Source organism: Vicia villosa, linkage group LG7 (assembly GCF_029867415.1).
Source record: "Vicia villosa cultivar HV-30 ecotype Madison, WI linkage group LG7, Vvil1.0, whole genome shotgun sequence".
NCBI lineage: Eukaryota > Viridiplantae > Streptophyta > Magnoliopsida > Fabales > Fabaceae > Vicia > Vicia villosa.
This window is the reverse complement of record NC_081186.1, coordinates 43,097,897-43,169,985: the sequence shown is the minus strand read 5'-3', so window position 1 is coordinate 43,169,985 and position 72,089 is coordinate 43,097,897. Positions and strand designations below refer to the sequence as shown.

General features: G+C 30.6%; 8 protein-coding genes across 8 annotated transcripts; 2 read left to right on the top strand and 6 right to left on the bottom strand.

Moving 5' to 3' along the window:
* Nucleotides 1-4,663: 4,663 nt before the first annotated feature.
* Nucleotides 4,664-7,059, bottom strand: LOC131617146 (uncharacterized). Its single transcript, XM_058888505.1, has 5 exons — nucleotides 6,798-7,059; nucleotides 6,458-6,531; nucleotides 6,125-6,243; nucleotides 5,476-5,559; nucleotides 4,664-4,963 (listed from the first exon to the last, which is right to left on the bottom strand). The coding sequence occupies exons 1-5, from the start codon at nucleotides 6,928-6,930 to the stop codon at nucleotides 4,915-4,917; spliced, it is 459 nt and encodes a 152-aa protein (XP_058744488.1). The 5' UTR covers nucleotides 6,931-7,059; the 3' UTR covers nucleotides 4,664-4,914.
* A 5,848-nt stretch (nucleotides 7,060-12,907) lies between these two features.
* Nucleotides 12,908-15,486, bottom strand: LOC131617145 (uncharacterized). The gene is made up of 6 exons (XM_058888503.1): nucleotides 15,388-15,486; nucleotides 15,050-15,199; nucleotides 14,710-14,783; nucleotides 14,377-14,495; nucleotides 13,728-13,811; nucleotides 12,908-13,215 (listed from the first exon to the last, which is right to left on the bottom strand). Exons 1-6 carry the CDS (start codon nucleotides 15,392-15,394, stop codon nucleotides 13,167-13,169), a joined length of 483 nt encoding a protein of 160 aa, XP_058744486.1. The 5' UTR covers nucleotides 15,395-15,486; the 3' UTR covers nucleotides 12,908-13,166.
* Nucleotides 15,487-24,053: 8,567 nt separating this feature from the next.
* LOC131618943 (uncharacterized) lies at nucleotides 24,054-24,863 on the bottom strand. Its single transcript, XM_058890090.1, has 3 exons — nucleotides 24,765-24,863; nucleotides 24,427-24,576; nucleotides 24,054-24,160 (listed from the first exon to the last, which is right to left on the bottom strand). Exons 1-3 carry the CDS (start codon nucleotides 24,769-24,771, stop codon nucleotides 24,054-24,056), a joined length of 264 nt encoding a protein of 87 aa, XP_058746073.1. The 5' UTR covers nucleotides 24,772-24,863.
* Nucleotides 24,864-33,280: 8,417 nt separating this feature from the next.
* On the top strand, nucleotides 33,281-34,549 carry LOC131618942 (uncharacterized). The gene has a single exon (XM_058890089.1). The coding sequence runs from the start codon at nucleotides 33,281-33,283 to the stop codon at nucleotides 34,547-34,549; it is 1,269 nt and encodes a 422-aa protein (XP_058746072.1).
* Nucleotides 34,550-37,045: 2,496 nt separating this feature from the next.
* Nucleotides 37,046-37,993, bottom strand: LOC131617144 (large ribosomal subunit protein P2A-like). Its single transcript, XM_058888502.1, has 4 exons — nucleotides 37,871-37,993; nucleotides 37,687-37,776; nucleotides 37,297-37,520; nucleotides 37,046-37,199 (listed from the first exon to the last, which is right to left on the bottom strand). The coding sequence occupies exons 2-4, from the start codon at nucleotides 37,772-37,774 to the stop codon at nucleotides 37,173-37,175; spliced, it is 339 nt and encodes a 112-aa protein (XP_058744485.1). The 5' UTR covers nucleotides 37,775-37,776; nucleotides 37,871-37,993; the 3' UTR covers nucleotides 37,046-37,172.
* Nucleotides 37,994-43,692: 5,699 nt separating this feature from the next.
* On the bottom strand, nucleotides 43,693-46,284 carry LOC131617143 (uncharacterized). The gene is made up of 6 exons (XM_058888501.1): nucleotides 46,187-46,284; nucleotides 45,849-45,998; nucleotides 45,509-45,582; nucleotides 45,176-45,294; nucleotides 44,527-44,610; nucleotides 43,693-44,014 (listed from the first exon to the last, which is right to left on the bottom strand). Exons 1-6 carry the CDS (start codon nucleotides 46,191-46,193, stop codon nucleotides 43,966-43,968), a joined length of 483 nt encoding a protein of 160 aa, XP_058744484.1. The 5' UTR covers nucleotides 46,194-46,284; the 3' UTR covers nucleotides 43,693-43,965.
* An 8,420-nt stretch (nucleotides 46,285-54,704) lies between these two features.
* Nucleotides 54,705-55,973, top strand: LOC131618941 (uncharacterized). Its single transcript, XM_058890088.1, has one exon. It carries the CDS (start codon nucleotides 54,705-54,707, stop codon nucleotides 55,971-55,973), a length of 1,269 nt encoding a protein of 422 aa, XP_058746071.1.
* Nucleotides 55,974-59,575: 3,602 nt separating this feature from the next.
* Nucleotides 59,576-62,534, bottom strand: LOC131617141 (uncharacterized). The gene is made up of 6 exons (XM_058888500.1): nucleotides 62,204-62,534; nucleotides 61,884-62,033; nucleotides 61,548-61,621; nucleotides 61,223-61,341; nucleotides 60,633-60,716; nucleotides 59,576-59,994 (listed from the first exon to the last, which is right to left on the bottom strand). The coding sequence occupies exons 1-6, from the start codon at nucleotides 62,208-62,210 to the stop codon at nucleotides 59,946-59,948; spliced, it is 483 nt and encodes a 160-aa protein (XP_058744483.1). The 5' UTR covers nucleotides 62,211-62,534; the 3' UTR covers nucleotides 59,576-59,945.
* Between the last annotated feature and the right edge of the window lie 9,555 nt (nucleotides 62,535-72,089).

Genomic DNA, 72,089 nt, shown 5'->3' with positions numbered 1-72,089 from the left:
TTTTATCTCATATATTAATATTATATTCGTATTAAATTTTATTATAATTTAAATAAATTTAATTAAACTTAAATTTATAACATATTTAAAGTAAAAAATATTATAAAATTGTTAAAGTAAATTAAATGTACAAATTGAAATTATAAAATTAATTTTTTAAGAAAATAATACAATTAGTTTTTAAAGATTAAAACTTTATATAACAATAAATAAATGTTTGTTAAAAAAGAAACACAATTAAATATAATATTTTTGTTCAAAACGTACGTTGCTTCAAGTGAAGAAAAGTTGCTTCAGAATACAACCGTGATGCCATATGGTCGAACTCCAGTGGTAAATTATGGAAAATCAACCGTTCTTTTTCTCCATGCTGGCGAACTAGAGCGAAAAATCCTCCGTTGGAGGTACTCTTAGACGAAATAACTATGATCTTAAAATATTGACAAAAGTCATCTTTAACATTTTTTTTCTATTTTTAAAAAATCTTGTGGTTTTTTAACTAGTATGTACAATATCTACCTTTTTAAAAATCATAGGATATATTATTCAAAAGTATTTCCTCCATTTTTATTTATAAACAATTTTTTATATTCATTGAATAAATAATGTATTTAGGCTTTATATCATTCAAATACAATATTTATTCAATAAATCTAAAAAATCAAAATTTTCTTAAAAATAGAAATGGAGGGAGTATTTGATTAAGAGATGGTAAGAGTCTTTTAGCTTAACAAGAGATTCTGAGTTCAAACTTAGCTCTAGATATGCCATAGTGTTTAAACTCTTAAAGTAGAGTTTTGCCGTCAATTACGGTGCTCTCTATCTTGAGGGATTAGTCTCTACCATTGGAGTAAAAAAAATATTCAATTAGATTTTTTTTAGTGAAACTTTTGTTAAAAAATTGTTTTGGTAAATGTGAAAGTTAATATGTTCAACTCCACACTATGAGGTATCCAACATCAAAAATGTTTATTTGGACCGTCAAATCCATCCTATAGTCCTTTGAGATATTTGATGGTATTTGCATTTGAAGCAATAGTCAAGAACCTTAGCTCTAATTAATGTTTATTGTCAATATTTTTGGTGGCAATTTATCTTCTCACCCTTATACTTTCTCCTGACCCTGCACGAAATCTCAAAATATCCCATGTTTCTCCTAACACACCAAAAACTATTTTTTCTTTTAAAAATTTCGAAGATGCACAGCCGAAGTTGTGGATACTCTACATAACCTTTAGATCTTGATCTGTCTTCAGTTCAAGGTTTGTGAAATGGACATTCTTTTATCTGTCATATGAGGGTGAGCAATACTCGAGCTTAACGACTCTGTGATTTTTTAAAAAGCACAGCAAAGTATTCAGTTTGGATATCAGATCTAAGGGGTTTTTTCCTCGATGACCCCAACCAAAACCGGTGTTTTCTGACCATTGAAATACACAAATGCAAGATGTAGATATGAAGTCATTCTCTTTGTTTTTAGAGTTTTGGTGCAGGAAATAAGGGCTGAGACACACCCCATTTATACAAGTATTAGGTAACTTTTAACCATAAAATTCTTATCAGGTAAAAATTCGGAAATGCGTATCCGAAAATTACAAAACAATATTTCTGAATAAGAAGCAAAACAACAAAATTTATAAAATCCAGTAACAGACAGGTTCAAAAATACATTTAATAATAAATAATAAATGTAGGTGAGTTTAATTCGAAAATACATTTTCGAAGTAGTGTGTTATTTCTTCCAGTCCAAACAAAGGATCAATGCAAATAATTAAGGATAAAATGAGAGAACTTTACCTGAAATTGCACTTATGATGCTCCTTTTGATGTGTTGGAATGTACAAACTCTCATTTTGAAATTGCACTTATGTTGTTAAAAAGATTTTTGGAAGGCTATATCTATATTTCAATGAGATTTTTGCACCTAACAAGTTTTGAAATCATTCAAGTGGTTGCAGCAGTTGCACTATATATGGACTGGCCAGTCAGTATTTCTCAAAAGACTCCCTAAATGAAGAAGTGTATAGTATGTAAGGCAATCTCCTGAATTTGAAAAAATTGACCAAAAGGACAAAATATACAAGCTAAAGAAGACTCCATATTGATTAAACCAAGCTTTATAGTATGGAACAAGAGGATCAATCACTTTTTGCATAAATGAAAGTTCACTAAGTGCTCCTCAAAACATGTGGTGTATATGTTAAACACTATTTAATATCTTATATTCTAATACTTTGCATATATGTAAATGATTTGTTGCTAACTAGCACTAATGAGGGTGAAATGGATAAATTCAAAAGAAGTATGATGAAGGAATTAGAAATGCATGACCTTGGTAAACTTTCCTATTTCCTAGGTATTGATTTCACTAGCATAAACAAATGCATTTTTCTGCATCAAAAGAAATATGCTGAGGATATATTGAAGAGGTTTAAGATGTTGAATTACAAACCCAATAATGACACTTATTGAAACATGAATTAAAAATTCAGCAAAGAAGTGTTAGAGAAACCTATCTTATATATCAATGTTGCCTTGGACCGATAGGTACTTTCATACAGAAAACTAATCATGGAGAAACGAAAAATAAATTACATAAAACATAACCAAACATTTAATGAACAAGAGGCTTATTTAGTTTCTCTTTGACTTCTTGAGAAACTAAATATATATATCGGAATTCAACTTGGTCACACTTTTGTATAAATTATCAATGCAGTTTAAGGAAGAGAATCCTTCAAGCATATGCGACACTGCCACCAAGGAAACGGTTAGGAAACTAACAACAAAGTCAACAAAATCTTCCCCAGCTTCAACAAAAAAAATCTCCCCGGTTGATTTTCTTCTCAACTTTCACAGACATGTGTCTAAATATATCAGATTTCACTTCTTTAATATTGTACTCTTGGTTTTTCTTTTTAAAGACAGAAGGAATATGTTTATCCTTAAAAATGAAATCTGTCAAAGGAGACTTTGAGATCAATGACAACTTGAGAATATCAAGTACCTATAAAAGTAAATAAAAGATGATGTAACTAATGAGAAAAAATAATCAAATATACAAGATGAGAGTTATACTTAACGTAAGTAGTACATAGAGAACATGCCTCTTTCTTGCTGATGTCAACAATTTGCTCTACAATAGATTCAATGTTAGTGACTTTAAGTTTCTGATGTAGATGTGCAACTGTTTCAAAAACATTAGGCATCACATTAAGATCGTCAGAAATGATAAATGTAGCATTATCCTTAGCAAAGCCATTTTCTGTTTGAGGGGAAAATGCTATGCATCTGTTCATTACTTTTCCACAGCCACATTTTTTATACTAGTGTTACAATCCGGATTCTGACAGATGAAGTGCTTCAATGGTTCTGTGTCATCAATGTTGAGCTTGAGCTGCTGCCAATAAACTTCCATTTAGCTTCTTGGGTTGAGTAGTATTTCCTTGCAAGTTTTGGGCAACCAAGGGTTGGTTGGTTGTTGGGAACATGGAAAAATGAATATGACCACCTGCCACCCCAATCACTAAAATCTTATACAGTAGCGGAGTCAGAAATTTTTGGGAGCCTGGGCAAAAATTTGACACTTTATTTTTACTAATTTTATACTCTGTTTCTACTAATTTTGCCCTTGATTTTGTCTAAAAAATTTGTCATTGATTTTGTCTAAAAATTTTGCCCCCTGCTTTTACTAATTTTGCCTTATATTTTGTCTAAAAATTATTAATTTTGCCCCTGGTATTGTCTAAAAATCGACTATTAGATGGGGAAGTATACAACGAAAGAAGGGGTTGAGCCCGGACGCGTGCCCGGGCTGGCTGGGCTATAAATCCGCCCCTGATCTTATACCAAACAGTCAAAAATAACTCATGTGTGACAAAAAAAATGGAAAACCGATTCAACCAACCTCCCACACATGGGACAAGAGAACTAAATTTTTCTCATTAATCGCAAATAATTAAAGGGAACAACTTCTCTACCCATCACAAAAAGTTAGGTAGTGTACCTTCAACCAATCACAAAGTTATATTTAATTTTTACACATTTAATTAATTATAAAATAATACATTTTTTTGTTGTTTCTAAGAAATTTTACATTAAAGGTAACTTTACCCAACTTTTTGAATTGGGTAGATAAGAATTCACGATAATTAAAATAAAATTAACCCTTATTAAATTGATAACAAAGAGACTTGTTTAATCTACGTCAACTATTTTCTTTGTTATCCATGGTGTTACATCAATCTCATTGAAATACTTTCATTAAAAATGTTCTAAGAACAACTTCAAAAATAATTATGATAAAAATCAAAAGTGTGATTGAATGACAGTATAAAAACTCGTTACACTAACCATACTAACCATATAGTTGAGTGACTTTATAAAAACCCTTATACTAATAGTGTATATGAATTAAATCTATATTATTATTATTATTATTATTATTGATTTCTCCATCCCTATAAATATATATACCTATATGCTAAAAGATTTCCATGCTATTTGATATTCTATGAGCGAATTTTGACTCACAATTATTTTACAAATTTGCACTTAATGTGTGTTGGTTTGGCCGCTAGTTCTTTGAACGAACAAAAAAAAAAACATTGATTCATGGATGAATGATATTATTTAATTTACATTTAAATAAGTAGTTCACTTACACCTTTGAACACAAGATGACTTTGGTCCAAAAACACTTGGGATTGGGATGAATATGATATTCTTAATTTGAGAATAACTCTAATACATATTAGATATTACATAAACTAGTATATCATAAAAATGATGGTTAAAAAGCAACAGAACATCTGTAATTTTTATATGGAGAGGAACATAACTCTGTATGGCTCCTGATGCAGGTATAACCTTCCACTCAAGTACCAAATTTTGAAAGTTGATTCCCTAAAGGATTCATACTGTTCTTCCATCTATGCCCCGCTTTAAAAATTCCAACCTTTTTCTGCAATCAACCACATGATATAAACATCACATTTTAAATGTTGAAAAGACATTAACACTACCATGGAAGGAGTAATCATACTAATACTAATTACCACACGTAAGTAAGGGTATCGTGAAGCCAGGTGCAAACTATTTAATATTCCAACAAGCATGGTTGATAGAAATAATTTGCAATAGGTACTTAAGTTTAAACTAATTCAAATGTTAGTTTATCATCTACTTCTAATTCAATGTAATTTATCAACTTGCAGTTTTTTTTTACTATAGCAAATTATAAACTTTTCAGTTAAAAAGTAGCTTCTCATCTTGCAGCAACTTATCAGTTACTATTGTCAAGCACATCCTAAGAAACTGAGATTCCAATAACATAACATCCATGGACATAACCCCCTAGACATCCAATATTAACTAATACAACAAAAGATTTTAATTAATGGCAATGGGTGAGATTAAAATATTTGGTGTCAAGCCATACTTGACAAAAACAAAATTATGGATGATAAACATTACTTGGAATCAGTAAGGCGGCCGTGCAAGCTCCATCTTTGGCGGAAACCTTCAATGCCCTCAACTCCACTAGCAAGAATCAAGCGCCTATGCATTCAAATGAATTAGTGTGAAAGTCAGATACATTGAAAATTTCAACAGAAAATTCTTACGATAACCAGATATCAAATATTTCAACATCATATAGCCGGGCGTCAAATAATTAGTGTAAAAGCCATAGTGACAGAGAGATAATTTCAGCCTATAGAAATATCGAAGACAGTAAGGCAATCCATGTGTAATTATGAACTTATTTCTTTCGAAGACAGACAATATACAATGCTCAAGAAAGTAAGGCCTTTCGATTGATTTTTTATTTTATTTTAAATATTCATCTCCAAATGTTAAAATATCTGAACAAAGAAATCTTCCCAAGCTTCAGGGGTGGTAATTGAACTCTTGTACGGGGATAAGTTCAATAATACTTTCTATAGAACAATATGCTGCTGGAGTTCTTCAAAACGAAAGCAGAAATATGATAATTAAAAAATTTTAATCATGTTAATAGAAGCTGCGCTCCAGAAATTTCATGGTTTGGTATCTTAGAAAAAAAATTAGATTTAAAAGATCTTTTATTTACCAAACAGGGACCGCAACAATTAATTGAAGATACCTCTCCAATGATGTAACTTCTGCCTCAAGCTGAGTAGTCCTCTCCTTGGCTGCATCTAAAGGCATTGATGAACCCAATTTGAATTCACTATCTTGAAGCCGATTTCTTATCTCCTTATCCTGCATAATTTTTTCAAAAGTAAAAAAAAGAAATAAAACATGATAATGGTAGATCTAATAAAAGTACAAAACTGAAAAGTTGTTATCATGTCTCTGTCTCAAATACTATAGTGAGTGATGCAAGATGTTGAAGTTGCAAACAAAAGGTAAAATATCAGTTGAAGTAGTTAAAGAAATGGAGTTAGTTAGGAGGAAGAGAATATAAGTATCTCACCCTTCTTTCAGCACATTGTTTATATAGAGCAATCTCATCTTGACAGAATGGTTCAATGTCATTGATTTGCAAGCCTATTAGATATGAATGAAGCTCATAAGATATTTGAATATGGCGATGCTATAACAGATATCTAATGTGAGCATTTTGATCGAATAATAAAAATCATGTAATGATTTTGGTGACAAACATAACTAGTATATGTGATCTGTACCAATTTGGTGAGGACTGAGGAGTAGAGATTCACATTAATCAAAAGGTTATAATTTTATGCAACCAAAGGAAACAAAAAATAACTGTAACAGGCACAAGTATGCCTAGTTATATAACAAAGACTTACACAAGAATAGATTCCTGAGAATTCCATCACATAGATCAACACCTTGGAGCACATGCGAAGCTATTTCCGGCGGTACTATTGGTGATGGAGGACCCATCATTAGATCATCACCAACCAAAATAGTTTCCTCCATAGTTGGCTGTGAATCAACTGAAACCCACACATATAATCTTAGAAACAAATTTAGTACTTGTCTGTTAGTTCCTTTTTTATTATCAGATGCTATATCCTAAAATTGAACCTTTCCATTTTAATTTGGAGATATATTTTGACAACCTGAGTCAAAACCAACTTAACACCAAAGTAAAGTAAATAAATTTGTATAAGGGATGACATACCATCCATGGCTGCTTTCTAGGAATCGTTTCTGCAAATATGCTTCTTTTTCTAGAAGGACAAGACAATTACTGAAACAAAATGGAGCAGGAGTTTCAATATTATCATTTTGATATTTGGTTACTGCTTAACGAAGAAATGATCAGAAATACAGGTTTGCAAAAAACAAACATAATGTTTGGCCTAAAAATGATTGTGCCTAAAGGTGGTATTTTATTTATTTTGGATTGTAGCCAACAGCCCAGTCAGAGTTTAGTTGAAAATGAAAAACAGAAGTGAACCAAAGTAGGTGAAAATGCACAATTGAACGAGCCACTGCGGCCTGTGGAACCACCATAACGGATATTCATTCACAAATCAGCCAAGCCATTTCGACATTATTAGGGGTGTGGATGGATTAATAACCAAACCAAATTGAACCATACATATGGTTTGGTTTGGATCTTAAAACTTTCTCACAAAAACCAGTTTTAAAATAAAACCGGTTTTAAATCGGTTTCTATCAAAACCAGTTTTTTATTTTCTTTAAAAAAACAGTTTTAAAACCAATTTTAAAACAAATTTTCTAAAAAAAACGGTTTTTATTTTCTTTTTAAGAAAACAGTTTAACGGATAACGGATATTCATTCACAAATCAGCCAATCCATTTCGACATTATTAGGGGTGTGGATGGATTAATAACCAAACCAAATTGAACCATATATATGGTTTGGTTTGGATCTTAAAACTTTCTCACAAAAACCAGTTTTAAAATAAAACTGGTTTTAAATCGGTTTCTATCAAAACCAGTTTTTTATTTTCTTTAAAAAAACAGTTTGAAAACCAATTTTAAAACAAATTTTCTAAAAAAACCGGTTTTTATTTTCTTTTTAAGAAAACAGTTTAAAACAAGATTATAAAAAAACCAGTTTATATTTTCTTTAAAAAAATTCAGTTTTAAAACAAGTTCTATAAAAAAAAACCAGTTTGATAATACAAAGACTCGTACCTTTGATAATACATCCAGAGACACCATCAGAATTAACATGATTAACAGTTTATGATACTATATAGTGGTTTTCTTATAATGAATCTTTTATACGCACTTCATACACACCACACTTTATTACATTCTCCTTTACTAGTACAATCCAAATGACCTTAACTTATGTGATATTAATGAATTCTTTAAAAAAAAAGATCACTATTCCCTTCAAATATACTAGTAGAATACAATGACATGTATTGGCACCTAAGTTCACTACAATTGCACCATATGAACAAGATAAGAGACATAAGAACAAAAGTTTCTTGGAGTTAATTAGCTTGTCAAACTCATTAACATGGTTTATGAAGATTAGATATTAGCATGTTTTTAAAACATGGTCCGCTATTGCGAAATCTGCCACGACAAGATAAGAGAGAGCATCCAAAATACGCAGTTGCAATAATCAATTGATGGAGGATTATTGAATTTAAGCTTCTTAACTCTTAAGCAATTATACCAGATATATCGATAAAACTATAAAACGGTACTAATAAATTAAACATAACAACATCTTGTCAAATAAATAAATGAACTAAACATAACATAAAATAGTCAGAAACCATACTCGGTGGCCTATTAGGCGGTTCTGGTGTGATTTGAAACAGCTTAAAATTTCTAAGAATTTCCAATATTTCGGCAGGATGTGACCACCGATTAGCTGCTGAATATCTGCACAATGATAAATAATTAAAAATAACATCGATTTAGATATTTAATCACTGTACTACTAGTACTACCACATAGTCACAATAGTTTATACAAACTTCAAAAGTTCAATGATCACATGAAAAGCTACTGTTTATTTGTGCTGCTAGTCGAAAATCACATGCAAAGCAAATCACTACAAGCACATATTACCAATTTACAAGAGACACCTATTAAATCAAACTCCTATTATTTTAAAATACTTTCAACCACAAACTCTCTAAACAGAACCTTACATCTAGAATCAAATAAACAACTTCTACATTGATTCAATTGAACAGTAACAACAAATTCAATGATCCATTATAACATGACCTGATTGAAATTGAACTCAAAATTCAATATAAAACACTCCCAAACAGCCTATTAAACCTTTGATTTGAACACTTACACACACACAATACTTCAATTCTAAATCTTCACAACAACAGCAACATCACATTAGCAACTATAATGATTTCAGAGAGGAACTGAAAAACTAGGATTTAAAGATCATAAGATGGAAAAGGGATGCAACATACCGTGAGAGATATTTCCGAGAGAGTGAGAAGCGGAGAGGAGCGGAGGAGAGAAGCGGAGAGGAACGGAGACCGTGACGAAATCGGCTAGTAGTGTGACGGTGGTGACCGTTTGGAAATTAGGGTGTGCGAACTGCGAAAGAGAGTTTCAAGAGAGGTTTTTTTATCAATTGGAACTAGTAACTAACCCGTGCGTTCGCACGGGTTCTGGTATGGGATGCGCATTTGTTTCAGAATTATATTTTTTAATAGAAAAATGCTTGGTACCCGTAAAAAATAACAAAAAATCAGGTACCCATGAAAAAATAATAATTAAATGTATAGAAAAATATGTTGTACCCGTGAAAAAATAATAATTGAATGTATGGAAAAATTTCTAGTATACAAGAAAAAATAATAATTGAATGTATAGAAAAATGTCAGGTACCCGTGAAAATAATGATAATTGAATGTATAGAAAAATATCTGGTATCCGTAAAATAATAATAATTGAATGTATAGAAAATGTCTGGTACCCGTAAAAACATTTCGATCAATAAAATTTTCCATACAAAATATAATTTTGTTATTAAATATGTTATTAGAAATGTTAGATGAGTTAGATATGTAAAAAAATATGATGCAGAAATTTGTTGTGTTCCTAAGAAAGTGCATGTCTGTAAATCATGTGCAATATAGAAACAACGGGTGAAGCAACTGTATAAGAAAATAGGTATTACTATATCTTAAAAGTTAAATTAGTATAATAGTTAAGTATAACCCTAGCCGTCACTTTTCTTCTTTTTCCTTCCTCTGTCTCAATGAGGGGTGGTTTAGGATCAATCTCCAAATCGTTTTTATTTATCTATTACTTAAATAAGGGATTTTCACACCTTTTCGTTTTTTCTTTTTTGTGATTTCGTGGGTCATCGTTTGTTTTGTTTTCCCATATTTTTGTGGTGTTTTTTGATTTCTCGTCTTTGTGCGGGTATTTTGTTTTTTTCCATTTTTGTGCGATGTTTATTTGTTTCAAGTTGAAAGATTATTTTCGATCTAGTGCAGATTCAATCAATGACTTTGGTGCCGTCAACGCTACAGATCCGGAAGCATGAATATTTCGGACATCTCAATACAGTCAATACATTAATATTTGTAGGCATATGTAATTTTCCGTTTTATGCTATTAACATGGATGTTGTGGATTTGTTCGCAGATTCATCCTTTTTGTTTTTGGCGATTTTGAATTTGTATTACAACGATGTACTCTATTGATTTGAATGAATGAATATCATTTATTTTCTGTCAAAAAAATAATAATAATAAAATTAGACAACAATGATGGGTAATAAGATTTATTTTGGTTAGTGATAATGGGATCAAGTGGTTGACAATGGAGATAGATTACATTTGTCTATTTTATTTGTACCTCTCATGTAAAAAAAGATAGTAAGATAAATAATTATAAAATAATTTTATATTATGAACATTTACTATTGTTTAGATAATTTGACTCAAAATTGATTTTGCATTTATAATTATCAAATAAGATTTTAATATATTTTTTAATATATTATAATATTATAAATTATAATTATTTATGACCTATGATTCATTGATTTATGGAAAAAAATTGATGAAGGGCCTGGTTTATGTTGTATAGAAAGAAGGTGAAAAAAAATGAAGAATGGTGTGTGATGGAGAAAAGGAATTTCTGAGTAAAAACCAAATAAATGAATATTACAATGAAGATAGAAAAGTAGAATTTTGATTAGACATTTCAAACTTTTTAAATCTAAAAATAAAATATACATTGGAATAATGCAAAAGTAAAAGTAAGAGTAGGTAACCAAGCATTTAATGTGAGGGGATAAAGAAAAAAAAGTTAAGAAAAAATAAGAAATTAACAAATCAAAGTTGAAAGGAGAAGGCTTACAGGTGGCAACATATTGTAGAAAAAAAGTTATATTAAAAAATATTTAAAAAATTTAAAATAAATTGATAAAAACTTACCTTAAAAAGAATTTTAAAAAATAAAACAAATATGTATGTTGATTTGAATTATAATTGAATAAAGAATATAAATTTAAAAAAAATCATTTAATTAAAATGAGCAAATATTTTAAATTCATATTGAAAAATAAATTTATTTTAAATTCTTCTTATAAGAAATTATATCTTCTCTTTTTTTAAGGTTTCTATAGCAAACACATGGTTAGGATTTAACTATAGTAGAATTTTGAAAGAAAAAAAATAGAAAAATATATTTTTGTTGATATGAGTTGTCAAACTGTATGTACAGAAAAACATAGAATGCCAGTACATGATATCAAATAAAGAAAATATGTTATTATATCAAATATAGAATGCTAGTACATGCCATCAAATAAAAAATATATATTTAAAGTGATGATGATGAAGATGATGAAGGAAAAGAAAGAAGAAGATGAATAAATGTAAAAAATATTAGGCGTTGGGGATTATTTGTTAAATTTAATAGATTTTCAATTTTTAACCGTTAGATATTTTTTAATCAGATGAAATGGTTAATTTAAAAAAAAAAAAATAGGGTCCATGATATACACTCATTAATATCACTCCATCTTATTCTTAGATATTTAAATTTATAAGTTAAAGGAATGGACTAAGTTGGATAGCGAAATATTTTTTGAGGCACTAAAATGTAACTTTTATTATATACCTAAGAAAAACCTATTTAAGTATATATGACTAAAATGACATATATTTTTATAAACAAATTTAAGTATATATGTCATGTGTAATTTTTATATTTTTATCAATTATACAAATATTATTAATTATTATTGGGTATTATAAATATTATAAAATAATACTAACATCTTATCAATGAATTAATATATTATAAAGAGTATAAAATAACATATTTAATATTATTAATTATTATTGTAATTATTATTTATTTTGAATATGTAACATCAAATAAAAAATATATTTTGAAAGTCTTTTATAACATTGAAAGACCTATGTGATGATGAAAAAGAAAAAGGTATACAATAAATGTAATTGATGTGACTTTGCCTTGCAATAAACAACACACTATACTAAGACCTATTATAGAGTCTATTCTCTATATTTTCTTTGATACAACCAAGACATTAATTATCTCTTTTTATAATATTTTTTATTTTCAACAAAATCATATATAATATTTTTTTCCAGATTTGAATAGTAATTTGTACAATCATTAATATTGCAAGAAATTAATTTTTCAAGTTTAAAATTATTTTGATCAAAAGTAGATTTTTTGTTGTTTTTAAAAATATATTGGTAGTATTTATTAATTGTGTATAAAAAATAAAATAAAAAATGGAATTTGATTGAAAAAAATGTTGAATATCGAAAACAAATTAGACGAAAAATGAAAATAAAATAAAGAATAGTAAAAAAGTCCAAAAAATAAATGAAATTGCAAATTGTAAAAAAAAAAAATTTAACTTTGAACGAACAAAAAAAAAACATTGATTCATGGATGAATGATATTATTTAATTTACATTTAAATAAGTAGTTCACTTACACCTTTGAACACAAGATGACTTTGGTCCAAAAACACTTGGGATTGGGATGAATATGATATTCTTAATTTGAGAATAACTCTAATACATATTAGATATTACATAAACTAGTATATCATAAAAATGATGGTTAAAAAGCAACAGAACATCTGTAATTTTTATATGGAGAGGAACATAACTCTGTATGGCTCCTGATGCAGGTATAACCTTCCACTCAAGTACCAAATTTTGAAAGTTGATTCCCTAAAGGATTCATACTGTTCTTCCATCTATGCCCCGCTTTAAAAATTCCAACCTTTTTCTGCAATCAACCACATGATATAAACATCACATTTTAAATGTTGAAAAGACATTAACACTACCATGGAAGGAGTAATCATACTAATACTAATTACCACACGTAAGTAAGGGTATCGTGAAGCCAGGTGCAAACTATTTAATATTCCAACAAGCATGGTTGATAGAAATAATTTGCAATAGGTACTTAAGTTTAAACTAATTCAAATGTTAGTTTATCATCTACTTCTAATTCAATGTAATTTATCAACTTGCAGTTTTTTTTTACTATAGCAAATTATAAACTTTTCAGTTAAAAAGTAGCTTCTCATCTTGCAGCAACTTATCAGTTACTATTGTCAAGCACATCCTAAGAAACTGAGATTCCAATAACATAACATCCATGGACATAACCCCCTAGACATCCAATATTAACTAATACAACAAAAGATTTTAATTAATGGCAATGGGTGAGATTAAAATATTTGGTGTCAAGCCATACTTGACAAAAACAAAATTATGGATGATAAACATTACTTGGAATCAGTAAGGCGGCCGTGCAAGCTCCATCTTTGGCGGAAACCTTCAATGCCCTCAACTCCACTAGCAAGAATCAAGCGCCTATGCATTCAAATGAATTAGTGTGAAAGTCAGATACATTGAAAATTTCAACAGAAAATTCTTACGATAACCAGATATCAAATATTTCAACATCATATAGCCGGGCGTCAAATAATTAGTGTAAAAGCCATAGTGACAGAGAGATAATTTCAGCCTATAGAAATATCGAAGACAGTAAGGCAATCCATGTGTAATTATGAACTTATTTCTTTCGAAGACAGACAATATACAATGCTCAAGAAAGTAAGGCCTTTCGATTGATTTTTTATTTTATTTTAAATATTCATCTCCAAATGTTAAAATATCTGAACAAAGAAATCTTCCCAAGCTTCAGGGGTGGTAATTGAACTCTTGTACGGGGATAAGTTCAATAATACTTTCTATAGAACAATATGCTGCTGGAGTTCTTCAAAACGAAAGCAGAAATATGATAATTAAAAAATTTTAATCATGTTAATAGAAGCTGCGCTCCAGAAATTTCATGGTTTGGTATCTTAGAAAAAAAATTAGATTTAAAAGATCTTTTATTTACCAAACAGGGAACGCAACAATTAATTGAAGATACCTCTCCAATGATGTAACTTCTGCCTCAAGCTGAGTAGTCCTCTCCTTGGCTGCATCTAAAGGCATTGATGAACCCAATTTGAATTCACTATCTTGAAGCCGATTTCTTATCTCCTTATCCTGCATAATTTTTTCAAAAGTAAAAAAAAGAAATAAAACATGATAATGGTAGATCTAATAAAAGTACAAAACTGAAAAGTTGTTATCATGTCTCTGTCTCAAATACTATAGTGAGTGATGCAAGATGTTGAAGTTGCAAACAAAAGGTAAAATATCAGTTGAAGTAGTTAAAGAAATGGAGTTAGTTAGGAGGAAGAGAATATAAGTATCTCACCCTTCTTTCAGCACATTGTTTATATAGAGCAATCTCATCTTGACAGAATGGTTCAATGTCATTGATTTGCAAGCCTATTAGATATGAATGAAGCTCATAAGATATTTGAATATGGCGATGCTATAACAGATATCTAATGTGAGCATTTTGATCGAATAATAAAAATCATGTAATGATTTTGGTGACAAACATAACTAGTATATGTGATCTGTACCAATTTGGTGAGGACTGAGGAGTAGAGATTCACATTAATCAAAAGGTTATAATTTTATGCAACCAAAGGAAACAAAAAATAACTGTAACAGGCACAAGTATGCCTAGTTATATAACAAAGACTTACACAAGAATAGATTCCTGAGAATTCCATCACATAGATCAACACCTTGGAGCACATGCGAAGCTATTTCCGGCGGTACTATTGGTGATGGAGGACCCATCATTAGATCATCACCAACCAAAATAGTTTCCTCCATAGTTGGCTGTGAATCAACTGAAACCCACACATATAATCTTAGAAACAAATTTAGTACTTGTCTGTTAGTTCCTTTTTTATTATCAGATGCTATATCCTAAAATTGAACCTTTCCATTTTAATTTGGAGATATATTTTGACAACCTGAGTCAAAACCAACTTAACACCAAAGTAAAGTAAATAAATTTGTATAAGGGATGACATACCATCCATGGCTGCTTTCTGGGAATCGTTTCTGCAAATATGCTTCTTTTTCTAGAAGGACAAGACAATTACTGAAACAAAATGGAGCAGGAGTTTCAATATTATCATTTTGATATTTGGTTACTGCTTAACGAAGAAATGATCAGAAATACAGGTTTGCAAAAAACAAACATAATGTTTGGCCTAAAAATGATTGTGCCTAAAGGTGGTATTTTATTTATTTTGGATTGTAGCCAACAGCCCAGTCAGAGTTCAGTTGAAAATGAAAAACAGAAGTGAACCAAAGTAGGTGAAAATGCACAATTGAACGAGCCACTGCGGCCTGTGGAACCACCATAACGGATATTCATTCACAAATCAGCCAAGCCATTTCGACATTATTAGGGGTGTGGATGGATTAATAACCAAACCAAATTGAACCATACATATGGTTTGGTTTGGATCTTAAAACTTTCTCACAAAAACCAGTTTTAAAATAAAACCGGTTTTAAATCGGTTTCTATCAAAACCAGTTTTTTATTTTCTTTAAAAAAACAGTTTTAAAACCAATTTTAAAACAAATTTTCTAAAAAAAACGGTTTTTATTTTCTTTTTAAGAAAACAGTTTAACGGATAACGGATATTCATTCACAAATCAGCCAATCCATTTCGACATTATTAGGGGTGTGGATGGATTAATAACCAAACCAAATTGAACCATATATATGGTTTGGTTTGGATCTTAAAACTTTCTCACAAAAACCAGTTTTAAAATAAAACTGGTTTTAAATCGGTTTCTATCAAAACCAGTTTTTTATTTTCTTTAAAAAAACAGTTTGAAAACCAATTTTAAAACAAATTTTCTAAAAAAACCGGTTTTTATTTTCTTTTTAAGAAAACAGTTTAAAACAAGATTATAAAAAAACCAGTTTATATTTTCTTTAAAAAAATTCAGTTTTAAAACAAGTTCTATAAAAAAAAACCAGTTTGATAATACAAAGACTCGTACCTTTGATAATACATCCAGAGACACCATCAGAATTAACATGATTAACAGTTTATGATACTATATAGTGGTTTTCTTATAATGAATCTTTTATACGCACTTCATACACACCACACTTTATTACATTCTCCTTTACTAGTACAATCCAAATGACCTTAACTTATGTGATATTAATGAATTCTTTAAAAAAAAGGATCACTATTCCCTTCAAATATACTAGTAGAATACAATGACATGTATTGGCACCTAAGTTCACTACAATTGCACCATATGAACAAGATAAGAGACATAAGAACAAAAGTTTCTTGGAGTTAATTAACTTGTCAAACTCATTAACATGGTTTATGAAGATTAGATATTAGCATGTTTTTAAAACATGGTCCGCTATTGCGAAATCTGCCACGACAAGATAAGAGAGAGCATCCAAAATACGCAGTTGCAATAATCAATTGATGGAGGATTATTGAATTTAAGCTTCTTAACTCTTAAGCAATTATACCAGATATATCGATAAAACTATAAAACGGTACTAATAAATTAAACATAACAACATCTTGTCAAATAAATAAATGAACTAAACATAACATAAAATAGTCAGAAACCATACTCGGTGGCCTATTAGGCGGTTCTGGTGTGATTTGAAACAGCTTAAAATTTCTAAGAATTTCCAATATTTCGGCAGGATGTGACCACCGATTAGCTGCTGAATATCTGCACAATGATAAATAATTAAAAATAACATCGATTTAGATATTTAATCACTGTACTACTAGTACTACCACATAGTCACAATAGTTTATACAAACTTCAAAAGTTCAATGATCACATGAAAAGCTACTGTTTATTTGTGCTGCTAGTCGAAAATCACATGCAAAGCAAATCACTACAAGCACATATTACCAATTTACAAGAGACACCTATTAAATCAAACTCCTATTATTTTAAAATACTTTCAACCACAAACTCTCTAAACAGAACCTTACATCTAGAATCAAATAAACAACTTCTACATTGATTCAATTGAACAGTAACAACAAATTCAATGATCCATTATAACATGACCTGATTGAAATTGAACTCAAAATTCAATATAAAACACTCCCAAACAGCCTATTAAACCTTTGATTTGAACACTTACACACACACAATACTTCAATTCTAAATCTTCACAACAACAGCAACATCACATTAGCAACTATAATGATTTCAGAGAGGAACTGAAAAACTAGGATTTAAAGATCATAAGATGGAAAAGGGATGCAACATACCGTGAGAGATATTTCCGAGAGAGTGAGAAGCGGAGAGGAGCGGAGGAGAGAAGCGGAGAGGAACGGAGACCGTGACGAAATCGGCTAGTAGTGTGACGGTGGTGACCGTTTGGAAATTAGGGTGTGCGAACTGCGAAAGAGAGTTTCAAGAGAGGTTTTTTTATCAATTGGAACTAGTAACTAACCCGTGCGTTCGCACGGGTTCTGGTATGGGATGCGCATTTGTTTTAGAATTATATTTTTTAATAGAAAAATGCTTGGTACCCGTAAAAAATAACAAAAAATCAGGTACCCATGAAAAAATAATAATTAAATGTATAGAAAAATATGTTGTACCCGTGAAAAAATAATAATTGAATGTATGGAAAAATTTCTAGTATACAAGAAAAAATAATAATTGAATGTATAGAAAAATGTCAGGTACCCGTGAAAATAATGATAATTGAATGTATAGAAAAATATCTGGTATCCGTAAAATAATAATAATTGAATGTATAGAAAATGTCTGGTACCCGTAAAAACATTTCGATCAATAAAATTTTCCATACAAAATATAATTTTGTTATTAAATATGTTATTAGAAATGTTAGATGAGTTAGATATGTAAAAAAATATGATGCAGAAATTTGTTGTGTTCCTAAGAAAGTGCATGTCTGTAAATCATGTGCAATATAGAAACAACGGGTGAAGCAACTGTATAAGAAAATAGGTATTACTATATCTTAAAAGTTAAATTAGTATAATAGTTAAGTATAACCCTAGCCGTCACTTTTCTTCTTTTTCCTTCCTCTGTCTCAATGAGGGGTGGTTTAGGATCAATCTCCAAATCGTTTTTATTTATCTATTACTTAAATAAGGGATTTTCACACCTTTTCGTTTTTTCTTTTTTGTGATTTCGTGGGTCATCGTTTGTTTTGTTTTCCCATATTTTTGTGGTGTTTTTTGATTTCTCGTCTTTGTGCGGGTATTTTGTTTTTTTCCATTTTTGTGCGATGTTTATTTGTTTCAAGTTGAAAGATTATTTTCGATCTAGTGCAGATTCAATCAATGACTTTGGTGCCGTCAACGCTACAGATCCGGAAGCATGAATATTTCGGACATCTCAATACAGTCAATACATTAATATTTGTAGGCATATGTAATTTTCCGTTTTATGCTATTAACATGGATGTTGTGGATTTGTTCGCAGATTCATCCTTTTTGTTTTTGGCGATTTTGAATTTGTATTACAACGATGTACTCTATTGATTTGAATGAATGAATATCATTTATTTTCTGTCAAAAAAATAATAATAATAAAATTAGACAACAATGATGGGTAATAAGATTTATTTTGGTTAGTGATAATGGGATCAAGTGGTTGACAATGGAGATAGATTACATTTGTCTATTTTATTTGTACCTCTCATGTAAAAAAAGATAGTAAGATAAATAATTATAAAATAATTTTATATTATGAACATTTACTATTGTTTAGATAATTTGACTCAAAATTGATTTTGCATTTATAATTATCAAATAAGATTTTAATATATTTTTTAATATATTATAATATTATAAATTATAATTATTTATGACCTATGATTCATTGATTTATGGAAAAAAATTGATGAAGGGCCTGGTTTATGTTGTATAGAAAGAAGGTGAAAAAAAATGAAGAATGGTGTGTGATGGAGAAAAGGAATTTCTGAGTAAAAACCAAATAAATGAATATTACAATGAAGATAGAAAAGTAGAATTTTGATTAGACATTTCAAACTTTTTAAATCTAAAAATAAAATATACATTGGAATAATGCAAAAGTAAAAGTAAGAGTAGGTAACCAAGCATTTAATGTGAGGGGATAAAGAAAAAAAAGTTAAGAAAAAATAAGAAATTAACAAATCAAAGTTGAAAGGAGAAGGCTTACAGGTGGCAACATATTGTAGAAAAAAAGTTATATTAAAAAATATTTAAAAAATTTAAAATAAATTGATAAAAACTTACCTTAAAAAGAATTTTAAAAAATAAAACAAATATGTATGTTGATTTGAATTATAATTGAATAAAGAATATAAATTTAAAAAAAATCATTTAATTAAAATGAGCAAATATTTTAAATTCATATTGAAAAATAAATTTATTTTAAATTCTTCTTATAAGAAATTATATCTTCTCTTTTTTTAAGGTTTCTATAGCAAACACATGGTTAGGATTTAACTATAGTAGAATTTTGAAAGAAAAAAAATAGAAAAATATATTTTTGTTGATATGAGTTGTCAAACTGTATGTACAGAAAAACATAGAATGCCAGTACATGATATCAAATAAAGAAAATATGTTATTATATCAAATATAGAATGCTAGTACATGCCATCAAATAAAAAATATATATTTAAAGTGATGATGATGAAGATGATGAAGGAAAAGAAAGAAGAAGATGAATAAATGTAAAAAATATTAGGCGTTGGGGATTATTTGTTAAATTTAATAGATTTTCAATTTTTAACCGTTAGATATTTTTTAATCAGATGAAATGGTTAATTTAAAAAAAAAAAAAATAGGGTCCATGATATACACTCATTAATATCACTCCATCTTATTCTTAGATATTTAAATTTATAAGTTAAAGGAATGGACTAAGTTGGATAGCGAAATATTTTTTGAGGCACTAAAATGTAACTTTTATTATATACCTAAGAAAAACCTATTTAAGTATATATGACTAAAATGACATATATTTTTATAAACAAATTTAAGTATATATGTCATGTGTAATTTTTATATTTTTATCAATTATACAAATATTATTAATTATTATTGGGTATTATAAATATTATAAAATAATACTAACATCTTATCAATGAATTAATATATTATAAAGAGTATAAAATAACATATTTAATATTATTAATTATTATTGTAATTATTATTTATTTTGAATATGTAACATCAAATAAAAAATATATTTTGAAAGTCTTTTATAACATTGAAAGACCTATGTGATGATGAAAAAGAAAAAGGTATACAATAAATGTAATTGATGTGACTTTGCCTTGCAATAAACAACACACTATACTAAGACCTATTATAGAGTCTATTCTCTATATTTTCTTTGATACAACCAAGACATTAATTATCTCTTTTTATAATATTTTTTATTTTCAACAAAATCATATATAATATTTTTTTCCAGATTTGAATAGTAATTTGTACAATCATTAATATTGCAAGAAATTAATTTTTCAAGTTTAAAATTATTTTGATCAAAAGTAGATTTTTTGTTGTTTTTAAAAATATATTGGTAGTATTTATTAATTGTGTATAAAAAATAAAATAAAAAATGGAATTTGATTGAAAAAAATGTTGAATATCGAAAACAAATTAGACGAAAAATGAAAATAAAATAAAGAATAGTAAAAAAGTCCAAAAAATAAATGAAATTGCAAATTGTAAAAAAAAAAAATTTAAAGTGTTATTCAAATATTGGTGGATACCGTGAGTTCACACTATTAGTGATGAGGTATGTTTAACTGCGAGGAGAAATTTAAACATGTGAAAAAAGATTTTTTTTTAATTTAAAAAAAATGTATGAAGAGAAAATTTATTGAGAAATATTAAAAAAAAAAAAAAACAAAAGTTATAATTAGATAATTGAGATATAACAAAGTGTTTACATTCTTTGATTGTTTATTGATAGAGTGTCTATTTCATCAATAATTTAATGGCTAGTTACATATTAGGGATTATGATTTCCTGTGTGAAAATGACTACAATTTTATTTAGAAAAGGATTAGTAACAACTTGTATATTTGTTATTATAGCTAATTAAATCTATAAAAAAAAATATTCAAATTAATGACATGCTATTTATACTTGAAAAACCATTTTTTTTCCAATAATTAGTGAAACTGAATATTTATCTATAAAATAAAATTTTTGTAGATATATTTTTTAAATAATAATAAATATGTGTTTCATATTTAATACTATTTATCAATACAAATATTTTGAATTCGGAAATTTAACATTTTTTTAAAAAAATATTTACTTTGAAGTTAATCCTACTTCAAATTTATTTGTTACGTTGAAACAAAACAACCGGTGAATGGTGATAGATATAGATTATAATTTTTTTTGAAAATAAATAACTATCTTAAATAAAAATTAAATGCTGATACAAATATCAAATTATTTTAATAAAGATATTGGTGGATTCATTTGTTAATCAGTTTTTGCAACAATTATTTCTTGAAACTTCAAATCAATAATGTAAATATGAGTTGAAAGTTTATCCTTATGTTGAAATGAATAGCTTTAATAACAAATTTATTATATTTAATTATAATTATATGTTCTTTTATTAATATTGGAACATGAAGTTGAACATTTATTTTGGATTGATATGCTTTGAATATGTAGTAATTTGTAAGAGATAAAAGAGCATATTTAAAACTTTGTTCTTGTTAATTTTAAAAATAAAAAATAAATGTACTTATTTAATAGTAGTTTCTTATAACATAAAAAACTATAGAGATAGGTATGTACTCCATAGACATGACTTTGCCTTGTTATACACATCATAGTACACTAAAACCTATCCTATAGTCTATTATATACACATCAAGATTTTCATGTGTTTTTATGGCTCAACAAATATTTTGATGATAAATATTTAATTTATTGTATTAAATATTTAATTTATTAGTGATAAATATTTTATTGTTTTAATGTCTAGATGAATCTACTTAACACTATAGAATTCGACATTTTTTAAAAATATTTTATTTTAATAGTCTTCCACATACTTTTATTTAACAATTCTCTAGTCAATGCAATTATTCTAAAAAATATATTTATTAATTAATTACTTCACAATTTATTACTTTAAAAAGATAATAAGACTATAACAATATTAACATTTTATAAATTTATAGTATAATTCAAAAATTATATTATAACTTATAATTTAAATATAAATTGAATTAAATTTTTTTAGTGATTAAATTAATCAACATGTTGATTACTATCAATTTACTCTATCTTTCTTCCAGATTTAAAAAAAATATTATTTAAGCTATAATATTTTTTTAAAGTTATAAATAAATAGTAATAATGATTATCACTTAATGTTTGATTTTAAGTTTTAAATATATTTATTTATTTTCTTTATTAATGAAAGTTAATATTTATTTCCAATCTCTCTTCTTCTTTTTCACATGATATCTTGAAGAAAAAAATTACAGCTGCCGCTCACCTATTCCACCGTCTACAGATTTCACATGGTATCCTTATCTCTACATTTGCAAAAGGGGTAAAGAAAAAACTATGAAATCTATAAAGCCTAACACTTGAAGATGAAGGTTAAAAATAAATACTTTTTAAGATCTGGAGGTTTTTTCTATTACATATTTGTTTGTTTTGATTTTAGATCTGGTGATTTCGGTGGTTTTAATTTCAGATCCGGTGGTTTCGTCGGAAGCCATTTCAGATCCGAAAAATGAATAAGAAGAGAAATCTTTGGTGAATAGTAAGGAATAGCAACTGAAAAATAGAAAAACAAAAAATTCAATTAGTTAATAAAACATACAAAATAAAATAAAAATATTTGTATAAGAAGCTCTACTCCATTGATGATGAATGAAGTGATGAAGAAGATGATGTCTCTAGTTGTGAGGAAGAAGATTAAAATCAAAGAGAGAAGTGAAAAAGAAAAAAAGCCATAAAAAAAAGAGGAGAGAGGTTTGAGAGAAAAGTGAGAAAGTTTGCAGTAAATCTGATATGCTTTTAAAGAAAAAAATAGCATTAATAGAAGGAAAATCTGAATAGTTAGTTAAGGCATCCATGTGGCATCATTTGGAGCAAACAGGGTAGTTTAGGTATTTCAAGAACATCTTATTTTCTTATATGATAGATAGGATACCCAATAGATAATAAAATGGATACTGCTTTTATATTTAAACATTTGATTGAGTTTTAAAAAGTGAAATAATTAAGATACTAATGTGATTAAAAATAACCGGTTTTTTTCACACCTTAGCCTCTATTTAACAATGCTGAACCAAAATTCCACGTGTTTTTAGAGAGAGAAGCTCTTACTTCTCTTTAAAAAAATTTATCGTGTCTTCCCCCTTTCTTGCCTTTTAGAGTTAGGGTTTTTTCACCAGTTGTCTGGTTTTCTGCCCCAATCTCTTTTGGGTTTTCTCCTCTACTTTTTGGTTTTTCTTCTTCTCGAGTAGAAGTCTTGGGGCTTATTTCACTACATCTCTGTTCTTGTTTCGATTCCCCATGGATAAATGGAGGGATATTTCTCTGTCGAAGGAGGAGGAGGAGGGTGTTACGGCAGAGGTGGAGGAAGTTTGTGAAGAGGAGATTTTTCAACGAACTCTAGCTGGGAAGTTGTGGACAGACAACCATTTTAACACTAGGGCTTTCATCAACACAATGATAGAGAATATAAGTATCTCACCCTTCTTTCAGCACATTGTTTATATAGAGCAATCTCATCTTGACAGAATGGTTCAATGTCATTGATTTGCAAGCCTATTAGATATGAATGAAGCTCATAAGATATTTGAATATGGCGATGCTATAACAGATATCTAATGTGAGCATTTTGATCGAATAATAAAAATCATGTAATGATTTTGGTGACAAACATAACTAGTATATGTGATCTGTACCAATTTGGTGAGGACTGAGGAGTAGAGATTCACATTAATCAAAAGGTTATAATTTTATGCAACCAAAGGAAACAAAAAATAACTGTAACAGGCACAAGTATGCCTAGTTATATAACAAAGACTTACACAAGAATAGATTCCTGAGAATTCCATCACATAGATCAACACCTTGGAGCACATGCGAAGCTATTTCCGGCGGTACTATTGGTGATGGAGGACCCATCATTAGATCATCACCAACCAAAATAGTTTCCTCCATAGTTGGCTGTGAATCAACTGAAACCCACACATATAATCTTAGAAACAAATTTAGTACTTGTCTGTTAGTTCCTTTTTTATTATCAGATGCTATATCCTAAAATTGAACCTTTCCATTTTAATTTGGAGATATATTTTGACAACCTGAGTCAAAACCAACTTAACACCAAAGTAAAGTAAATAAATTTGTATAAGGGATGACATACCATCCATGGCTGCTTTCTGGGAATCGTTTCTGCAAATATGCTTCTTTTTCTAGAAGGACAAGACAATTACTGAAACAAAATGGAGCAGGAGTTTCAATATTATCATTTTGATATTTGGTTACTGCTTAACGAAGAAATGATCAGAAATACAGGTTTGCAAAAAACAAACATAATGTTTGGCCTAAAAATGATTGTGCCTAAAGGTGGTATTTTATTTATTTTGGATTGTAGCCAACAGCCCAGTCAGAGTTCAGTTGAAAATGAAAAACAGAAGTGAACCAAAGTAGGTGAAAATGCACAATTGAACGAGCCACTGCGGCCTGTGGAACCACCATAACGGATATTCATTCACAAATCAGCCAAGCCATTTCGACATTATTAGGGGTGTGGATGGATTAATAACCAAACCAAATTGAACCATACATATGGTTTGGTTTGGATCTTAAAACTTTCTCACAAAAACCAGTTTTAAAATAAAACCGGTTTTAAATCGGTTTCTATCAAAACCAGTTTTTTATTTTCTTTAAAAAAACAGTTTTAAAACCAATTTTAAAACAAATTTTCTAAAAAAAACGGTTTTTATTTTCTTTTTAAGAAAACAGTTTAACGGATAACGGATATTCATTCACAAATCAGCCAATCCATTTCGACATTATTAGGGGTGTGGATGGATTAATAACCAAACCAAATTGAACCATATATATGGTTTGGTTTGGATCTTAAAACTTTCTCACAAAAACCAGTTTTAAAATAAAACTGGTTTTAAATCGGTTTCTATCAAAACCAGTTTTTTATTTTCTTTAAAAAAACAGTTTGAAAACCAATTTTAAAACAAATTTTCTAAAAAAACCGGTTTTTATTTTCTTTTTAAGAAAACAGTTTAAAACAAGATTATAAAAAAACCAGTTTATATTTTCTTTAAAAAAATTCAGTTTTAAAACAAGTTCTATAAAAAAAAACCAGTTTGATAATACAAAGACTCGTACCTTTGATAATACATCCAGAGACACCATCAGAATTAACATGATTAACAGTTTATGATATTATATAGTGGTTTTCTTATAATGAATCTTTTATACGCACTTCATACACACCACACTTTATTACATTCTCCTTTACTAGTACAATCCAAATGACCTTAACTTATGTGATATTAATGAATTCTTTAAAAAAAAGGATCACTATTCCCTTCAAATATACTAGTAGAATACAATGACATGTATTGGCACCTAAGTTCACTACAATTGCACCATATGAACAAGATAAGAGACATAAGAACAAAAGTTTCTTGGAGTTAATTAACTTGTCAAACTCATTAACATGGTTTATGAAGATTAGATATTAGCATGTTTTTAAAACATGGTCCGCTATTGCGAAATCTGCCACGACAAGATAAGAGAGAGCATCCAAAATACGCAGTTGCAATAATCAATTGATGGAGGATTATTGAATTTAAGCTTCTTAACTCTTAAGCAATTATACCAGATATATCGATAAAACTATAAAACGGTACTAATAAATTAAACATAACAACATCTTGTCAAATAAATAAATGAACTAAACATAACATAAAATAGTCAGAAACCATACTCGGTGGCCTATTAGGCGGTTCTGGTGTGATTTGAAACAGCTTAAAATTTCTAAGAATTTCCAATATTTCGGCAGGATGTGACCACCGATTAGCTGCTGAATATCTGCACAATGATAAATAATTAAAAATAACATCGATTTAGATATTTAATCACTGTACTACTAGTACTACCACATAGTCACAATAGTTTATACAAACTTCAAAAGTTCAATGATCACATGAAAAGCTACTGTTTATTTGTGCTGCTAGTCGAAAATCACATGCAAAGCAAATCACTACAAGCACATATTACCAATTTACAAGAGACACCTATTAAATCAAACTCCTATTATTTTAAAATACTTTCAACCACAAACTCTCTAAACAGAACCTTACATCTAGAATCAAATAAACAACTTCTACATTGATTCAATTGAACAGTAACAACAAATTCAATGATCCATTATAACATGACCTGATTGAAATTGAACTCAAAATTCAATATAAAACACTCCCAAACAGCCTATTAAACCTTTGATTTGAACACTTACACACACACAATACTTCAATTCTAAATCTTCACAACAACAGCAACATCACATTAGCAACTATAATGATTTCAGAGAGGAACTGAAAAACTAGGATTTAAAGATCATAAGATGGAAAAGGGATGCAACATACCGTGAGAGATATTTCCGAGAGAGTGAGAAGCGGAGAGGAGCGGAGGAGAGAAGCGGAGAGGAACGGAGACCGTGACGAAATCGGCTAGTAGTGTGACGGTGGTGACCGTTTGGAAATTAGGGTGTGCGAACTGCGAAAGAGAGTTTCAAGAGAGGTTTTTTTATCAATTGGAACTAGTAACTAACCCGTGCGTTCGCACGGGTTCTGGTATGGGATGCGCATTTGTTTCAGAATTATATTTTTTAATAGAAAAATGCTTGGTACCCGTAAAAAATAACAAAAAATCAGGTACCCATGAAAAAATAATAATTAAATGTATAGAAAAATATGTTGTACCCGTGAAAAAATAATAATTGAATGTATGGAAAAATTTCTAGTATACAAGAAAAAATAATAATTGAATGTATAGAAAAATGTCAGGTACCCGTGAAAATAATGATAATTGAATGTATAGAAAAATATCTGGTATCCGTAAAATAATAATAATTGAATGTATAGAAAATGTCTGGTACCCGTAAAAACATTTCGATCAATAAAATTTTCCATACAAAATATAATTTTGTTATTAAATATGTTATTAGAAATGTTAGATGAGTTAGATATGTAAAAAAATATGATGCAGAAATTTGTTGTGTTCCTAAGAAAGTGCATGTCTGTAAATCATGTGCAATATAGAAACAACGGGTGAAGCAACTGTATAAGAAAATAGGTATTACTATATCTTAAAAGTTAAATTAGTATAATAGTTAAGTATAACCCTAGCCGTCACTTTTCTTCTTTTTCCTTCCTCTGTCTCAATGAGGGGTGGTTTAGGATCAATCTCCAAATCGTTTTTATTTATCTATTACTTAAATAAGGGATTTTCACACCTTTTCGTTTTTTCTTTTTTGTGATTTCGTGGGTCATCGTTTGTTTTGTTTTCCCATATTTTTGTGGTGTTTTTTGATTTCTCGTCTTTGTGCGGGTATTTTGTTTTTTTCCATTTTTGTGCGATGTTTATTTGTTTCAAGTTGAAAGATTATTTTCGATCTAGTGCAGATTCAATCAATGACTTTGGTGCCGTCAACGCTACAGATCCGGAAGCATGAATATTTCGGACATCTCAATACAGTCAATACATTAATATTTGTAGGCATATGTAATTTTCCGTTTTATGCTATTAACATGGATGTTGTGGATTTGTTCGCAGATTCATCCTTTTTGTTTTTGGCGATTTTGAATTTGTATTACAACGATGTACTCTATTGATTTGAATGAATGAATATCATTTATTTTCTGTCAAAAAAATAATAATAATAAAATTAGACAACAATGATGGGTAATAAGATTTATTTTGGTTAGTGATAATGGGATCAAGTGGTTGACAATGGAGATAGATTACATTTGTCTATTTTATTTGTACCTCTCATGTAAAAAAAGATAGTAAGATAAATAATTATAAAATAATTTTATATTATGAACATTTACTATTGTTTAGATAATTTGACTCAAAATTGATTTTGCATTTATAATTATCAAATAAGATTTTAATATATTTTTTAATATATTATAATATTATAAATTATAATTATTTATGACCTATGATTCATTGATTTATGGAAAAAAATTGATGAAGGGCCTGGTTTATGTTGTATAGAAAGAAGGTGAAAAAAAATGAAGAATGGTGTGTGATGGAGAAAAGGAATTTCTGAGTAAAAACCAAATAAATGAATATTACAATGAAGATAGAAAAGTAGAATTTTGATTAGACATTTCAAACTTTTTAAATCTAAAAATAAAATATACATTGGAATAATGCAAAAGTAAAAGTAAGAGTAGGTAACCAAGCATTTAATGTGAGGGGATAAAGAAAAAAAAGTTAAGAAAAAATAAGAAATTAACAAATCAAAGTTGAAAGGAGAAGGCTTACAGGTGGCAACATATTGTAGAAAAAAAGTTATATTAAAAAATATTTAAAAAATTTAAAATAAATTGATAAAAACTTACCTTAAAAAGAATTTTAAAAAATAAAACAAATATGTATGTTGATTTGAATTATAATTGAATAAAGAATATAAATTTAAAAAAAATCATTTAATTAAAATGAGCAAATATTTTAAATTCATATTGAAAAATAAATTTATTTTAAATTCTTCTTATAAGAAATTATATCTTCTCTTTTTTTAAGGTTTCTATAGCAAACACATGGTTAGGATTTAACTATAGTAGAATTTTGAAAGAAAAAAAATAGAAAAATATATTTTTGTTGATATGAGTTGTCAAACTGTATGTACAGAAAAACATAGAATGCCAGTACATGATATCAAATAAAGAAAATATGTTATTATATCAAATATAGAATGCTAGTACATGCCATCAAATAAAAAATATATATTTAAAGTGATGATGATGAAGATGATGAAGGAAAAGAAAGAAGAAGATGAATAAATGTAAAAAATATTAGGCGTTGGGGATTATTTGTTAAATTTAATAGATTTTCAATTTTTAACCGTTAGATATTTTTTAATCAGATGAAATGGTTAATTTAAAAAAAAAAAAAATAGGGTCCATGATATACACTCATTAATATCACTCCATCTTATTCTTAGATATTTAAATTTATAAGTTAAAGGAATGGACTAAGTTGGATAGCGAAATATTTTTTGAGGCACTAAAATGTAACTTTTATTATATACCTAAGAAAAACCTATTTAAGTATATATGACTAAAATGACATATATTTTTATAAACAAATTTAAGTATATATGTCATGTGTAATTTTTATATTTTTATCAATTATACAAATATTATTAATTATTATTGGGTATTATAAATATTATAAAATAATACTAACATCTTATCAATGAATTAATATATTATAAAGAGTATAAAATAACATATTTAATATTATTAATTATTATTGTAATTATTATTTATTTTGAATATGTAACATCAAATAAAAAATATATTTTGAAAGTCTTTTATAACATTGAAAGACCTATGTGATGATGAAAAAGAAAAAGGTATACAATAAATGTAATTGATGTGACTTTGCCTTGCAATAAACAACACACTATACTAAGACCTATTATAGAGTCTATTCTCTATATTTTCTTTGATACAACCAAGACATTAATTATCTCTTTTTATAATATTTTTTATTTTCAACAAAATCATATATAATATTTTTTTCCAGATTTGAATAGTAATTTGTACAATCATTAATATTGCAAGAAATTAATTTTTCAAGTTTAAAATTATTTTGATCAAAAGTAGATTTTTTGTTGTTTTTAAAAATATATTGGTAGTATTTATTAATTGTGTATAAAAAATAAAATAAAAAATGGAATTTGATTGAAAAAAATGTTGAATATCGAAAACAAATTAGACGAAAAATGAAAATAAAATAAAGAATAGTAAAAAAGTCCAAAAAATAAATGAAATTGCAAATTGTAAAAAAAAAAAATTTAAAGTGTTATTCAAATATTGGTGGATACCGTGAGTTCACACTATTAGTGATGAGGTATGTTTAACTGCGAGGAGAAATTTAAACATGTGAAAAAAGATTTTTTTTTAATTTAAAAAAAATGTATGAAGAGAAAATTTATTGAGAAATATTAAAAAAAAAAAAACAAAAGTTATAATTAGATAATTGAGATATAACAAAGTGTTTACATTCTTTGATTGTTTATTGATAGAGTGTCTATTTCATCAATAATTTAATGGCTAGTTACATATTAGGGATTATGATTTCCTGTGTGAAAATGACTACAATTTTATTTAGAAAAGGATTAGTAACAACTTGTATATTTGTTATTATAGCTAATTAAATCTATAAAAAAAAATATTCAAATTAATGACATGCTATTTATACTTGAAAAACCATTTTTTTTCCAATAATTAGTGAAACTGAATATTTATCTATAAAATAAAATTTTTGTAGATATATTTTTTAAATAATAATAAATATGTGTTTCATATTTAATACTATTTATCAATACAAATATTTTGAATTCGGAAATTTAACATTTTTTTAAAAAAATATTTACTTTGAAGTTAATCCTACTTCAAATTTATTTGTTACGTTGAAACAAAACAACCGGTGAATGGTGATAGATATAGATTATAATTTTTTTTGAAAATAAATAACTATCTTAAATAAAAATTAAATGCTGATACAAATATCAAATTATTTTAATAAAGATATTGGTGGATTCATTTGTTAATCAGTTTTTGCAACAATTATTTCTTGAAACTTCAAATCAATAATGTAAATATGAGTTGAAAGTTTATCCTTATGTTGAAATGAATAGCTTTAATAACAAATTTATTATATTTAATTATAATTATATGTTCTTTTATTAATATTGGAACATGAAGTTGAACATTTATTTTGGATTGATATGCTTTGAATATGTAGTAATTTGTAAGAGATAAAAGAGCATATTTAAAACTTTGTTCTTGTTAATTTTAAAAATAAAAAATAAATGTACTTATTTAATAGTAGTTTCTTATAACATAAAAAACTATAGAGATAGGTATGTACTCCATAGACATGACTTTGCCTTGTTATACACATCATAGTACACTAAAACCTATCCTATAGTCTATTATATACACATCAAGATTTTCATGTGTTTTTATGGCTCAACAAATATTTTGATGATAAATATTTAATTTATTGTATTAAATATTTAATTTATTAGTGATAAATATTTTATTGTTTTAATGTCTAGATGAATCTACTTAACACTATAGAATTCGACATTTTTTAAAAATATTTTATTTTAATAGTCTTCCACATACTTTTATTTAACAATTCTCTAGTCAATGCAATTATTCTAAAAAATATATTTATTAATTAATTACTTCACAATTTATTACTTTAAAAAGATAATAAGACTATAACAATATTAACATTTTATAAATTTATAGTATAATTCAAAAATTATATTATAACTTATAATTTAAATATAAATTGAATTAAATTTTTTTAGTGATTAAATTAATCAACATGTTGATTACTATCAATTTACTCTATCTTTCTTCCAGATTTAAAAAAAATATTATTTAAGCTATAATATTTTTTTAAAGTTATAAATAAATAGTAATAATGATTATCACTTAATGTTTGATTTTAAGTTTTAAATATATTTATTTATTTTCTTTATTAATGAAAGTTAATATTTATTTCCAATCTCTCTTCTTCTTTTTCACATGATATCTTGAAGAAAAAAATTACAGCTGCCGCTCACCTATTCCACCGTCTACAGATTTCACATGGTATCCTTATCTCTACATTTGCAAAAGGGGTAAAGAAAAAACTATGAAATCTATAAAGCCTAACACTTGAAGATGAAGGTTAAAAATAAATACTTTTTAAGATCTGGAGGTTTTTTCTATTACATATTTGTTTGTTTTGATTTTAGATCTGGTGATTTCGGTGGTTTTAATTTCAGATCCGGTGGTTTCGTCGGAAGCCATTTCAGATCCGAAAAATGAATAAGAAGAGAAATCTTTGGTGAATAGTAAGGAATAGCAACTGAAAAATAGAAAAACAAAAAATTCAATTAGTTAATAAAACATACAAAATAAAATAAAAATATTTGTATAAGAAGCTCTACTCCATTGATGATGAATGAAGTGATGAAGAAGATGATGTCTCTAGTTGTGAGGAAGAAGATTAAAATCAAAGAGAGAAGTGAAAAAGAAAAAAAGCCATAAAAAAAAGAGGAGAGAGGTTTGAGAGAAAAGTGAGAAAGTTTGCAGTAAATCTGATATGCTTTTAAAGAAAAAAATAGCATTAATAGAAGGAAAATCTGAATAGTTAGTTAAGGCATCCATGTGGCATCATTTGGAGCAAACAGGGTAGTTTAGGTATTTCAAGAACATCTTATTTTCTTATATGATAGATAGGATACCCAATAGATAATAAAATGGATACTGCTTTTATATTTAAACATTTGATTGAGTTTTAAAAAGTGAAATAATTAAGATACTAATGTGATTAAAAATAACCGGTTTTTTTCACACCTTAGCCTCTATTTAACAATGCTGAACCAAAATTCCACGTGTTTTTAGAGAGAGAAGCTCTTACTTCTCTTTAAAAAAATTTATCGTGTCTTCCCCCTTTCTTGCCTTTTAGAGTTAGGGTTTTTTCACCAGTTGTCTGGTTTTCTGCCCCAATCTCTTTTGGGTTTTCTCCTCTACTTTTTGGTTTTTCTTCTTCTCGAGTAGAAGTCTTGGGGCTTATTTCACTACATCTCTGTTCTTGTTTCGATTCCCCATGGATAAATGGAGGGATATTTCTCTGTCGAAGGAGGAGGAGGAGGGTGTTACGGCAGAGGTGGAGGAAGTTTGTGAAGAGGAGATTTTTCAACGAACTCTAGCTGGGAAGTTGTGGACAGACAACCATTTTAACACTAGGGCTTTCATCAACACAATGATAGGGGCTTGGAAGTTGAAGCATCAGGTGGAAACCCAAGAACTTAGCAAGAATCTTTTTCTTTTTCGTTTCGCCACAAAAAGGGATCTGGAGAGTGTCTTGCGAAATGGACCTTGGAGTTTTGATAGAAACCTTCTGATCCTCACACGGGTGTCGGGGGAGGAACAACCATCAGCGCTAAACATGCACTTTGGGGTCTTCTGGGTCAGGATCTATGAACTCCCCTTAATGCTCAGAACAGAGGCGATGGCTAGGAAGTTGGGTGGAATTTTGGGTTCGCTTGAAGAAGTTGACCAAAATGACGCTCACAGAAACGGACGCTTCCTCAGGATTAAGGTCTCTATTGATCTCAAACAACCCTTAAAGAGGGGAACGGTGGTTCGTTTTAAGGAGAAAAATCTGCGGGTTTTCTTTAAATATGAGAGGCTTCCAACTTTCTGCTTTGTGTGTGGCAAAGTAGGGCACCAATTGAAAGACTGCGATTCAGTGGGGGAGTTGAGTGAGGAGGGATTCGAAGAACTGGAAGAACAGGAACTATCCTATGGTACGTGGCTTAGGGCATCTCCGCTCCCCAAAATCAATGACGACCAGAGAAAGAAAGAGTCAAAATTCAGCTCTTGCAGCAAAAGTTTATTCAATATTTCCTCAGGACAGAGTGGATGCGATTCAAAGAATAAAGAGAAGGAAGGAGAAGGGGAGGTTGAGCAAAAGGAAGCGACTGAACCGTGGAAAAAGAACAAGGAAGTGATACAGGATAAGGTCGAAAATACTGGGAAACAGGTGCTGGAAATAGAAGCCGTGGCGGAATCGTTGGGAGCTTTTGACATTTCCAATGCGGGAAATGGCAAAGCCATCACCTTAAAAGGGTCTTGTGCTAGAAAGAAGAAATGGACTAGGAAATCAGTAACAAGGAAGGCTCCATCTAGTCAGGTGAAGAAATTGGAGACGGAAATTGGGAAGCGCCCATTGGTAGATGTTATGATTGTGGAAGGTGATGTTGGTGAATGCGGTAGTGGAGAAAAAAAGAGAAAGAGTCAGTTGGAGTCGAACGAGTGCCCCGTCACAGAACCAGAGGTGGTGTTGGAAACCCAACACCGCCTACCCCAATGAAAATCATAAGCTGGAACTGCAGGGGGTTGGGGAATCCACGTGCAGTTCGAGCCTTGTTAAGGCTCACTCGTATTGAAAATCCCGATATGTTATTCCTCATGGAGACGCGTCTTAAGGAGGAGGAATTTCAATCTATTAAGAACAAAACAGGTTTTGAATTTTGTCAGTTGGTGGAGTGCAATGGTTCAGGGAGGGAGAGGGCAGGGGGAATTGGGCTGTTATGGAGGGAGAAGTTACAGATCACTATAACTTCTATCTCTTTAAACCCATTATAAATGATTGCTCTTGAATCTTGAAGGCTATTTTAAGACAAAGAGACATGGTTCATCAATTGGATGATTGGAATGAAGAGAGGTTTGCAACAAAAACCACATATTGTGTCATCAAAGAGACGAACATGACTCCTCAACAAAACATACATTGGAGAAAAGTTTTTTATGGTAACTTGGCTAGACTTAGAGCCTTAATTAACACCTAGTTAGCTTGTCATAAATAATAGACATGCCACTAAAGAAAGACTGTATAGGTTTGGGATCATAGACAACAAAGCTTGCTGCTTTTGCAATCAAATTGAAACATTGGATTATGTTTGACTATCAGAATTGAAGAGCATTTGGAGAGAGGTCTTGGACTAGCTGCACATTGACCATAGGCCTCAAAAATGACAAGATGAATTAAGGTGGATTGTGTTGAACCCTGAAGGTAAAGGTTGGAGGGTGCAAATTCTCAAAAACAAATTTTACGGAAACAATTTATGAAGCTTTGAGGTATAGGAATGACAAATGTTTTCGAAAAAAATGTAAGTAACAAAGAACTAGGAATAAAAATTATAGATACTCTAGTTTATAGGGTTTGGAGCTTAGGAAGCATATTGCAATTTTGATGATGATGTAATTAAGCTAAGGTTTGTTTTTTGTAGTTCTTTTTGAGTGGTTGGATCTTATGATTTCTGATCGCCTTGTTTGTATGGATCATTTTTGGATTTTGTGCCTTATTTGTATGGATCGTTTTTGGATTTTGTAGTTCTTATTGAGTGGCTTGTTTGTATGGATCATTTTTGGATTTTGTGCCTTGTTTGTATGGATCATTTTTGGATTTTGTAGTTCTTATTGAGTGGCTGGATTTTCTAATCGCCTTGTTTGTATGAATCGTTTTTGGTTGATCGAGTAATAATAATAATAATAATAATAATAATAATAATAATAATAATAATAATAATAATAATAAATGTTTTGAGGAACTAACTCCACTATGAAACAACTCCACTTATAAAAAAACTCCACAAACAAGGTGATACGTAACGTATAAGTGGTCTTATTTATTTATTTATTTATTAATTTATTAATTTCCTATAAATTTTATTTTAAATGGTTAAATAATATTTCAAAACATCTTACGACTAGCTTATACTTAAAACAAAGTTCATCAAATATAAAAAAAGATCAAATATATTGACAATTATTTTTTATATTTCATCAAAGAAATTGTTTTATTTCCTTTTATGTTTGAGCTTTGAAATTATTGAAGGCAACGAAGTGATGCTACACTCTTGCAAATTTCTATTTCTCACCTAAAAAGTCTTTGCATCACCCTTATCAAATATGAAGAGAAGTTTGCATCACCTTAAATATATATCAAAATTTGCATCAACTTAATTATGTATTAAAACATAATTATGTATTAAAACAAAAAGGGATTACAAATACAAGGGGACCAAACCAAAACCCCTTAATGAATGCTCGTGAAATCAATAGTAAGTGTAAGACCGACACTTGAGCCAAGACTTGATAATCCTAGGCACTAAGTTAGAGTTAGAGAACACATTAATAATCATGTGCAGAGAAGTAAGATTTTCAGTTACAATTCAGCTAGGAAGTTTGTTGAGTTTGTTACTTACATGTCAAGTAACAATCATGTGCAGCTTTCCTACATGATTGCTTATGATGAAATCATAAGTTATTATATGAAACCAATTCTCTAACCAATTGTTCAATTCTAGTTTCTCCAAATGCAAGAACATAATTTTCCCTTAATTTTTTTTTGACAGAAAATAATTTTCCCTTAATTTAAAAGCTCAGTAAATATGCCACCTCTTGTAGCTACCTATGTTGATCTCGGTTAATTTAGTTTTCTAAAAATTAACTTAGTTCATACACCATCTCCAAAATGCCTTTATCAATTCAAATTCTCAACCTATTTTCAAAATCCATTCCCATTTTCAAACAACTTGACAGGAATCCCAAACAAAGACATTTGCAGAGATTACTACCATCTCTGTAGACTTTTCTCTAACATAAAATCGCTAACTAACTCTTTCAACTGAACATGAAAGGAATTTACGTATTCAACCCATAACTCTTAAAATAGCTTAATAGGTCAATCCCCGGGCCAGAGAACATTTCAATAAGTAAAATTTCTAGTTACCAAGGTAACTAATAACAATGGATAGAGGAAAATTCGCACTAACTTGGTACTACGAACAATATAATGCACAGGTTAAAAACCAATAGATCAAGAAAATCAAATTATATGAAGCATTATGATTCAATCACAATGTCTAAATTGAAAATACAAAACCGGACAAAACCTAATACAATGAACAAAATCCTGTGTCACAACTCTTCTAGTCAAACAAGCTGAAGCCCATATCCTGTAAAACAAAGATAACATCGATATATACATTTGTTAATACAGATTCATGAATCCACCGGATATCAACTAATAGAGCTAAAATTTTAGAAACTTACATCGTCGGACTCTTCCTTTTCTTCAACTTTCTTTTCTTCCTTAGCTTCGGCAGCAGGTGCGGCAGCTGCAGCACCACCAGATGCAGCAGAAACAGCCACAGCTCCTCCACCAGAAGGAACCGAGGCCAATTTCTCTCTTCCGCTGGCAATTAGCTCAGCAAAATCTTTTCCCTTGACTTCCCTCAAGAGCAACTCAATCTGCTCATCCTCACCCTCAACTCCAACTATAAATATCAAAGAAAAAACCAAATTCATTCAATATAATTTGCCTATGAACTAATGTATGATTCTTCAATATACAATTATAAATCAACTAATCATGACAAAAATCTTAAACAACTAACTGAATATGAATGAATGAAATTGAAGAGATGAGTTAAGAATCAAAACCTGAGCTTAGGATGCGCTTGACATCAGTGGCGGAAGGGGCTGTGTTACCTCCCAAAACGGCCAACAAATATGCCGCGATGATCTTCATATCTGAAGGGAAATCAGGTAACGAAGATAATTATTAAAACGAATCAAGAAGGTCAGGAAATTAGAATGGTTGCGAGAGAATGGAAAACGTAATTGCCTGGATTGGGATTTCGCAGCGACCGCTTATATGAACTGTGAGGGTGGAGCAGGAAAATGGGAGATGTAAGAATTTATATGATTAGGGTTTTTCAACACTTGGGTTGGGCTTTCATCTTTTCTGTCTTTTCCAGAAATGACCCTGTTTAGTGGGCAAACTTTTTATTATCAATCATTTTTTTAGTTGTACTTAGACTATTTACAATAGAGTTTTGAATAATTTATTCAATAGTTGAATAGTTATAATGGGCTTTAAACATGTTGAATAAGAAAAGAGTGGGGTCATCTAAAGTATGGGAGAAAATATTATTGGGTGTTGTATATGTTTAGATTTTTATTTCATAATAATTATTTTATGTAAATTATTTTTTAGTAAATCAATTTTTTATTTATTTTTATTTTCACTAAACTTCATCATTTTTTTTTGTCTATAAATAGAGACTTGTTTCATTTGATTTGGACACACAAAAAAATTCACTTTTTTCTCTAATTTTTTTTATTTAGCCTTCAAAAAATTCTTGTTTGTAGCTCTAGACATCTTTGTATGGATCCCAACAATAATCCTTTTAACACTCAAATTTCTACTAATTAAACTATGTGTGTTTCATTTTAAGTGTGTTGTGTGTTTAGTATATTATATTATATTTTTAGTTTTTTTTTTTTTATAATTTTATCTGTTTTAATAATAACTATTTCTACATCTCTTATTTATTACTTGCAAGAAAAAAATTAAAAATATAAAATTGGAAGAAAAAAATTAAATAAATTACTAAATGAGAAAAAAATTAAAATAAAATATTTAAATCTTAATTATTTTAATTTAGTTTCAATTGGTAATTGAGATGTAGAAATATATAATCATAAAAACAAATATATAAAAAAAAATAAGAATAAGAAATAAAAGTAGTGGGGTAGGGTGTTGAATTTTATTAAACAAAACCATTGTAGTGAGTAAAGTTTGAATGTGTGTTGAATGACGAGGTGGAAGAGAGAAAAGATGATGTGAAACATAAAAAGTGAAAAGTATGGTGTTGAATAACTAAACCATGGTACATAGTCTTAGAGCATCTACAATGTGCAATTTATTTTTAGGTTTTTTGTGGGACCTAAATTGCCAAATCATTTTGAAGCAACTCATCAAAATTTTACTCCAATGGTACAACTTATTTTAGGTCTCACAGTTTTATCTCATATATTAATATTATATTCGTATTAAATTTTATTATAATTTAAATAAATTTAATTAAACTTAAATTTATAACATATTTAAAGTAAAAAATATTATAAAATTGTTAAAGTAAATTAAATGTACAAATTGAAATTATAAAATTAATTTTTTAAGAAAATAATACAATTAGTTTTTAAAGATTAAAACTTTATATAACAATAAATAAATGTTTGTTAAAAAAGAAACACAATTAAATATAATATTTTTGTTCAAAACGTACGTTGCTTCAAGTGAAGAAAAGTTGCTTCAGAATACAACCGTGATGCCATATGGTCGAACTCCAGTGGTAAATTATGGAAAATCAACCGTTCTTTTTCTCCATGCTGGCGAACTAGAGCGAAAAATCCTCCGTTGGAGGTACTCTTAGACGAAATAAGCTATGATCTTAAAATATTGACAAAAGTCATCTTTAACATTTTTTTTCTATTTTTAAAAAATCTTGTGGTTTTTTAACTAGTATGTACAATATCTACCTTTTTAAAAATCATAGGATATATTATTCAAAAGTATTTCCTCCATTTTTATTTATAAACAATTTTTTATATTCATTGAATAAATAATGTATTTAGGCTTTATATCATTCAAATACAATATTTATTCAATAAATCTAAAAAATCAAAATTTTCTTAAAAATAGAAATGGAGGGAGTATTTGATTAAGAGATGGTAAGAGTCTTTTAGCTTAACAAGAGATTCTGAGTTCAAACTTAGCTCTAGATATGCCATAGTGTTTAAACTCTTAAAGTAGAGTTTTGCCGTCAATTACGGTGCTCTCTATCTTGAGGGATTAGTCTCTACCATTGGAGTAAAAAAAATATTCAATTAGATTTTTTTTAGTGAAACTTTTGTTAAAAAATTGTTTTGGTAAATGTGAAAGTTAATATGTTCAACTCCACACTATGAGGTATCCAACATCAAAAATGTTTATTTGGACCGTCAAATCCATCCTATAGTCCTTTGAGATATTTGATGGTATTTGCATTTGAAGCAATAGTCAAGAACCTTAGCTCTAATTAATGTTTATTGTCAATATTTTTGGTGGCAATTTATCTTCTCACCCTTATACTTTCTCCTGACCCTGCACGAAATCTCAAAATATCCCATGTTTCTCCTAACACACCAAAAACTATTTTTTCTTTTAAAAATTTCGAAGATGCACAGCCGAAGTTGTGGATACTCTACATAACCTTTAGATCTTGATCTGTCTTCAGTTCAAGGTTTGTGAAATGGACATTCTTTTATCTGTCATATGAGGGTGAGCAATACTCGAGCTTAACGACTCTGCGATTTTTTAAAAAGCACAGCAAAGTATTCAGTTTGGATATCAGATCTAAGGGGTTTTTTCCTCGATGACCCCAACCAAAACCGGTGTTTTCTGACCATTGAAATACACAAATGCAAGATGTAGATATGAAGTCATTCTCTTTGTTTTTAGAGTTTTGGTGCAGGAAATAAGGGCTGAGACACACCCCATTTATACAAGTATTAGGTAACTTTTAACCATAAAATTCTTATCAGGTAAAAATTCGGAAATGCGTATCCGAAAATTACAAAACAATATTTCTGAATAAGAAGCAAAACAACAAAATTTATAAAATCCAGTAACAGACAGGTTCAAAAATACATTTAATAATAAATAATAAATGTAGGTGAGTTTAATTCGAAAATACATTTTCGAAGTAGTGTGTTATTTCTTCCAGTCCAAACAAAGGATCAATGCAAATAATTAAGGATAAAATGAGAGAACTTTACCTGAAATTGCACTTATGATGCTCCTTTTGATGTGTTGGAATGTACAAACTCTCATTTTGAAATTGCACTTATGTTGTTAAAAAGATTTTTGGAAGGCTATATCTATATTTCAATGAGATTTTTGCACCTAACAAGTTTTGAAATCATTCAAGTGGTTGCAGCAGTTGCACTATATATGGACTGGCCAGTCAGTATTTCTCAAAAGACTCCCTAAATGAAGAAGTGTATAGTATGTAAGGCAATCTCCTGAATTTGAAAAAATTGACCAAAAGGACAAAATATACAAGCTAAAGAAGACTCCATATTGATTAAACCAAGCTTTATAGTATGGAACAAGAGGATCAATCACTTTTTGCATAAATGAAAGTTCACTAAGTGCTCCTCAAAACATGTGGTGTATATGTTAAACACTATTTAATATCTTATATTCTAATACTTTGCATATATGTAAATGATTTGTTGCTAACTAGCACTAATGAGGGTGAAATGGATAAATTCAAAAGAAGTATGATGAAGGAATTAGAAATGCATGACCTTGGTAAACTTTCCTATTTCCTAGGTATTGATTTCACTAGCATAAACAAATGCATTTTTCTGCATCAAAAGAAATATGCTGAGGATATATTGAAGAGGTTTAAGATGTTGAATTACAAACCCAATAATGACACTTATTGAAACATGAATTAAAAATTCAGCAAAGAAGTGTTAGAGAAACCTATCTTATATATCAATGTTGCCTTGGACCGATAGGTACTTTCATACAGAAAACTAATCATGGAGAAACGAAAAATAAATTACATAAAACATAACCAAACATTTAATGAACAAGAGGCTTATTTAGTTTCTCTTTGACTTCTTGAGAAACTAAATATATATATCGGAATTCAACTTGGTCACACTTTTGTATAAATTATCAATGCAGTTTAAGGAAGAGAATCCTTCAAGCATATGCGACACTGCCACCAAGGAAACGGTTAGGAAACTAACAACAAAGTCAACAAAATCTTCCCCAGCTTCAACAAAAAAAATCTCCCCGGTTGATTTTCTTCTCAACTTTCACAGACATGTGTCTAAATATATCAGATTTCACTTCTTTAATATTGTACTCTTGGTTTTTCTTTTTAAAGACAGAAGGAATATGTTTATCCTTAAAAATGAAATCTGTCAAAGGAGACTTTGAGATCAATGACAACTTGAGAATATCAAGTACCTATAAAAGTAAATAAAAGATGATGTAACTAATGAGAAAAAATAATCAAATATACAAGATGAGAGTTATACTTAACGTAAGTAGTACATAGAGAACATGCCTCTTTCTTGCTGATGTCAACAGTTTGCTCTACAATAGATTCAATGTTAGTGACTTTAAGTTTCTGATGTAGATGTGCAACTGTTTCAAAAACATTAGGCATCACATTAAGATCGTCAGAAATGATAAATGTAGCATTATCCTTAGCAAAGCCATTTTCTGTTTGAGGGGAAAATGCTATGCATCTGTTCATTACTTTTCCACAGCCACATTTTTTATACTAGTGTTACAATCCGGATTCTGACAGATGAAGTGCTTCAATGGTTCTGTGTCATCAATGTTGAGCTTGAGCTGCTGCCAATAAACTTCCATTTAGCTTCTTGGGTTGAGTAGTATTTCCTTGCAAGTTTTGGGCAACCAAGGGTTGGTTGGTTGTTGGGAACATGGAAAAATGAATATGACCACCTGCCACCCCAATCACTAAAATCTTATACAGTAGCGGAGTCAGAAATTTTTGGGAGCCTGGGCAAAAATTTGACACTTTATTTTTACTAATTTTATACTCTGTTTCTACTAATTTTGCCCTTGATTTTGTCTAAAAAATTTGTCATTGATTTTGTCTAAAAATTTTGCCCCCTGCTTTTACTAATTTTGCCTTATATTTTGTCTAAAAATTATTAATTTTGCCCCTGGTATTGTCTAAAAATCGACTATTAGATGGGGAAGTATACAACGAAAGAAGGGGTTGAGCCCGGACGCGTGCCCGGGCTGGCTGGGCTATAAATCCGCCCCTGATCTTATACCAAACAGTCAAAAATAACTCATGTGTGACAAAAAAAAATGGAAAACCGATTCAACCAACCTCCCACACATGGGACAAGAGAACTAAATTTTTCTCATTAATCGCAAATAATTAAAGGGAACAACTTCTCTACCCATCACAAAAAGTTAGGTAGTGTACCTTCAACCAATCACAAAGTTATATTTAATTTTTACACATTTAATTAATTATAAAATAATACATTTTTTTGTTGTTTCTAAGAAATTTTACATTAAAGGTAACTTTACCCAACTTTTTGAATTGGGTAGATAAGAATTCACGATAATTAAAATAAAATTAACCCTTATTAAATTGATAACAAAGAGACTTGTTTAATCTACGTCAACTATTTTCTTTGTTATCCATGGTGTTACATCAATCTCATTGAAATACTTTCATTAAAAATGTTCTAAGAACAACTTCAAAAATAATTATGATAAAAATCAAAAGTGTGATTGAATGACAGTATAAAAACTCGTTACACTAACCATACTAACCATATAGTTGAGTGACTTTATAAAAACCCTTATACTAATAGTGTATATGAATTAAATCTATATTATTATTATTATTATTATTATTGATTTCTCCATCCCTATAAATATATATACCTATATGCTAAAAGATTTCCATGCTATTTGATATTCTATGAGCGAATTTTGACTCACAATTATTTTACAAATTTGCACTTAATGTGTGTTGGTTTGGCCGCTAGTTCTTTGAACGAACAAAAAAAAAACATTGATTCATGGATGAATGATATTATTTAATTTACATTTAAATAAGTAGTTCACTTACACCTTTGAACACAAGATGACTTTGGTCCAAAAACACTTGGGATTGGGATGAATATGATATTCTTAATTTGAGAATAACTCTAATACATATTAGATATTACATAAACTAGTATATCATAAAAATGATGGTTAAAAAGCAACAGAACATCTGTAATTTTTATATGGAGAGGAACATAACTCTGTATGGCTCCTGATGCAGGTATAACCTTCCACTCAAGTACCAAATTTTGAAAGTTGATTCCCTAAAGGATTCATACTGTTCTTCCATCTATGCCCCGCTTTAAAAATTCCAACCTTTTTCTGCAATCAACCACATGATATAAACATCACATTTTAAATGTTGAAAAGACATTAACACTACCATGGAAGGAGTAATCATACTAATACTAATTACCACACGTAAGTAAGGGTATCGTGAAGCCAGGTGCAAACTATTTAATATTCCAACAAGCATGGTTGATAGAAATAATTTGCAATAGGTACTTAAGTTTAAACTAATTCAAATGTTAGTTTATCATCTACTTCTAATTCAATGTAATTTATCAACTTGCAGTTTTTTTTTACTATAGCAAATTATAAACTTTTCAGTTAAAAAGTAGCTTCTCATCTTGCAGCAACTTATCAGTTACTATTGTCAAGCACATCCTAAGAAACTGAGATTCCAATAACATAACATCCATGGACATAACCCCCTAGACATCCAATATTAACTAATACAACAAAAGATTTTAATTAATGGCAATGGGTGAGATTAAAATATTTGGTGTCAAGCCATACTTGACAAAAACAAAATTATGGATGATAAACATTACTTGGAATCAGTAAGGCGGCCGTGCAAGCTCCATCTTTGGCGGAAACCTTCAATGCCCTCAACTCCACTAGCAAGAATCAAGCGCCTATGCATTCAAATGAATTAGTGTGAAAGTCAGATACATTGAAAATTTCAACAGAAAATTCTTACGATAACCAGATATCAAATATTTCAACATCATATAGCCGGGCGTCAAATAATTAGTGTAAAAGCCATAGTGACAGAGAGATAATTTCAGCCTATAGAAATATCGAAGACAGTAAGGCAATCCATGTGTAATTATGAACTTATTTCTTTCGAAGACAGACAATATACAATGCTCAAGAAAGTAAGGCCTTTCGATTGATTTTTTATTTTATTTTAAATATTCATCTCCAAATGTTAAAATATCTGAACAAAGAAATCTTCCCAAGCTTCAGGGGTGGTAATTGAACTCTTGTACGGGGATAAGTTCAATAATACTTTCTATAGAACAATATGCTGCTGGAGTTCTTCAAAACGAAAGCAGAAATATGATAATTAAAAAATTTTAATCATGTTAATAGAAGCTGCGCTCCAGAAATTTCATGGTTTGGTATCTTAGAAAAAAAATTAGATTTAAAAGATCTTTTATTTACCAAACAGGGACCGCAACAATTAATTGAAGATACCTCTCCAATGATGTAACTTCTGCCTCAAGCTGAGTAGTCCTCTCCTTGGCTGCATCTAAAGGCATTGATGAACCCAATTTGAATTCACTATCTTGAAGCCGATTTCTTATCTCCTTATCCTGCATAATTTTTTCAAAAGTAAAAAAAAGAAATAAAACATGATAATGGTAGATCTAATAAAAGTACAAAACTGAAAAGTTGTTATCATGTCTCTGTCTCAAATACTATAGTGAGTGATGCAAGATGTTGAAGTTGCAAACAAAAGGTAAAATATCAGTTGAAGTAGTTAAAGAAATGGAGTTAGTTAGGAGGAAGAGAATATAAGTATCTCACCCTTCTTTCAGCACATTGTTTATATAGAGCAATCTCATCTTGACAGAATGGTTCAATGTCATTGATTTGCAAGCCTATTAGATATGAATGAAGCTCATAAGATATTTGAATATGGCGATGCTATAACAGATATCTAATGTGAGCATTTTGATCGAATAATAAAAATCATGTAATGATTTTGGTGACAAACATAACTAGTATATGTGATCTGTACCAATTTGGTGAGGACTGAGGAGTAGAGATTCACATTAATCAAAAGGTTATAATTTTATGCAACCAAAGGAAACAAAAAATAACTGTAACAGGCACAAGTATGCCTAGTTATATAACAAAGACTTACACAAGAATAGATTCCTGAGAATTCCATCACATAGATCAACACCTTGGAGCACATGCGAAGCTATTTCCGGCGGTACTATTGGTGATGGAGGACCCATCATTAGATCATCACCAACCAAAATAGTTTCCTCCATAGTTGGCTGTGAATCAACTGAAACCCACACATATAATCTTAGAAACAAATTTAGTACTTGTCTGTTAGTTCCTTTTTTATTATCAGATGCTATATCCTAAAATTGAACCTTTCCATTTTAATTTGGAGATATATTTTGACAACCTGAGTCAAAACCAACTTAACACCAAAGTAAAGTAAATAAATTTGTATAAGGGATGACATACCATCCATGGCTGCTTTCTGGGAATCGTTTCTGCAAATATGCTTCTTTTTCTAGAAGGACAAGACAATTACTGAAACAAAATGGAGCAGGAGTTTCAATATTATCATTTTGATATTTGGTTACTGCTTAACGAAGAAATGATCAGAAATACAGGTTTGCAAAAAACAAACATAATGTTTGGCCTAAAAATGATTGTGCCTAAAGGTGGTATTTTATTTATTTTGGATTGTAGCCAACAGCCCAGTCAGAGTTCAGTTGAAAATGAAAAACAGAAGTGAACCAAAGTAGGTGAAAATGCACAATTGAACGAGCCACTGCGGCCTGTGGAACCACCATAACGGATATTCATTCACAAATCAGCCAAGCCATTTCGACATTATTAGGGGTGTGGATGGATTAATAACCAAACCAAATTGAACCATACATATGGTTTGGTTTGGATCTTAAAACTTTCTCACAAAAACCAGTTTTAAAATAAAACCGGTTTTAAATCGGTTTCTATCAAAACCAGTTTTTTATTTTCTTTAAAAAAACAGTTTTAAAACCAATTTTAAAACAAATTTTCTAAAAAAAACGGTTTTTATTTTCTTTTTAAGAAAACAGTTTAACGGATAACGGATATTCATTCACAAATCAGCCAATCCATTTCGACATTATTAGGGGTGTGGATGGATTAATAACCAAACCAAATTGAACCATATATATGGTTTGGTTTGGATCTTAAAACTTTCTCACAAAAACCAGTTTTAAAATAAAACTGGTTTTAAATCGGTTTCTATCAAAACCAGTTTTTTATTTTCTTTAAAAAAACAGTTTGAAAACCAATTTTAAAACAAATTTTCTAAAAAAACCGGTTTTTATTTTCTTTTTAAGAAAACAATTTAAAACAAGATTATAAAAAAACCAGTTTATATTTTCTTTAAAAAAATTCAGTTTTAAAACAAGTTCTATAAAAAAAAACCAGTTTGATAATACAAAGACTCGTACCTTTGATAATACATCCAGAGACACCATCAGAATTAACATGATTAACAGTTTATGATACTATATAGTGGTTTTCTTATAATGAATCTTTTATACGCACTTCATACACACCACACTTTATTACATTCTCCTTTACTAGTACAATCCAAATGACCTTAACTTATGTGATATTAATGAATTCTTTAAAAAAAAGGATCACTATTCCCTTCAAATATACTAGTAGAATACAATGACATGTATTGGCACCTAAGTTCACTACAATTGCACCATATGAACAAGATAAGAGACATAAGAACAAAAGTTTCTTGGAGTTAATTAACTTGTCAAACTCATTAACATGGTTTATGAAGATTAGATATTAGCATGTTTTTAAAACATGGTCCGCTATTGCGAAATCTGCCACGACAAGATAAGAGAGAGCATCCAAAATACGCAGTTGCAATAATCAATTGATGGAGGATTATTGAATTTAAGCTTCTTAACTCTTAAGCAATTATACCAGATATATCGATAAAACTATAAAACGGTACTAATAAATTAAACATAACAACATCTTGTCAAATAAATAAATGAACTAAACATAACATAAAATAGTCAGAAACCATACTCGGTGGCCTATTAGGCGGTTCTGGTGTGATTTGAAACAGCTTAAAATTTCTAAGAATTTCCAATATTTCGGCAGGATGTGACCACCGATTAGCTGCTGAATATCTGCACAATGATAAATAATTAAAAATAACATCGATTTAGATATTTAATCACTGTACTACTAGTACTACCACATAGTCACAATAGTTTATACAAACTTCAAAAGTTCAATGATCACATGAAAAGCTACTGTTTATTTGTGCTGCTAGTCGAAAATCACATGCAAAGCAAATCACTACAAGCACATATTACCAATTTACAAGAGACACCTATTAAATCAAACTCCTATTATTTTAAAATACTTTCAACCACAAACTCTCTAAACAGAACCTTACATCTAGAATCAAATAAACAACTTCTACATTGATTCAATTGAACAGTAACAACAAATTCAATGATCCATTATAACATGACCTGATTGAAATTGAACTCAAAATTCAATATAAAACACTCCCAAACAGCCTATTAAACCTTTGATTTGAACACTTACACACACACAATACTTCAATTCTAAATCTTCACAACAACAGCAACATCACATTAGCAACTATAATGATTTCAGAGAGGAACTGAAAAACTAGGATTTAAAGATCATAAGATGGAAAAGGGATGCAACATACCGTGAGAGATATTTCCGAGAGAGTGAGAAGCGGAGAGGAGCGGAGGAGAGAAGCGGAGAGGAACGGAGACCGTGACGAAATCGGCTAGTAGTGTGACGGTGGTGACCGTTTGGAAATTAGGGTGTGCGAACTGCGAAAGAGAGTTTCAAGAGAGGTTTTTTTATCAATTGGAACTAGTAACTAACCCGTGCGTTCGCACGGGTTCTGGTATGGGATGCGCATTTGTTTCAGAATTATATTTTTTAATAGAAAAATGCTTGGTACCCGTAAAAAATAACAAAAAATCAGGTACCCATGAAAAAATAATAATTAAATGTATAGAAAAATATGTTGTACCCGTGAAAAAATAATAATTGAATGTATGGAAAAATTTCTAGTATACAAGAAAAAATAATAATTGAATGTATAGAAAAATGTCAGGTACCCGTGAAAATAATGATAATTGAATGTATAGAAAAATATCTGGTATCCGTAAAATAATAATAATTGAATGTATAGAAAATGTCTGGTACCCGTAAAAACATTTCGATCAATAAAATTTTCCATACAAAATATAATTTTGTTATTAAATATGTTATTAGAAATGTTAGATGAGTTAGATATGTAAAAAAATATGATGCAGAAATTTGTTGTGTTCCTAAGAAAGTGCATGTCTGTAAATCATGTGCAATATAGAAACAACGGGTGAAGCAACTGTATAAGAAAATAGGTATTACTATATCTTAAAAGTTAAATTAGTATAATAGTTAAGTATAACCCTAGCCGTCACTTTTCTTCTTTTTCCTTCCTCTGTCTCAATGAGGGGTGGTTTAGGATCAATCTCCAAATCGTTTTTATTTATCTATTACTTAAATAAGGGATTTTCACACCTTTTCGTTTTTTCTTTTTTGTGATTTCGTGGGTCATCGTTTGTTTTGTTTTCCCATATTTTTGTGGTGTTTTTTGATTTCTCGTCTTTGTGCGGGTATTTTGTTTTTTTCCATTTTTGTGCGATGTTTATTTGTTTCAAGTTGAAAGATTATTTTCGATCTAGTGCAGATTCAATCAATGACTTTGGTGCCGTCAACGCTACAGATCCGGAAGCATGAATATTTCGGACATCTCAATACAGTCAATACATTAATATTTGTAGGCATATGTAATTTTCCGTTTTATGCTATTAACATGGATGTTGTGGATTTGTTCGCAGATTCATCCTTTTTGTTTTTGGCGATTTTGAATTTGTATTACAACGATGTACTCTATTGATTTGAATGAATGAATATCATTTATTTTCTGTCAAAAAAATAATAATAATAAAATTAGACAACAATGATGGGTAATAAGATTTATTTTGGTTAGTGATAATGGGATCAAGTGGTTGACAATGGAGATAGATTACATTTGTCTATTTTATTTGTACCTCTCATGTAAAAAAAGATAGTAAGATAAATAATCATAAAATAATTTTATATTATGAACATTTACTATTGTTTAGATAATTTGACTCAAAATTGATTTTGCATTTATAATTATCAAATAAGATTTTAATATATTTTTTAATATATTATAATATTATAAATTATAATTATTTATGACCTATGATTCATTGATTTATGGAAAAAAATTGATGAAGGGCCTGGTTTATGTTGTATAGAAAGAAGGTGAAAAAAAATGAAGAATGGTGTGTGATGGAGAAAAGGAATTTCTGAGTAAAAACCAAATAAATGAATATTACAATGAAGATAGAAAAGTAGAATTTTGATTAGACATTTCAAACTTTTTAAATCTAAAAATAAAATATACATTGGAATAATGCAAAAGTAAAAGTAAGAGTAGGTAACCAAGCATTTAATGTGAGGGGATAAAGAAAAAAAAGTTAAGAAAAAATAAGAAATTAACAAATCAAAGTTGAAAGGAGAAGGCTTACAGGTGGCAACATATTGTAGAAAAAAAGTTATATTAAAAAATATTTAAAAAATTTAAAATAAATTGATAAAAACTTACCTTAAAAAGAATTTTAAAAAATAAAACAAATATGTATGTTGATTTGAATTATAATTGAATAAAGAATATAAATTTAAAAAAAATCATTTAATTAAAATGAGCAAATATTTTAAATTCATATTAAAAAATAAATTTATTTTAAATTCTTCTTATAAGAAATTATATCTTCTCTTTTTTTAAGGTTTCTATAGCAAACACATGGTTAGGATTTAACTATAGTAGAATTTTGAAAGAAAAAAAATAGAAAAATATATTTTTGTTGATATGAGTTGTCAAACTGTATGTACAGAAAAACATAGAATGCCAGTACATGATATCAAATAAAGAAAATATGTTATTATATCAAATATAGAATGCTAGTACATGCCATCAAATAAAAAATATATATTTAAAGTGATGATGATGAAGATGATGAAGGAAAAGAAAGAAGAAGATGAATAAATGTAAAAAATATTAGGCGTTGGGGATTATTTGTTAAATTTAATAGATTTTCAATTTTTAACCGTTAGATATTTTTTAATCAGATGAAATGGTTAATTTAAAAAAAAAAAAAATAGGGTCCATGATATACACTCATTAATATCACTCCATCTTATTCTTAGATATTTAAATTTATAAGTTAAAGGAATGGACTAAGTTGGATAGCGAAATATTTTTTGAGGCACTAAAATGTAACTTTTATTATATACCTAAGAAAAACCTATTTAAGTATATATGACTAAAATGACATATATTTTTATAAACAAATTTAAGTATATATGTCATGTGTAATTTTTATATTTTTATCAATTATACAAATATTATTAATTATTATTGGGTATTATAAATATTATAAAATAATACTAACATCTTATCAATGAATTAATATATTATAAAGAGTATAAAATAACATATTTAATATTATTAATTATTATTGTAATTATTATTTATTTTGAATATGTAACATCAAATAAAAAATATATTTTGAAAGTCTTTTATAACATTGAAAGACCTATGTGATGATGAAAAAGAAAAAGGTATACAATAAATGTAATTGATGTGACTTTGCCTTGCAATAAACAACACACTATACTAAGACCTATTATAGAGTCTATTCTCTATATTTTCTTTGATACAACCAAGACATTAATTATCTCTTTTTATAATATTTTTTATTTTCAACAAAATCATATATAATATTTTTTTCCAGATTTGAATAGTAATTTGTACAATCATTAATATTGCAAGAAATTAATTTTTCAAGTTTAAAATTATTTTGATCAAAAGTAGATTTTTTGTTGTTTTTAAAAATATATTGGTAGTATTTATTAATTGTGTATAAAAAATAAAATAAAAAATGGAATTTGATTGAAAAAAATGTTGAATATCGAAAACAAATTAGACGAAAAATGAAAATAAAATAAAGAATAGTAAAAAAGTCCAAAAAATAAATGAAATTGCAAATTGTAAAAAAAAAAAATTTAAAGTGTTATTCAAATATTGGTGGATACCGTGAGTTCACACTATTAGTGATGAGGTATGTTTAACTGCGAGGAGAAATTTAAACATGTGAAAAAAGATTTTTTTTTAATTTAAAAAAAATGTATGAAGAGAAAATTTATTGAGAAATATTAAAAAAAAAAAAAAACAAAAGTTATAATTAGATAATTGAGATATAACAAAGTGTTTACATTCTTTGATTGTTTATTGATAGAGTGTCTATTTCATCAATAATTTAATGGCTAGTTACATATTAGGGATTATGATTTCCTGTGTGAAAATGACTACAATTTTATTTAGAAAAGGATTAGTAACAACTTGTATATTTGTTATTATAGCTAATTAAATCTATAAAAAAAAATATTCAAATTAATGACATGCTATTTATACTTGAAAAACCATTTTTTTTCCAATAATTAGTGAAACTGAATATTTATCTATAAAATAAAATTTTTGTAGATATATTTTTTAAATAATAATAAATATGTGTTTCATATTTAATACTATTTATCAATACAAATATTTTGAATTCGGAAATTTAACATTTTTTTAAAAAAATATTTACTTTGAAGTTAATCCTACTTCAAATTTATTTGTTACGTTGAAACAAAACAACCGGTGAATGGTGATAGATATAGATTATAATTTTTTTTGAAAATAAATAACTATCTTAAATAAAAATTAAATGCTGATACAAATATCAAATTATTTTAATAAAGATATTGGTGGATTCATTTGTTAATCAGTTTTTGCAACAATTATTTCTTGAAACTTCAAATCAATAATGTAAATATGAGTTGAAAGTTTATCCTTATGTTGAAATGAATAGCTTTAATAACAAATTTATTATATTTAATTATAATTATATGTTCTTTTATTAATATTGGAACATGAAGTTGAACATTTATTTTGGATTGATATGCTTTGAATATGTAGTAATTTGTAAGAGATAAAAGAGCATATTTAAAACTTTGTTCTTGTTAATTTTAAAAATAAAAAATAAATGTACTTATTTAATAGTAGTTTCTTATAACATAAAAAACTATAGAGATAGGTATGTACTCCATAGACATGACTTTGCCTTGTTATACACATCATAGTACACTAAAACCTATCCTATAGTCTATTATATACACATCAAGATTTTCATGTGTTTTTATGGCTCAACAAATATTTTGATGATAAATATTTAATTTATTGTATTAAATATTTAATTTATTAGTGATAAATATTTTATTGTTTTAATGTCTAGATGAATCTACTTAACACTATAGAATTCGACATTTTTTAAAAATATTTTATTTTAATAGTCTTCCACATACTTTTATTTAACAATTCTCTAGTCAATGCAATTATTCTAAAAAATATATTTATTAATTAATTACTTCACAATTTATTACTTTAAAAAGATAATAAGACTATAACAATATTAACATTTTATAAATTTATAGTATAATTCAAAAATTATATTATAACTTATAATTTAAATATAAATTGAATTAAATTTTTTTAGTGATTAAATTAATCAACATGTTGATTACTATCAATTTACTCTATCTTTCTTCCAGATTTAAAAAAAATATTATTTAAGCTATAATATTTTTTTAAAGTTATAAATAAATAGTAATAATGATTATCACTTAATGTTTGATTTTAAGTTTTAAATATATTTATTTATTTTCTTTATTAATGAAAGTTAATATTTATTTCCAATCTCTCTTCTTCTTTTTCACATGATATCTTGAAGAAAAAAATTACAGCTGCCGCTCACCTATTCCACCGTCTACAGATTTCACATGGTATCCTTATCTCTACATTTGCAAAAGGGGTAAAGAAAAAACTATGAAATCTATAAAGCCTAACACTTGAAGATGAAGGTTAAAAATAAATACTTTTTAAGATCTGGAGGTTTTTTCTATTACATATTTGTTTGTTTTGATTTTAGATCTGGTGATTTCGGTGGTTTTAATTTCAGATCCGGTGGTTTCGTCGGAAGCCATTTCAGATCCGAAAAATGAATAAGAAGAGAAATCTTTGGTGAATAGTAAGGAATAGCAACTGAAAAATAGAAAAACAAAAAATTCAATTAGTTAATAAAACATACAAAATAAAATAAAAATATTTGTATAAGAAGCTCTACTCCATTGATGATGAATGAAGTGATGAAGAAGATGATGTCTCTAGTTGTGAGGAAGAAGATTAAAATCAAAGAGAGAAGTGAAAAAGAAAAAAAGCCATAAAAAAAAGAGGAGAGAGGTTTGAGAGAAAAGTGAGAAAGTTTGCAGTAAATCTGATATGCTTTTAAAGAAAAAAATAGCATTAATAGAAGGAAAATCTGAATAGTTAGTTAAGGCATCCATGTGGCATCATTTGGAGCAAACAGGGTAGTTTAGGTATTTCAAGAACATCTTATTTTCTTATATGATAGATAGGATACCCAATAGATAATAAAATGGATACTGCTTTTATATTTAAACATTTGATTGAGTTTTAAAAAGTGAAATAATTAAGATACTAATGTGATTAAAAATAACCGGTTTTTTTCACACCTTAGCCTCTATTTAACAATGCTGAACCAAAATTCCACGTGTTTTTAGAGAGAGAAGCTCTTACTTCTCTTTAAAAAAATTTATCGTGTCTTCCCCCTTTCTTGCCTTTTAGAGTTAGGGTTTTTTCACCAGTTGTCTGGTTTTCTGCCCCAATCTCTTTTGGGTTTTCTCCTCTACTTTTTGGTTTTTCTTCTTCTCGAGTAGAAGTCTTGGGGCTTATTTCACTACATCTCTGTTCTTGTTTCGATTCCCCATGGATAAATGGAGGGATATTTCTCTGTCGAAGGAGGAGGAGGGGGGTGTTACGGCAGAGGTGGAGGAAGTTTGTGAAGAGGAGATTTTTCAACGAACTCTAGCTGGGAAGTTGTGGACAGACAACCATTTTAACACTAGGGCTTTCATCAACACAATGATAGGGGCTTGGAAGTTGAAGCATCAGGTGGAAACCCAAGAACTTAGCAAGAATCTTTTTCTTTTTCGTTTCGCCACAAAAAGGGATCTGGAGAGTGTCTTGCGAAATGGACCTTGGAGTTTTGATAGAAACCTTCTGATCCTCACACGGGTGTCGGGGGAGGAACAACCATCAGCGCTAAACATGCACTTTGGGGTCTTCTGGGTCAGGATCTATGAACTCCCCTTAATGCTCAGAACAGAGGCGATGGCTAGGAAGTTGGGTGGAATTTTGGGTTCGCTTGAAGAAGTTGACCAAAATGACGCTCACAGAAACGGACGCTTCCTCAGGATTAAGGTCTCTATTGATCTCAAACAACCCTTAAAGAGGGGAACGGTGGTTCGTTTTAAGGAGAAAAATCTGCGGGTTTTCTTTAAATATGAGAGGCTTCCAACTTTCTGCTTTGTGTGTGGCAAAGTAGGGCACCAATTGAAAGACTGCGATTCAGTGGGGGAGTTGAGTGAGGAGGGATTCGAAGAACTGGAAGAACAGGAACTATCCTATGGTACGTGGCTTAGGGCATCTCCGCTCCCCAAAATCAATGACGACCAGAGAAAGAAAGAGTCAAAATTCAGCTCTTGCAGCAAAAGTTTATTCAATATTTCCTCAGGACAGAGTGGATGCGATTCAAAGAATAAAGAGAAGGAAGGAGAAGGGGAGGTTGAGCAAAAGGAAGCGACTGAACCGTGGAAAAAGAACAAGGAAGTGATACAGGATAAGGTCGAAAATACTGGGAAACAGGTGCTGGAAATAGAAGCCGTGGCGGAATCGTTGGGAGCTTTTGACATTTCCAATGCGGGAAATGGCAAAGCCATCACCTTAAAAGGGTCTTGTGCTAGAAAGAAGAAATGGACTAGGAAATCAGTAACAAGGAAGGCTCCATCTAGTCAGGTGAAGAAATTGGAGACGGAAATTGGGAAGCGCCCATTGGTAGATGTTATGATTGTGGAAGGTGATGTTGGTGAATGCGGTAGTGGAGAAAAAAAGAGAAAGAGTCAGTTGGAGTCGAACGAGTGCCCCGTCACAGAACCAGAGGTGGTGTTGGAAACCCAACACCGCCTACCCCAATGAAAATCATAAGCTGGAACTGCAGGGGGTTGGGGAATCCACGTGCAGTTCGAGCCTTGTTAAGGCTCACTCGTATTGAAAATCCCGATATGTTATTCCTCATGGAGACGCGTCTTAAGGAGGAGGAATTTCAATCTATTAAGAACAAAACAGGTTTTGAATTTTGTCAGTTGGTGGAGTGCAATGGTTCAGGGAGGGAGAGGGCAGGGGGAATTGGGCTGTTATGGAGGGAGAAGTTACAGATCACTATAACTTCTATCTCTTTAAACCATATTGGAGGATCGGTGGTGGAGGAGTGTGATAATCTGGTTTGGTTTTTCAGCGGTGTTTACGATTATCCGGAGGAACATAATAAGAGGAAAACGTGGGAGTTGATTCAAGAGGTGGCTAGAGGGAGTGAGGACTGTTTTGTTTGTTTTGGGGACCTCAATGATATACTGACAGATCAGGAAAAACAAGGAGGCAGCACTAGAACCTCGTCTCAACTGTCGTTGGGGCGCAGAACCTTGGAATCTTGCAATCTTTCTGATTTGGGCTTTAATGGCTATCCTTTCACTTGGACCAACGGGAGACAGGGCACAAATAACGTTCAATGCAGACTTGATAGGAGTTTAGCCATCGATACTTTCATAAACAGGTTCTCTCCCAGTCCCCTAATGCATCAAAACCATTCCAGATGGATACAAGTTGTTCCTGAATAGGTTTCTTACCACGATCCCTTCCATTGAGCACTGTTTCCCATTCCCTCCCTGAATCTTCAATGCTAATCTCTCCTTCAACTTTGCTACGAGGCATTTTTTGGGCAGGCACAGGGGAACCAGCAACTCTCTCAGGGGCCTTCTTTGTCACCGCCACAGTCTTCTTATTCTCTTCAGGGGCCTTTTGAATCCATTTCTTTACAACCTTCTCTTTGCAGTTATGGCCAAACTTCTGGCATTTACCACAAAAGAGTGGTTTCCATTCATACTCCACTGGCTGCTGAATCTTCTTCCCCTCAGCATCTTTAATAGTAATTGAGTCCTTTAAGTCTAGAGTGACATCAATCTCCACTAATATACGCGCATATGAGACTCGAGCCTTGCTAGCAGTGCATTCATCTGTCACAAGTGGGTTCCCTATAGCACTCCCAATCTTGTTTAAACTCCTCATACCCCATAGATGGAGTGGTAGATGTGGAAGCTTCACCCATATTGGTAATGTACGCAGCATATCATCCTTCAAACAAAACCCAGGTGTCCATTCTCTTAGCAGCAGAGGCATATTCCGCAATGTATAGGGCCCTTTCATCAACACCTCATCCTTATCATTGTATGAACGAAACTTCAGCAGGAAATATTCCTCCTCATGGTACACCATATCTGGAAGTTGGACAAAGTTCCACATACGTTCCATGTAGTGCTTCAGCATATTCATGCTAATCTCCCCTCCCAGAGCATATAGAATTAGAGCTGAATCCCAGTAGAGCAGTTCTGATTCGATATCCTTAGCCTCAATCTCAATTTCAATTTCACCATTGACCACTGTTGGCGCAACAAACTCCATAGTCAATCCCTTTGCCGGATTCTTATTGTCACTCAGTACATCAACCCACAATTTCCGCTGCTCAGGTTCCTTCCCTTTCTCCTTTAGGGTTTCAGGTGTCGTCGTAATTGGGGTAGAAAGAGCAGCCCCCACTTTCGTGCCACTTGTATCTCCACTCACGGATTCATCTACCACCACTACATCGTCAGCTTTGTTCTTCACCGTCGTACAAACTGCCTCGTCGTCGTGATGAGTTGGCGACGCCACCACCGATTTCTTCGGTCGCCCACGCCCCCTAGTTATCTCTTTGGTTATTGTTATTCACATATATAAAAATATTTAAATCAATAATAATTTTTTCCATATACAGACTTCATTTTTATTTACGTATCATTTACAAAAATATTTGGATCAATAGTAAATTTCGTAAATAAAAATATTTAGATCAATAATAAATTTTTCCCGTATACCATTTTTAAATAAAAAATATTTGGGTCATAAATACCATTTTTCGTAAATAATAGATTTTTTTCCGTATACATATATTATTTTTGTTTAGGTATCATTTACAAAAATATTTGGATCAATATTAAATTTTCGTATATTAAAATATTTAGATTAATAATATATTTTTTCCCGTATACCATTTTTAGATAAAAAATATTTGATTATAAATATCATTTCTCCTATACAAAAATATTTAGTTTAATAATAGGTTTTTTCCCGTATACAGACTTCATTTTTTTAGGTATCATTTACAAAAATATTTGAACCAATATTAAATTATATATATAAAAATATTTACATCAATGATAGATTTTTTCCCATACACCATCTTGGAATAAAAATATTTGGATCATAAATACCATTTTTCGTAAATAATAGATTTTTTTCCATATACAAATATTATTTTTGTTAAGATGTCATTTACAAAAATATTTGGATCAATATCAAATTTTCGTATATAAAAATATTTACATCAATAATAGATTTTTTGACCTATTCCATTTTTGAATAAAAAATATTTGGATCATAAATAACATTTTTCGTAATAATAAAATTAAGAACTTTATGGTACAAAGACCAAAAAACCACAATTTTAATGTGGTGACAAAAAATCAAATAAGGGTATTTCGAATTTTTTCACAACCATTAGTTTTCTTATATTATAGATTGATAGATTTTTTTTTTGGAAGAAAGAAGTGAGAAGTGATGAAAGAGAAAAAAAATAAGAGAATAGAGAGAGATTTGATAAGTTTGATAAAATATAAGAGTTGTATTATTTTAATAATAAAATTAAGAACTTTATGATACAAAGACCAAAAAAACCACAATTTTAATGTGGTGACAAAAAATCAAAAGTATTTTGAACTTTTCCAGAACCATTAATTTTTTTATATTATAGATAACCAAACTGTTAAAAATAACTCATGTGACCAAAAAAAAAAATGGAAAATCGATTCAACCAACCTCCCACACATAGGACAAAAGACCCCATTAACATCAACAATCATCTCCATTTCAACATGTAAAGACCCCATTAACATCAACAATCATCTCCATTTCAACATGTTCTCATTAGAAGAGTCTATTTTGTAAAAGTTGCTAAGAAAAGTTCCAAAGTTTTATATAATCAACGCAGTATGATTATCATAAGAATATTTTCAACGGTGAAACCTAATTGAGTTTCATAAAATACAACAAGTAGTTTCTACACTCATACATATTTTACTTCTAATGATAACAAAATATTCAACTCTTGAAGAACTAAATTTTTTTCATTGATCGCAAATAATTATAAAAAAATTAACCCTTATTTTTTTTTTTGAACAAAATTAACCCTTATTAAATTGATAACAAAAAGACTTATTTAATCTACTTCAACTATTTCTTTGTTACCCAATCTCTTTTAAATACTTTCATAAAAATGTTCTAAGATCAACTTCAAAAATAATTATGATAAATATCAAAAGTGTGATTGAATGACAATATAAAAACTCGTTACACTAACCATATAATTGAGAGACAGTATAAAAACCCTTACACTAATAGTGTATATGAATTAAATCTATATTATTATTATTATTATTGATTTCTCCATCCCTATAAGTATATACCTATATGCTAAAGGATTTCCATGATATTTGATATGCTAGAAGCGAATTTTTACTCACAATTTTTTTACAAATTTGCACTTAATGTGTGTTGGTTTGGCCGCGAGTTCTTTAGAAGAAAAAAAACATTGATTCATTCATGAATGATATTATTTAATTTACATTTAAAATTAGTTCAGTTATTACACCTTTGAACACAAGATGACTTTGGTCCAAAAACACTTGGGATGAATATGATAAAAATGATGGTTAAAAAGCAACGGAACATCTGTATGGCTCCTGATGCAGGTATAACCTTCCACTCAAGTACCAAATTTTGGAAGTTGATTCCCCAAAGGATTCATACAGTTCTTCCATCTATGCCCCGCTTTAAAAATTCCAACCTTTTTCTGCAATCATATAAACATAACATTTTAAATGTTGAGAAGAAATTCACACTACCATGGAAGGAGTAATCATACTGAAATTCCAACCTTTTTCTGCAATCATATAAACATAACATTTTAAATGTTAAGAAATTCACACTACCATGGAAGGAGTAATCATACTGATACTAATTACCACACATAAGTAAGGGTATAGTGAAGCCTGGTGCAAACTATTCAATTTTCCAACAGCATGGTTGCTGATAGCAATAATTTGCAATAGGTAGGTACTAAGGGTGAGCAACTTAATTGAAATGATCGACGTATATTGTAAAAACATCTTTGATGTCATTTTAAGTTTATAAACTAATTCAAATGTTAGTTTATCATCTACTTTTAATTCAATGTAATTTATCAACTTGCAGCTAAAAAGTAGCTTCTCATCTTGCAGTAACTTTTCAGCTTTTAACTAGTTTATCAGTTACTACTGTCAAGCACATCCTAAGAAACTGAGATTCCAATAACATCCATGGACATAACCCCTAGACATCCAATATTAACTAATACAACAAAAGATTTTAATTAATGGCAATGGGTGAGATTAAAATATTTGGTGTCAAGCCATACTTGACAAAAACAAAATTATGGATGATAAACATTACTTGGAATCAGTAAGGCGGCCGTGCAAGCTCCATCTTTGGCGGAAACCTTCAATGCCCTCAACTCCACTAGCAAGAATCAAGCGCCTATGCATTCAAATGAATTAGTGTGAAAGCCAAATACATTGAAAATTTCAACAGAAAATTCTTTCGATAACCAGATATCAAATATTTCAACATCATTTAGCCGGGCATCGAATAATTAGTGTAAAAGCCACAGTGACAGAGAGATAATTTCAGCCTATAGAAATATCAAAGACAGTAAGGCAATCCATGTGTAATTATGAACTTATTTCTTTCGAAGACAGACAATATACAATGCTCAAGAAAGTAAGGCCTTTCGATTATCTTCCCAAGCTTCAGGGGTGGTAATTGAACTCTTGTACGGGGATAAGTTCAATTATACTTTCTATAGAACAATATGCTGCTGGAGTTCTTAAGAACGAAAGCAGAAATATGATAATTAAAAATTTTAATCATGTTAATAGAAGCTGCGCTCCAGAAATTTCATGGTTTGGTATCTTAGAAAAAAGATTAGATTTAAAAGATCTTCTATTTACCAAACAGGGACCGCAACAATTAGTTGAAGATACCTCTCCAATGATGTAACTTCTGCCTCAAGCTGAGTAGTCCTCTCCTTGGCTGCATCTAAAGGCATTGATGAACCCAATTTGAATTCACTATCTTGAAGCCGATTTCTTATCTCCTTATCCTGCCATTTTTTTTTCAAACGTAAAAAATGAAATAAAACATGATAATTGTAGATCTAATAAAACTGAAAAGTTGTTATCATGCCTCTATCTCAAATACTACAGTGAGTGATGCAAGATGTTGAAGTTGCAAACAAAAGGTAAAATATCAATTGAAGTAGTTAAAGAAATAGAGTTAGTTAGGAGGAAGAGAATATAAGTATCTCACCCTTCTTTCAGCACATTGTTTATATAGAGCAATCTCATCTTGACAGAATGGTTCAATGTCATTGATTTGCAAGCCTATTAGATATGAATGAAGCTTATAAGATATTTGAATATGGCAATGCTATAATAGATATCTAATGTGAGCATTTTGATCGAATAAAAAAAATCATGTAATGATTTTGGTGACAAACATAACTAGTATATGTGATCTGTACCAATTTGGTGAGGAGTAAAGATTCACATTAATCAAAAGGTTCTAATTTTATGCAACCAAAGGAAACAAATAATAATAACTGTAACAGGCACAAGTATGCCTAGTTATATAACAAAGACTTACACAAGAATAGATTCCTGAGAATTCCATCACATAGATCAACACCTTGGAGCACATGCGAAGCTATTTCCGGCGGTACTATTGGTGATGGAGGACCCGTCATTAGATCATCACCAACCAAAATTGTTTCCTCCATAGTTGGCTGTGAATCAACTGAAACCCACACATATAAGCTTGGTAACAAATTTACTTCTCCGTTAGTTATTTTTTATTTATCAGATGCTATATCCTAAAATTAAACCTCTCCATTTTAATTTGGAACCTGAGTGAAAAACAACTTAACACCAAAATGAAGTAAATAATTAGTATCAGAGATCACATACCATCCATGGTTGCTTTCTGGGAATCGTTCCTGCAAAGATGCTTGTTTCTTTGTTTATATAGAAGCACAGGCAAGACAATTACTGAAACAAAATGGAGCAGGAGTTTCAATCCACCGCACTGTCACACCGTTATTAGCTCCTCACTTCCACGGCAAAAAGCAACTGCCACCGTGATTTTATGAATTGGAAACGTGGAGGTACCAATTCATGCTAGTCTGTGTTTGTTTCCGCTAGAAGCTGGAAATTGTTTGCTTCACTATAGACGTGATTTTGGCGAAAAGTGGAAATTCTAACTTGTAACCGAACAGATGCGTAGTGAATTTAGGGTTAGGTTACCGGGTTTGGGTTAAATTACTTTTCTAAGGGCCCAACTGAAACTACTACTCTTATTGTGCAGTATATTATCATTAATTAGAGATACATTAATAAAAATATGATTAATCATTATTTTAATTTAGCTGGAAATTTGAATTTTTTTAATAAAAAACAAAAAATAATAATTTAAGGGACATAGTATAATTTTTTTTGACAAGCGTGTTAAATTATTTTTTATCAGAAAAGATGTCATTTTTAAAATTTTCTTTTGAAGAAATATCTATCTTTTTTTGGGTGAAAATTATTTAATTAACTTTTTTTTGTTGATTTCTATTCATTTATGTAAAAAGTGAATAATTTATTTTTGTTGATATTTCATTTGATCTATATTTTTATTTGAGTTATTTCATTTTAAAGAATTATCTATGAAAAAAATTTTAAAATTATTTTAGAAAAAGTAAATGTTGATTTGAATTTAGCTAGATGAAAAATGAGTGTTGTGATAAGGCAATAAAAATGATTTAAAAGGTGTTTTGAATTTTTATTTACTTTACATATGTTTACCCAGAAAACTGGTAAACAAACGCTAGTTTCCTTTTTAAAGGTTACTTTGCGGAGTCAACTAGAATACTTCAGGACTGATTGCTTTATTTTGTTATATCATGTGTATCTGGTTTGTATTAAATGCAAATAGTGACTTTAACGTAAAAGTAAACACTGAAATTAAAGGCTTTAAAGTAAACCAAAGCAATAAAAAGGCAGTAAATGTGCACTGAAAGATAAAATGTAATGTAAAATGATTGTGTTAATTAAACTGGTACGCATACGTACATTCCAAAGTTGCACTCGTTACTCATTATTGCGCAGAGGTTTGAGTTTACTTGTGTTTATGTAGAAAATGCGGACCCCTAACTATTCCTATGAAACTTGCTTAAATAGAAAAATAAAATAACTACTACTAACGGTCGACTGATTATCAGTCAACACGTGTCTTCGACACATAAGATCTTCAATTGTGAGACTTCCACGCGTCCTGTGAGAACTGCCAGAAAACTGCCTGGAACTGCATCTTAACTTCTACTGCCTCTCGACTTCCACTTCAGTTTCTGCAGCCAAAATCCCTAAGTCTTCGCATCCTTTTGGTCTGGTCGAACGTTGAAACCTCAGATGATCTTCCCAGTCGAACAACTTCGACTGCTAAGCGTTATTTAGTCGAACTACTTCGACCCAGATGGCAATGGAGATATTAACTTAAGGCCCAGTTACCAATTCAGGGCCTTTTTACCAAATTGAGGCCTAATTGCCAATTTTGGGCCCTAGTTGCCCATTTATTAGTAAGTCGAAATCCTAGGGTAACAAATTGCCCCTCCAAGCGACTTCTTTCGACTGACTTTAGGACAGAGAAAAGATGTCGTTTTGGTTCTTTCTTGGGTTTCGACTTTTGTTAATTCCTATTACGCTATGATTACGTTTCATTTTCCCAGGCACTAATTATTACCTAAACGCTAGGTAATGGGCTATTAACTGCTCCCAGCTTGCTTGTGTCAGTTTCCAAGATATTTAATACGACTTTTTGGTTCTCTAACTTCCTTCCCCCATGTTTGTCTGGCTGAAGTAACTACACATTCTCTATATATAGCCTTATTCCTTCCATTTCTTTTTTACATCTCCTTACGCACAACACCTTAAACTCTTTTATCTTTTCAATCTTTTCAAACCATGGCACAACCTTTAACAAATGCCAACATAAGATCCTGCATTAAGAAAGAATTTAAGGTTTCTGTAGAAGAGTTTGATGCGCGTCATATCAATGCTCGTGCCCTCTATGCTAGCCAGGGGCTTGCATTTTATCTTGAAATTCTAGATGGAAACATCTATCCCTGCATGCTGATTGAGTTCTGGAGATTTGCATCTTTGCGCATAGATCCAGAAGGGAGGACTACTATAACCTCCACCATTCGAGGGGCTCATGTCATCATCACTCCCTCAACAATTTCTGATTTGTTGAAATGCAGCAATACCGGTGCAACCTTTGTTGACAACATTTTCGACATGAACACTTCTAATATGTTAAGGGATCTCATGGACAATGACCCCTTTTGTGCCAAAGTCATCAAAATTTGGCACCAACTTTTGGTAGGCAACTTTCGTCCGCGCAACCATAATAAAAATAGCATCATGGTGGAAGACTTGGAGTTCATTTCTTGTGCTCTTCAGGGGAAGAAAATCAACTTTCCTCTATTGATTTTTAAACAGCTCATGGAAGTTGTCTCTTTGACGGCCTCTCGTCAAGGAATGGTGACTTGTCTTCCTTATGGAAGATTCTTGTCCTACCTATTTCTCAAGCAAGGTGTAGTGAGGAAAATGCGCAAGGCCGGGCGTATAGATATGTTCGAAGCCGAAAGTCTGCCTCTACTATCTTTGGAGGACATCGACCAAAGAGTTCACTAATATTGGATATTTTAGTGGCTTTAGGGTTTGCCAGTTTTTTTTTCTTTTGTAATGACTGCGCCTTTTATGAAGGAACTTTTTGTAATGACTGGCCAAGGTTTCTAGCCATTTTAATATAATTCCTTAGTTTTATTCTCTTATGTGAATTTCTTGAAGTATAGGTTTATATTTTTTCAAATACTTACCATTTATCCTCAAGATTCGACCATCTGAATTTAGTTCTTCAATTTCATGTGCATTGTTTGAAAACACTTGCAAAATTTTAAACGGTCCTTCCCAACTTGGGGACCATTTACCCAATAACTTATTCCTTTGATCCATGGGTAGAATAACCTTCCATACATAGTCACCTACCATGAATGTCTTCTCCTTGACTTTCTTGTTGTAGGCCTTCGCTACTTTTTCCTTTTGTCTTATTAATCTATCCAACGCTATTAGCCTCTCTTCATCTAATTCGACTAACTCATCTAACATCATATTCCAGTATTCGTCAGACGAAAGACTGTTTTGTCGTTGAATTCTTATTGACTGTAGATGAATTTCTGCAGGTAACACAACATCATGCCCAAATGTTAAACGAAATGGGGTAGTTTTTATTGCTTCCTTTGGTGACGTTCGACAAGCCCAAAGGATTTGGTCGAGCGTTTGATGCCAATTTCTTGGCCTTTTCCCCCACATGCTTCTTTATTAAATTTATGATAACTTTATTAGCAGCTTCGACCTGACCATTTGCCTGGGCGTAATATGGAGTAGATGTTAGCAATTTAAATCCTGTTTCTGCTGCAAAAGCTTGCATTTTTTGACCAACAAAAATTGATCCTTGATCAGTAGTAATGGTTTCTGGGATCCCATATCTGTAGATAATGTGTTTTTGTATGAAACTAATCACTGCTTCTTGATCAGCATTAATTAGTGGAATTGCCTCTATCCATTTAGTAAAATAATCTATTCCTACTAAGATGAATCTTTGTTGCTTAGAAAATGCAGGTTTGATCTCACCTATTAAATCCAAAGCCCATCCTCTAAAAGGCCAAGGTTTGATAATCACATGCAATTCACTGACTGGAACATGTTGAATGCCTGAAAATTTCTGGCACTCTTGGCATCCTCTTGCATATTCAATACAGTCTTTTAGCATTGTTGGCCAATATAAACCTTGTCTAAACAACAACCATTTCATCTTATGGCCTGATTGATGAGCTCCACCAACACCACTATGAACCTCTGACACAGCCAAATATGCCTCAGCTTCACTTAAGCATTTCAACAACACACCCTCAGCTGTTTTCTTGTATAAATCATTTCCTAATATCACATAGTTTAGAGCTCTGTATTTAATCTTTCGATCAGTTCCTCCGACTGGATTATTTAGGTAGTGGACCAATGGGTTTCTCCAATCAGCATTAGTCATATTGTCGATGGCAAAAATTTCCAAGGCATACAAATTTTTAATTTCAACATCGTCATCTACCCCCTCGAATTTTGACGTCGACAATTGACCCAATTTGTTTAATACTTCACGAGTTTCTTTGTTCTTGATCTCGACCATATCTTCCAACTTGTCTTTAGAAACTCTATATCCAGAAGCAATTTGTGCCAATTCATTGGCAATGTAATTGTTAGATCTTGGTACATGCAAGATCTCAACATGTTCGAAGCTTTCTAATAAGCGTATCACGATTGCATAATACATTATTAGATTTTCTTTAATGCACTTATACTCTTTTTTGATTTGTCGAATCACTAGCTCAGAATCACCTCGAATCTCAACCCGGGTTGCCCCTAAATCTATTAGGGCCTTCAAACCAGTAATCAAGGCCTCATATTTGACTTCATTATTAGAGCATACTTCTTTCATTTTGTAATGGAACTTAGTTGGAAGTCCCTTAGGGGAAATAATTAGGACTCCAATACCTGAACCATTTTTGTGACTAGAACCATCGAAAAACAATTTCCAGTTAGTTTGCTCGACTTGATTTACAGACAATTCGACTAACCCATGGTCGACTATAAAATCAGCCACAACTTGTCCTTTCATAGCCTTTAAAGGAACATATGTTAAGGAAAATTCAGTTAGCGCTAAGGCCCACTTACCAATTCGACTATGCAAAATTGGCTTAGACAACATATGTTTAATGATATCAAAATGAGAGGACACATACACATCAACAGGCTTTATATATTGCTTAAGTTTGTTACCTGATAAATATAAACATAAGCATAATTTTTCAATATCATTATACCTAATCTCAGCATCTACTAGGGTTCGACTTAGATAATATATAGCTCTTTCGACGCCATTATCATCTTCTTGGGCCAACATACTCCCAATTGTCGAGTCTGATGCAGCTATGTATAATTTCATACTTTTTGTCCTATTGGGGGGTAGTAAAATAGGAGGCTTAGTTAAATAAGCTTTTATTTGGTCGAATGCCTGTTGATGCTCTAGCTCCCATTTGAACTGATATTGGTTCTTGAGCTTCACAAGTGGTGAAAAGATCTTCGTCTTGCCACTTAGATTTGAGATAAATCTCCTCAAGAAATTAATCTTCCCCAACAATGACTGGAGTTGTTTCTTTGTTTCTGGCGCTTTTAGCTCCAAGATCGCTTTCGTCTTATTTTGATTTATTTCAATGCCTTTCTTGTGAACCACAAAATCCAGGAAATCCCCTGCATGTACACCAAAAGCACATTTTAAAGGATTCATTTTGAGTCCATATTTCCTCATTCATTCAAAAGACTGTCGAAGATGGTCTAAGTGACCATTTTCAGAGTTAAATTTTATTACAATATCATCAATGTAAACCTGCATAAACTTGTCAATAAAATCATGAAACATGGAATTCATGGCTCGTTGGTATGTAGCTCCAGCATTTTTTAAACCAAAAGGCATTACTACCCATTCATAAGTTCCCAAAGCACCTGGGCATCGAAACGCCGTCTTCGGTACATCCTCGTCAGCTATAAAAATTTGGTTATAACCTGAATATCCATCCAATAAGCTGAGGTATTCAAATCCGGCTGCAGAGTCGACTAACATTTCAGCGACTGGCATGGGATATTCATCTTTAGGAGTAGCCTTATTTAAATCTCTGAAATCTATGCATACACGAAGGCTACCATTTTTCTTTATAACAGGTACTATATTAGCTAACCATTCGACATACCTCGCAGTTCGAATAAACTTGCTTTTCAGCAATCTTTCAATTTCCACTTTGATTTTTTCCATAACTTCCGGCGTAAATCTCCTAGGAAGCTGCTTGATAGGTTTCTTCCCTGGGTTTAATGGTAGTCGATGCTCCACCACCTGTCGACTTAAACCAGGCATTTCATTGTAATCCCATGCAAAACAATCTTTGTATTCTTTCAAAAGTCGAATCAACTTGGCCTTTAGGTCATTTGTAAGTCTTGTACTTACATAAGTAGGCCTTTTAATGATCCCATCACCTAAATCAATTTCCTCAAGAGGGTCTTGAGCTTGCATCCTTTTTACTGATCCTGATGGATCCATTTCGAAACCCAAAGGTTCGTCATCGTATATCCTGTCGAGTCTTTCGACTTGGTGATTGACTTCTTGATTGTTTTCATTCTTTACCATCATCATGGCCTCAACAACCATTTCTTTGTCTAATTCGGCTTCTAAAGCCTCTCTTTCGTTGTTTTCGGCCAAATAAGCCGTTATTCGAGCCAGGTATTCTGACTCAGTGGTCATCGTCTTTGACCGTTGTCCTCTGTTCTGGAGGACTTTCATGGTTCAATGGTTCATTAGGATCTTATTTATTCCAAATGAAACCATAATTTGGATCTAAGTTCAAATACTTAGACACGCTTTCATCAGAAGGATATACATCTTCTGCTTTATAGCAAGGAGCTACATTTGCCAAATGTTGGTCGAAATGTCTGCGACCGCTTTCAGTTTTGTAATAACTTTGGTCAGCTTCAATATTCTCCACTATATCGTCTGACCTCCAAATGGCCACACGCTGATGTAAGGTGGAAGGAACTGCTCCAATCCCATGGATCCATTCCCGACCCAACAGCAGTTTAAAATTTGCCTGAGATGCGATCACCATGAATACGGTCGACCTGACAGACGAACCAACAGCTAGTTTCACTTGAATTACTCCAAGTATTCCACTTGTCTTACCCTCATAATTAGACAGTACCATATTATGGGGTCTTAAGTCTTTATCAGTCTTTCCTACTTTCTGTAGTGAGGAATAAGGCATTAAGTTTACTGCAGCTCCACCATCGACAAACACTTTGTTTATAGGCACTCCATCCACTTTTTCCCTTATGATTAGGGGCTTCAAATGATACATCATTCCTCGACCTGGCCTCTCAAACACAGCTTTTTATTCTTCTACCACTCCTTTTCCCATCACATAGTAACAAACAGGTGTTTCTTCCACATTCTCGTCAGGAAGAAAATCATCTTCGTTCTCAGATACCTCAGAGATTCTGTCGAACTCAGCCGGGAGTACATAGACAATCCCACAGTCGATTAGCAATTCATCTGACTCTATGTCAAAGTTATCATCGACCTCTTCGTCCGACAATGGAGAATACTCAGGCTCTTTTTCTGTATTGAGGATCGGAGCATCGTCGTCAACCAATTCTTTGATCAATTTCTTTCCTAGGATCATCCCAGCAGCTAATCTTTCATTTGCTATTTTAGCCTGCTCCTCAGTCAACTTCCTATGAAAGGGTTTTGACTGATAGTGAGAAAATCCTGCCTGCACCATTTTCGAACCCTCTTGTCCATTCTTGTGGCTTCTTTGGTAACGCCTCCATTATGTTCGAGTCATGTGGTTCTTTCCTTTGTAGTTTGGGGATATGTAATCCTTTCTTTTCGATCCACTATCCTTCCAAGAACCTTCAGCATTGGTTCCATCGCCCTGTATCTGCCATTCTGGACGTTTTCCTCTGAAGTTAATGGGTCTCACCCATTTGTCTTCAGGGACATCCGTTTTGGGACGGAAAGTCTTTGGTTTTTCAAACATCTTCCTGTATTCTCCAGCCATTCGACCACTGTTTTCTCCTGTATACATGAATTGACGATTCTTGCCTCGACGAGGGTCGAACCTCACTTTATTTGCAGCATCAACATTGAAAACAGCATCACACCTTGGACATAATCCAACTTGAGAGTTGTTATTGTGGCATCTCTCCAGGAATTTCAAAAGACTTTCTTTTGGTTCAGGATAAACCATGTTCAAAACTTTGCCATCAGTAGCACCGTTTTGCTTTCTAACGAAACCATCAGTAGTTTCGACCATCATCACATCAGCAAGCTCAGTATAGTGAGCCTCTTCGACTTGCAAAGGATCCGTATCAACTTGCATTGATGACTTTGGCTTTTCTCCAAACTGTAACCTTCCTTCTTTTAAGGCCTTTTGCACCAAATCCCTGAAAAGGACACATTGAGAAGTTTTATGACCCAAGAAATTATGAAATTTACAAAATCCTCTTTTTTTTTTCTTTTGTTCAAGAGGAGGATTTTTTAGCCCTGGGGGTACTATGATTTGTCCGTCAGAAACCAACAAATCAAATATTTCATCACATTTCGTTATATCGAATGAATACGTTTTACTAGAAAATTTTTCATTTTTACTTTCGACCAGATTTTTATCTTTGGAAGGTTTAAGCAATTTACAAATATATGGTGGCTCTGGCTTTAACTCAGCCACGTTAACCTCTCCCTCTTCGTATTCATCGTTACTATTAGAGTCGAACTCACTTGTAGTAACATAAGCTATTTTATCTTTCTTATGATATTTACTAGCCCTAGCCTTTTCACCCTATAGCCTTTCGACCTGGCGTACTCTGTCTTTCAGTTGCGCCATATCTCTCAAATGTTGGGTATCTAACTTCTTCCTGATAGAATAATCTAACCCACCTGCAGCCATTTCGACTAAATCATGTTCAGGAATTTGTGTAAAACATCTAGCTTTTAGTAACCTAAAACGGTTTAGATAGTCATCGACTGGTTCTGTACCCTTTCGCCTAACTCCAGCTAATTCTTTTAAACTGATTTTTCGATTGTCCCATATAAAATTGTTCATGGAACAATCGTTCTAATTGGTTCCATGAGAACAAAGATTGGGGAGCTAAGGTCGTGAACCAAGTAAATGCATTTTTCGTCAAAGAACTTGGAAAATACTTCATTTTTAGGTTTTCATTGTTTGCTATTTCTCCAGCCTCTGTCTGGAACCTAGCAATGTGTTCAACTGTCGACTCGCCAGTCTCACCAGCAAATTTGGTGAATTTTGGAACTTTCCAACCCCTGGGCAATTCTGTTTGCCTTACATATTCTGACAACGGGGAAACGAAATTTGGTCTATGCAAACCTACATTTATCCCATTCTGGACTAAAATTTGTTCGACTACATTAGAGATATTATTGTGTCCAACATTGACATCTTGCTGGATGTTCCTAAGAACCTGGTCAGCATCTTGATGCCTTTGTACTATTCTAGGTATCTCCTGCTCAATTTGATCTCCTTGTCCTAAAGGTTCGGCCCCTCTCGTGTTCGACCCTTGAGCAGTCGAAAGGTTTGGTTGTGGGGGCGCTCCAAAGAAATCTGCAATTCTGGCCATCTGTCCAGCCAATATTTCATAACTTTGATTCGTGTTATTTATCATGGGAGTAAAAACAGTTCCCATTTGTTGAGTAAGGGCATTCACCATTTCATGATTACTTTCGTCCATTTGTTGTCGAATTGACAACATTGACGTGGTACTCAAAGATGGTAAAGTCTGGTGATTATATCCTATGCTTATGGGTCGACTCCCCAGATTTGATGTGCTTGTAGCCATCATGCTGTCAGAATATAATGAAGGATTTGTGTGCAAACCTTGCATCATAGACGTGGGCATTCCAAACTGAGGATTAAAACCCGGTGGAGGTAGCATTCCGTGAAACGGCGGTCGTAATGGATTAAATGGTGACCGTACATTCGTTGGTGATGATACCAATATTGCTGCCGTCGATCCACCAGTATTTGTTGCTCCAACTGGGGACGAATATGCGGCATTTTGTGGTGTTCCTCCAGTCAGAACACCTCCTTGATTTCCAGAAAGATCAGAATTATTCGTATTAACTTCAGCCATGTCAGTT

Coding starts and splice junctions, on each gene's coding strand:
- LOC131617146 (XM_058888505.1), bottom strand. CDS start 6,930: ATGGAGGAAACTATTTTGGTTGGTGATGATCTAATGATGGGTCCTCCA. Junction 5,560..6,124: donor GAAGTTACATCATTGGAGAG/GTATCTTCAATT, acceptor TTGAATGCATAG/GCGCTTGATTCTTGCTAGTG. Junction 4,964..5,475: donor GGCCGCCTTACTGATTCCAA/GTAATGTTTATC, acceptor GGTTGATTGCAG/AAAAAGGTTGGAATTTTTAA.
- LOC131617145 (XM_058888503.1), bottom strand. Junction 14,496..14,709: donor AACAATGTGCTGAAAGAAGG/GTGAGATACTTA, acceptor AAAATTATGCAG/GATAAGGAGATAAGAAATCG. Junction 13,812..14,376: donor GAAGTTACATCATTGGAGAG/GTATCTTCAATT, acceptor TTGAATGCATAG/GCGCTTGATTCTTGCTAGTG.
- LOC131618943 (XM_058890090.1), bottom strand. Junction 24,161..24,426: donor TCTCAGGAATCTATTCTTGT/GTAAGTCTTTGT, acceptor CATATCTAATAG/GCTTGCAAATCAATGACATT.
- LOC131618942 (XM_058890089.1), top strand. CDS start 33,281: ATGGATAAATGGAGGGATATTTCTCTGTCGAAGGAGGAGGAGGAGGGT.
- LOC131617144 (XM_058888502.1), bottom strand. CDS start 37,774: ATGAAGATCATCGCGGCATATTTGTTGGCCGTTTTGGGAGGTAACACA. Junction 37,521..37,686: donor CAAGCGCATCCTAAGCTCAG/GTTTTGATTCTT, acceptor TGATATTTATAG/TTGGAGTTGAGGGTGAGGAT. Junction 37,200..37,296: donor AAAAGGAAGAGTCCGACGAT/GTAAGTTTCTAA, acceptor TTTGTTTTACAG/GATATGGGCTTCAGCTTGTT.
- LOC131617143 (XM_058888501.1), bottom strand. Junction 44,611..45,175: donor GAAGTTACATCATTGGAGAG/GTATCTTCAATT, acceptor TTGAATGCATAG/GCGCTTGATTCTTGCTAGTG. Junction 44,015..44,526: donor GGCCGCCTTACTGATTCCAA/GTAATGTTTATC, acceptor GGTTGATTGCAG/AAAAAGGTTGGAATTTTTAA.
- LOC131618941 (XM_058890088.1), top strand. CDS start 54,705: ATGGATAAATGGAGGGATATTTCTCTGTCGAAGGAGGAGGAGGGGGGT.
- LOC131617141 (XM_058888500.1), bottom strand. Junction 61,622..61,883: donor TCTCAGGAATCTATTCTTGT/GTAAGTCTTTGT, acceptor CATATCTAATAG/GCTTGCAAATCAATGACATT. Junction 60,717..61,222: donor GAAGTTACATCATTGGAGAG/GTATCTTCAACT, acceptor TTGAATGCATAG/GCGCTTGATTCTTGCTAGTG.